At 43.3% G+C, this 72,089-nt stretch overlaps 1 protein-coding gene across 1 annotated transcript; it reads left to right on the top strand.

The window, feature by feature from the left end:
• The first annotated feature begins 39,565 nt into the window (after window positions 1-39,565).
• On the top strand, window positions 39,566-71,852 carry LOC147435033 (putative small nuclear ribonucleoprotein G). The gene is made up of 4 exons (XM_086491390.1): window positions 39,566-39,700; window positions 39,796-39,818; window positions 39,922-40,043; window positions 71,456-71,852. The coding sequence occupies exons 1-4, from the start codon at window positions 39,666-39,668 to the stop codon at window positions 71,519-71,521; spliced, it is 246 nt and encodes an 81-aa protein (XP_086347516.1). The 5' UTR covers window positions 39,566-39,665; the 3' UTR covers window positions 71,522-71,852.
• Window positions 71,853-72,089: the final 237 nt, after the last annotated feature.

The raw sequence follows: 72,089 nt of genomic DNA, 5'->3' as shown, positions 1-72,089 counted from the left end.
TCAAGACTAGCTAGTGCAATGAAGATGAAATCTTCATGCACCAAGCAAAACACTTATCAACCACAACATCAATTGTCTCCGGTCTCAGACCCAAGACCTCACACACCTTCGAAGATGGTGAGAGCTAGCGGGGTATGAGAGTAGATTGAGAGGAAGAAGGAGTATTCTTACGAGAAAGATATACATCTCCTCACATAATCACTCATATTAGCATAGCTTAGCTTAGTAATTAGCATGGTAGAGGAGATGAGCATGCATTGAAGCTTGGCTCTTGGTTGGATTTGCATCACAAAGCCAAGAGTTGTTGGTGTAGGCCTCCCTTCTCACAAGCTTGGAGTAGGTGATAAGCTTTCCATTAAAGCTTCAGAAGTAGAGAGAGTCTTCTTTACTTCACACATGAGATTGTGTGAGTGTGTGTGTGATAATGCCTTGCAAAAATCAGCCCCCTCTCTCTCTTGGTGGACCCCTCTTGCTATTTGCTCATGCTACCCTCTCATTGGACCTCCCTAGGGCTAGCCAATGACAATCAAGCAGCATAAGTGATAGCCTTCTGACATGTGTCCCCCTTTCCCCTTTTGTGAGAGCTTTAGGTAATTTAATAATTCAATCAAACTCTCATTGGACCCCTTTGCCTCCTGGCCAATAGGAATCAGGCAAGCCATTGGGCTGCTGAATGCTCATTGGACCCCTTGGGAGACTGTCCAATAGTCTTATAGAGGACTTAATTCTCATTGGTTATTTTATTAAGTGTTTTTAAATTAATTAAACTAGATTTACTTTAGCCTAATTCTCATTGGTCCACCTCCAAGGCCATCCAATAGGAATTGGGTACACCTTGTAGGCATCTGGGCTAGGGAGCTGACATGTGTCCCTCATTCCCTTTGTGTAAAGGGACCTTGTGTGTCTGTGTGTGACTTTCTCTCTCATCCCCTACAAGCAAGGCTCGCCCCCTCCTATGTAGGGATTTGTAAAGACTTTTGGGACACACACAAAGCATCCAATTCCCCCCATGGTTGACCTTTGGACACAACCTTTGAATTTTGGAACCTTAGCATTTTGGAAGTCTTAATGGGCTGAACCTTAGGGTCTTTTGAGCCCATTGTTGCACATGGATCTTTTGCAGATGGCCCCCCCTTTGGATCCCTACTGTGGCCGGCGGTCTGCTAGCTTAACCAATATTCTAGCTTTTTCTCCCCTGGCACTTCCCCATATTAAATGATCAGTTTAACATGAGAAAATCATTTAGGAGAATTATATATTGATTATTATGACATTACCTCTCTCTTGAAATCATAGTCGTCCTCGACTATGGGGTAGAGAAGATAAAGCATATTCATTAGTCCTTTTCTTAGCGGGTAGAGGATCCCTATGTTACCCTACGACATCATTCCACAATGGATGACTAGTCCATCTGGCGCTTGAGAGCCTGAGGCTGCCGCAAGCATGTCTACACATTAGTCCTATCAATCTTCCATAGTAGAGTGACAAGCTCTACTTGGTGTTTGGGAGACGTCGTCCCCGCAAACTTGATCTAAGCATGAATACTACTTCATTTTTGTGCACAATAAAGAAAAAGAGAGTCTTATAAGACAAAAACTTTGTTCATTTTTAACATTTTGTACATTTGCTTACTCTTGGGAAGCATTGTAAGCATTGACAAGGTTTAGGTTATCCTTTAACTGTATGCCTTGCATCCATCTAGCATCTTCAAAAGGATAATTTTGAAACTTAATAAGATATCATCGGATAGTCTTACCGCCTCTTAGTACCTTGTCTTCATGTCGAAGAATGGACTCGGGCTGCAGCACCTCTTCTTGATCCTCGATCTCCGATGGGTCTTCAGTAGTTGGTTCTTGAGGTGGCTCTCCTTTGTAAGGCTTTAATAGGCTCACATGAAAAGCATTGTGTATGAGCCAATGATTGGGCAACTTGAGTCGATAGGCCATCTCATTGATTGGGCTAAGAATATGGAAGGGACCATAGTACCTTTTTGCTAGTTTAGCATAGTACTTTTGGTGTCCCGTAGGATTCTTTCCCGTTGTGTGCCTTAATCGAGCCTTGGGAAACTTTAATAAGACCCAATCATTTTCTTTAAAGGCTTGGGCTCTTCTGTGCTTGTCAGCAGCAGCCTTTTGCCTTTGCTGTGAGATAGTGATAGCATCCTTACTCTTTTGAAAAGATTCTTGTAGGTCCCGGCTATACTCATCTGCAGCGAAGATCTTCCCATGTACCTTAAGTAGCAAGGGACTTTTTTATCTTCCCTCAATTACCTCGAAAGGTGCTTTTCCCGTGGAAGTATGTACAGTGTTATTGTAAGCATACTCCACTAAGGGTAAGTACTTCTCCCATTGGGATCTTTGATCTACTTCCGTTACATAGGCTTTTAGTAGATCGAGAATTGTTAGGTTAGCTATTTCACTTTGGCCATCCGTTTGTGGATGATAGGCCGAAGAGAAGTTTAGCCTTGTCCCTAAATTCTCAAAGAGACCCTTCCATAAATTACTGGTCATTCTAGGATCTCTATCCGACACTATGGACATTGGCAAGCCATGGTACTTGAAAATTTGTGAAATGAAGAGGGTTTCCATTTGATGGGCTTTGATAGTCTTTTTGACAGGTATAAAATGAGCTTGTTTACTGAACCTGTCTACTATCGTCCATATTCCCATATTCCCATGGATAGACTTAGGCAATCCAAAGATAAAATCCATGGATATGCTCTCCCATGGTGAATTAGGGATTGGCAAGGGTTGAAGCAATCGAGGTTGCTTCCCTCTATCAAATTTTGTCTTTTGGCATACCACGCATTTAGAAACATACTCTTGTACGTTCACTTTCATGGTAGGCCAATAGATATGTTTCAATTCCCTTTAAGGTAGATTGAATCCCTCTATGCCCCACATAAGGAGGAGCATGAGATTCATACATTACTTTCTTACGTAGTGAGTTAGTAACGCATAGTCTATTGCTATAGAGAAGATAACCATCTTGTAAAGTAAATGGTTCTTGTTTCTTCCCTAATGCAAGGGCTGAATCACATCTCTAAAATCGAGATCAATAGCATACTCATCTATCATTGAAGATAGATCATTGTGAGTTGCTATGGAAACCGCATTCACTCTCGGCCGTCTTGAGAGTGCATCAGCTACTTGATTATGCTTTCCAGCAATGTGAGCAATATGAAAATGAAATTGCGAAAGGAAATTTGCCCACCTCATTTGTTTGTCGGAGAGCTTGGTCTGCGTCATGAAGTACTTAAGACTTTGGTGGTCCGTTCGCAGAATGAAAGGAGTCCCCAATAAATAGTGCTTCCATGAGTCTAAGGCATGTAGAACTGCAAGGAGTTCCTTTTCATATATTCCTAGAGCTTGCTCAACAGGGTCGAGCCTTTGACTTTCATAGCCTATGGCGTGCCCTTCTTGAAGCAAAACAGCTCCAAGGCAATCACCACAAGCATCACATTGGACCTCAAATGGTTTTGAGAGATCCGGTAGTGTAAGCATAGGTTGAGAGATAAGGTCTTCTTTAAGCTTTTCGAAAGCATTGTTCTCCTTATCAGACCATGTATACCTAACGCTTTTCTTTGTTAGGTCATGTAATGGTCCCGCAATTTGTGAGAACTTTTCTATGAAGCGTCTATAGTATGCACACATACCTATAAAGCTTCTTAGTTCATGAAGATTCTTTGGTTTAGGCCATCCTTTTATTACCTCTAACTTTGATGGATCCATTTGGATGCCATCTTGACAGATAATGTGACGTAAATACTGAATCTCTTGCAAGAAAAATTCACTTTTCTTTCGATTAACATAAAGTTTATTCTCTCTTAAAACTTGAAATATTACCTGGAGGTGTTGCTTGTGTTCATCTAATGAATTAGAGTAGATGATAATATCATCAAAGAAAACTCCACTGAAGGTTCGATGAGGCCTGAACAGCTTCTCCATCAAGCGGTTGAATGTGGCTGGTGCATTGGTCAAGCCAAAAGGCATGACAATGTATTCGTAAAGACCAAATGTGGTGCGAAATGCGGTCTTTACAATGTCTTGATCAACTATCCTTATTTGGTGATAGCCACTTTTTAGGTCAATCCTACTGAAGTAGGTCGATCCTTGTAGCTTATCAAATAGGTCTTCTACCCGTGGAACGGGAAACCTATTCTTGATAGTGATCCTATTTAGTGCTCTATATTCGACACGCATACGATATGTGCCGTCTTTCTTTTGCACTAATAGCATAGGTGAGCAAAATGGAGATGAGCTAGGCCTAACCATGCCCTTCTCAACTAACTCATGCACTTGCCGCATAATCTCCTCTTGGTGAGCTTGAGAAACTCTATAAGGAGGTTTGTTAAGCGGTGAACTTCCTAGAAGAAATTGAATTGCATGGTCATCATTACCTCATTTAGGAGGTAGCTCACAAGGGATGTCGTCAATAAAGACATCTTGAAACCCCTTGAGAAAATTGGATAACTCTAATTCCTTTTGGTTGATTTTATTTTATTTTGCTAAAGCATTAGGTTCATTTTGAGAATCTTTAACAAAAATCATGTACAAGGAAATAGAGCTCCTTATTGACTTGTTGAAAGCTGGTGTATGTACAATGGGGATAGTGTTACCCATTTCTTTAGCATCTATATACATGTCTTTTTCCCTGAACTTAAAGGAGATTCTCCTTTCAGGGAATTTAACATTGGCAGCCAGGTGATGAAACCATGGTGCCTCTATGATTACATCTTCATGCTTGAGAGGAGACATAAAGAAGTCCTCTTTGTCCACATAGCTTTGGACATGAAGCTTCAATTTCCCGATTAAGGGAGTTACTGAAGCTTCTTGCCCCTTGAAAACATTGTCTGCGTGTAGAACATCTCCCATCTCATAGGCTTGTATGCCTAGCTTGGTGGCCAACTCTATAGATATAAAATTGTGAGTAGAACCAGGGTCAAAGAGAATAAAAGCATCATCTTCTCTTACCTTTCCCCAAGCATGGCATAGAGGAGATCCTTTGTGGTGAGTTTGGTGAGTCTCCTCCTCTTGGATTTCAACCAAGGTAGCTCTAGGAGGATCTTGACGGTTGTTCTTTTGGGGACAAGCGCGGTACGCATACCCTTGGTCGTCGCACTTGAAACACCGGTTATCTTTGCGATAACACTCAAGCTCTTCAGGAGAGAGTTTGTTTTTACCTTTGTAAACTCCCTTCTCTTTAGCTTTGTTGGATTTGCCCTTAGAAGACTTTTGGACATTGTCCTTCCCCTTAGGCTCGTTGGAACCCTTGTTTTCCGTGGGCTTATTATTTCTCTTAGCCCCCGTTTGGAAATTGATTCGAGAGGCCACCATAGTATGGTGTATTACCACCGATATGGTACGTGGCCTTTGGGAGTTGACATACTCCGCCATTTCTTCGGTTAAGCCCGCACAAAATTGTTGCTTTTGCTCTCCAAAATCCAACTTTTTGAAGACAATACTGGTGTTGGGGTATAGGCGCCTGTGCCTTGCCCGGCCGCCCAGAGTCTGGGCGTCCACTGACTTGTATACCTTATACATAGCATAAGTGTATAGGGGGCTGCTCACTCTTGGAGTCTCCCCACCCACATCGTGTGTGTCTCTCCTTCTCTCTCTCTCACTCTCCGTCTGTGGTGCTCCCCGATCCCCTTCAATTGGTATCAGAGCTATGGTGACCGCGGAGAGCACGACGGCTTTGAGAGCTTCGAGACTATAGCTCGCGCAATAGCTCGCTCGCTCTCGACGGTGGAGTTCGATCGTGGAGTTTCACGGAGAGCGATTTTAGCTTGAGGAGCATTGTCTTTGGAGCTTAGGAGCTTGGTGTGGTCAAGCTTGGTCGAGGAGGCGATTGCGGCTTCCTTGGTGAGAGGAGCTTTTGAGCTCAGTGGAGCTCGTTAGAGAAGTGCTCGGCGGAGGAGAGCTTGACATTAGAGTGCTTGGATGCTGTTGTGGCAGAGCTCTTGCGTTGGAGCTTGCATTGAGAGGACATTGCATCACGCAGAGTGGAGCAGGAGCAGGTTCAAGACTGTGTGCAGCTTGTTTTTGCCATTTTCGGGCTCTAAAACGCAGTTTTTTGCGTAGCTTCATCATACAGAGTCAGATCTACATGATCCAGGAGTCTAGGTCAGGGTTTTGGCACGCTCCGGACGCGATGGTGATGTCTATTTGCTGAAATTAGGCTTTGAATTACAGCAGGTACAGCAGCAGGTTTATTTGTGCACTTTCGGGTCCCAAAAACACTGTTTTTGGTATATCTCACACACACGGAGTATTTTCTGCAGAAACCAGCAAATTCATAGGTGTACACAGGTTTTTGGATATGCATTTGTCCAGAGAGCCACTCATGCGAGAGTGAGCTATGTTGCCATGGTCTTGGCGGTTTATGTATGCCATATATGGATTTGTGTATTTGTTTGTAGCTGAGATTATTTGAGATTTGGCTCAATTTATAGAAGAAATATGTTGGATTTTATCCAGGTTCTCGCCATAGCTTCTACGTATCCGTAGGTTGCTCTTTGAGAGTTTAGTGGTTGAGTTTACTCCCACTTTGACAGGTGATTTTTAGTCATCATTTGGTTGGAGTTTGGAGTCACTTGTGTATGCCCTTGTGTGCCGTATTTCGTATTGCGCATAGCGACAGATCTTGCAAGGTTTTGCGAAATGTTGCTATAGTTATCTGGCAGACATTTGCTCATCGATTGAAAGGTATTTTGGCAGCAATCATCACTCACATGTATGTCATTTGAGGTGCCGTTGAGTGGTACTCCGGCAAGAGCGGGTATGCTCATATGTATGACTTTGTGAGGTGATTCCGGTCGAGTTTATTCCCGGATTGGCCATTGTGGCATATATTATTGTCTCTTTGAGGTTTACTGTTGAGATTTTTCTCCAGTTACAAAGGAGACTCCGCCAAAATTTTGTCAGATATTTATGCGCAATTGAGTCATATTGACTTGTGATTTTGTGCAAGGTTTTGCACGGTTATTGGTGCAACTTTGCATCAGGTTTTGAGCCATATTTGCAGACTTTTGTTGATGCGATTCGAGCCAGTTTAGGGCTGATTTGGTTGACATTTGCTACTCATTGTTGGTTGCTCTTTTGCGAGCATTATGGCTGATTTTTCATTTGACTTCCAGCGTTATGGTCTGACGCAGTTTGATGGTGCAGATTTTGTTGCTTGGAAGGAGCATATGCTTGTTGCATTGGCGGATTTGGGGCAGGATAAACCCTTGCGTGGTTTATCGGCGAAGCCCAATTCTATGCGTGATGATGATTGGCAGGATCTTGATGAGTTAGCCATGTCTACGATTTGTTTGCATCTGGTTGAGTCTGTTTACTGGCAGGTCTTGAGAGAGACTACAACTCATGCTTTATGGCAGAGTTTACATGCTATGTACGCAACATCCGTGTCTACTGGGGAGTCTAGTCCCACTTCTATGTCCATGGGAGAGATTGGTCCCACACGCAAGTCTCGACGGCATAGAGACTTGACATGTTGGCATTGTGGACATAGAGGGCACATTAGGCGTCGATGTTTCAGGCGTTTGAGACAACGGAGGCGACAGATGCGTGATGCAGATTTGGGCATGACAGATGCTAGTGAGATCAGTACGGTGGTTACTGAGTATGCTTGGGACGGCGATGTCACATTTACATCTAGCTTATCTTCAGACAATCTTATGTCTACGGATTGCATATCGGATTGCACATTGTCTTCACATTGGTTACTAGATTCAGATGCTACTTTCCATGTCACGTCACATCGTGAGTGGTTTAGCACGTTTTCTAGTGGGAGACTTGGTTGTGTGCACATGGCTGATGGTGTTGTGTATGACATTGAGGGTGCAGGAGACGTATGTTTGTCCTTGCCCAGTGGTATGAGATTTACCCTGCGTAATGTGCGTTATGTGCCAGATCTGAGACAGGATTTGATCTCAGTCAGACAGTTACGAGATTGTGGATGTCAGATTTCGCTACGAGAGCGAGATTTTGTGATACATTTGGGTTCGCTAGTGATTGCGAGAGGTGCCAGGAGTGGTACAGGTTACCCATTGCATGTGGATCATGCGAGAGACGGTGTTGTCTCTGTGATCATGCAGCCAGGTAGAGAGCGAGAGAGCAGGCGAGTCTCTTTTGCTCATGGGTTGCAGGATGCTTTGCATGGAGTGCAGAGTAGTGAGCTCGTTGTGCACACAATTGGGGCACGACTTGAGCAGTCACACAGAGAGGTGACAGAGTCAGACATGCATGCTTTGCTAGTGACTGAGCAAAGCAGAGAGTCAGTTGTGCGAGATACTTCTATGCAGGATAGACAGGTAGAGCGGTCTTGCTCTAGTGAGTCACGACAGGAGGATGTTGTGCAAGAGTCTATGCATACGAGTTAGAGCATGAGAGCTCTAGTGAGTCACAGCAGATTGAGTGGTCATGTTTGCAGTGGATGATTGCAGAGGAGCCTGAGATGTCAGCGATTATGCAGTCATTCCTTTCTATGCTCAACAGTGAGCATGGGGATATAGTTGTGCAGGATATGTCTTCCAACAGACATCTAGAGCAGCTGGTTTGCTCTGAGGTTGCACGACAGGTTGATGCGTCTTTTGCGGACAGTCAGGAGATGCATGTGGCTGACACGCCTTGTCAGTCAGAGATGCCTATTGCCAGGGATATATATGTTGATGCATGCTCCGTAGAGCTAGCAGGGCCCGCTAGCATTGCATCGGCATTCGGTGGTCTCATGTATGAGATGTTGATCTTGAGACCAGATATCGCAGCTGCAGTGGGAGCATTTGCAGTTGGGGTTGTCAGTCATTTGTCGACTGATGATGGCATAGTGCACGAGGGAGATATGCAGGTATTGTGTACATACTTGCAGTACGTGTGCGGTACGTCTGGTGGTGTATGGACTTACACGGAAGCAGGACAGCCGGATGCACACGATCATAGCCAACCAGTGGGCATCGGTTGAGAGAGGTTTTCTCTCGCCTTTTGTAGTCTTTAGACTAGGTTCTCTTGCTTAAAGGCACAATCGCCTTTAAGTGGGAGGTTGTTGGGGTATAGGCGCCTGTGCCTTGCCCGACCGCCCAGAGTCTGGGCGCCCACTGACTTGTATACCTTATACATAGCATAAGTGTATAGGGGGCTGCTCACTCTTGGAGTCTCCCCACCCACATCGTGTGTGTCTCTCCTTCTCTCTCTCTCACTCTCCGTCTGTGGTGCTCCCCGATCCCCTTCAACTGGCTTTGAGTTGTAGGTCCCAAAACTTGTCTACATATTTGTGGATGGATTCATAGGGAGAGAGCTTTAAGCTTCGCCATTCGGTGAGTAGTTTGTCTTTGGCATCGGTGGCCAAAAACTGCTTCATAATGGAAGCTCTTAAAGCTTTCCATGTTCGCAGAGCTTCACCGTTGGCTCGTAGGCTAGACCATCATTGTCTGGCGGACTTTTGAAATTGCATAGCTACATGGGTATCTTAGAGGACTCCGTGAAGCCCTCATCTCCGAACGCCGCATCAAATTGTTAGATAAAGGCCAAGACTTTGTCCGTAGCACCAAAAGTGCCATCATAGGTAAGAAAAGAGATGCTCTTCCCTCCCTCTTTGAACTTCTTGAGCTTGGACGACCTCTTCCACGCGGCATAGGATTTCCTATGGCCTCTTCTTTTTGATGGTTCAAAGGTTGCACCATCACTTTCTTCAGAAGGTGAAGAATTTGAAGAAGGTGGAGAAGAGGGTGACCTCTTTCTCGCCTTTTTCTTGTCTTGATCTTCGTCGTCTTCACCATCACTTTCATAAGAGGAAGAGGATGAAGAAGATGGAGAAGAGGGTGTCCTCTTTCTCGCCTTTTTCTTCTCTTGATTTTTATCATCCCTCTTTGAATTATGGTGTGGAGAAGGGTGCGATGGTCTTCTCCGCTTTGGTGGTGATGGAGAGCGTTTAGCCCGCCGTCTTCGTGGAGCCATCTCCGCCGAGGTGGCGGGAGACTTACTTCTTTCTCGTTCCTTCGGTGTAGGCTCTTGAGTTCTCCTGAGATGCATCATCAAGAAGTAAATTCTTGAGCCCTTCATATGGATTCTCTTCTTCTTCCCGAACCGGAGAGAGACCTCTTTTGGAAGTCTCACAAGGAGGCTTCCTAGGTGTTCTCTCGTCATGGTGATGAGCTTGGAGAATCCCATGAGCACGGAGCTGCCGTTGCACTTCACTTTGGAGAGATGGATTGCCCATGGCTTGTTGAAGCCTAGAAACAAGATAGTTAACAAGCATCGGAACATCATTAGTAGCTTGCTCATTAACAAAATCAAAGTTATCAACATTAATTTCACTCTCTTTACTATTGTTAGCCATTCTAACAACTTTTAGGTGTAAACTTTTCAGGTGTACTTTGGCACTTCAAGCCCTAGTTGCTACTCCTCTTTATCCCTTTAGAAAAAGCACTCAAGCTACTGTACCCGTGGCTCGCATACCATTAATTGCAAGGAATAGAAGAGAGGGCCGTTCAACACCAAAACAGCACCGGCTCCTATCAAGCTTCTAATAGCTCAATAGTGGTTAAGCCGTAGGCAAGCCCCATAGGACTCCACTATTAAGACAATAGCTCTCGACGGTGATGCCTCGTTAACTGCACAAAGGCAGGCGCACTGCAAGGCCAAAAAACCCCTATTCTACTTACTCACAGGCAATTAATAATACCAACCATTTATAGCTAGCTTGAGGACCTCCCTTCTTGAGCAAGAAAAGAGAAACCTTGTGCTCTGATACCAATGTAACATTTAATGGCCTCAAAACTTGTGTGTAGCGGAAATTAGCATGAACATAGTGGGCATTTCATTAGAATAGATTCCTAATGAGAATTACAAGAGTGCTTGGGTGGAGAGAGCAACAAAAAGCATAACACCTAGTTAGATAGCATGAACAATACTTTCAAAAGAGAGAGAAATTAAGCTATTGACAACAGTTGAGGACCGGATTTACATGGAGCCGGTCCCCCCTCCAAAAGGCTTTGTATTATGATTTCTCCCATCAAGAGAGACATTGTACAATACAATTCTTTGTGTTCCTTCAAGACTAGCTAGTGCAATGAAGATGAAAGCTTCATGCAACAAGCAAAACACTTATCAACCACAACATCAATTGTCTCCGGTCTCAGACCCAAGACCTCACACACCTTCGAAGATGGTGAGAGCTAGCGGGGTATGAGAGTAGATTGAGAGGAAGAAGGAGTATTCTTACGAGAAAGATATACATCTCCTCACATAATCACTCATATTAGCATAGCTTAGCTTAGTAATTAGCATGGTAGAGGAGATGAGCATGCATTGAAGCTTGACTCTTGGTTGGATTTGCATCACAAAGCCAAGAGTTGTTGGTGTAGGCCTCCCTTCTCACAAGCTTGGAGTAGGTGATAAGCTTTCCATTAAAGCTTCAGAAGTAGAGAGAGTCTTCTTTACTTCACACATGAGATTGTGTGAGTGTGTGTGTGATAATGCCTTGCAAAAATCAGCCCCCTCTCTCTCTTGGTGGACCCCTCTTGCTATTTGCTCATGCTACCCTCTCATTGGACCTCCCTAGGGCTAGCCAATGACAATCAAGCAGCATAAGTGATAGCCTTCTGACATGTGTCCCCCTTTCCCCTTTTGTGAGAGCTTTAGGTAATTTAATAATTCAACTAAACTCTCATTGGACCCCTTTGCCTCCTGGCCAATAGGAATCAGGCAAGCCATTGGGTTGCTGAATGCTCGTTGGACCCCTTGGGAGACTGTCCAATAGTCTTATAGAGGACTTAATTCTCATTGGTTCTTTTATTAAGTGTTTTTAAATTAATTAAACTAGATTTACTTTAGCCTAATTCTCATTGGTCCACCTCCAAGGCCATCCAATAGGAATTGGGTACACCTTGTGGGCATCTGGGCTAGGGAGCTGACATGTGTCCCTCATTCCCTTTGTGTAAAGGGAGCTTGTGTGTGTGTGTGACTTTCTCTCTCATCCCCTACAAGCAAGGCTCGCCCCCTCCTATGTAGGGATTTGTAAAGACTTTTGGGACACACACAAAGCATCCAATTCCCCCCATGGTTGACCTTTGGACACAACCTTTGAATTTTGGAACCTTAGCATTTTGGAAGTCTTAATGGGTTGAACCTTAGGGTCTTTTTAGCCCATTGTTGAACATGGATCTTTTGCAGATGCCCCCCCCCCTTTGGATCCCTATTTTCCCTTCTTTGGATCCCTACTGTGGCCGGTCTGCTAGCTTAACCAATATTCTAGCTTTTTCTCCCCTAGCACTTCCCCATATTAAATGATCAGTTTAACATGAGAAAATGATTTAGGAGAATTAGATATTGATTATTATGACAGTATTAATAGTTGACCTCTAATTCCTTTCGATCGTTAAATTAGCAACCCCATACTTGTTTAGTTTTTTACTTTTATAATTGTTATGCGTTTGATTATATTACAGTTGAATGTTTATTGCTGATAAATTGTTTGATTATATTACAGTTGAATGTTTATTGCTGATAAATTGTTTAATATTTTGTTACCAATCAATTTGTTTGTTGTATATGAGAATGCAGTTACTGTGCCAATTTTGGTTGATTTTGTAGTGATTGGAGAAGGCTAAGGACATTCAATCTTGGATGCTCTTCCACCTCGATGAACGTACATCATCTCAATAGCTTCCGAGGACAGAATCTATATCAGGAAGGGGGGACATGTTAACCCTCACGGACACCCTATCACCTTCGACGGACGCATATTATTTATTTGATTGAGTCATGGACCGGGCTTGTCGTTCCAATAGGTGTGTAGGTGATCACCAATGAGATGCGCACCACTTATCTTATCTTTACAGTAGTTTTGCAATGATCGGCCACTGTGGGCGCCCATGTGTGAATGGGCCAAAGTCTTATAAAAGGTCCATTTGACCTAGAAATCCTCATTCTCTGAGTTGTAAGTAAAGAAGTGCTCTTGCTCCATCTCTGTCTCCTTCTCCTTCGTGTATGCTAGAGAGAGAGAGAGAGAGAGAGAGAGAGAGAGAGAGAGAGAGAGAGTGATCAAGCATTGTGGCAACATCAACGGCAGCGAGGCAGTATAGTGCAGCATCGGCGGCAGCTCCTTCTTCTGCGTAGCATAGGATCCTTCACGATGGAAGCATTGAGAGGTGAGTGACACACCATTGTTCTTTGAGCTAATTGCTAGGACTCTCTAGCTATGTGTTTGCAACCTTTCAAGGCTCACAGTGCACAAGCAAGTTCCCAGTCTTCGACACGTACAGCAAAGCGTACAACACCATGAGAGACAAGAAGAATACATACGGCACTGGTTGCAATCCCCCCCCCCCCATTTTCCTCTTGTACGTATTTATTTATAGATTTCTTCAATGCTCAAAAATGATTACAAATATTCGCTCGCACATAAAATGAACATAATTCATAAAGAGCTCTCCATTAATAAAATATTCATAAACTCCTTATCCTTTGCATAGTCCATAAACCAAGCGTGCTTTGCCACCTATCAGCTGTAATAAATAATTGTTAATCAAATCCCATTATATACCTCTTTGTTAGGAAGCAAATGTCCACAATTGCTATGTTATTAGTCTATAAATCATGCTTGTCAAAATTAATGGTTAAAATTATGTGTCAGAAGTACCCAAAAAAAGCTCACAAACTTAAACGTACTAAATTGCTTATGCCTTTCGTCGTCCACAAATTGCATATTCTAGTGTCTCATAAGTAGTATATGGTATATCCTAACATATTAGTATATCATTGATCACCGTCATCATTCAATAGCCAAGTTTGATCAAGTTCCAAGTACAAATCCATAAACTCTGTCAACATCAGATCATCATAAACCAAATCCTTAGAATCCAATTCCTTTCCATTATATACGTATGTAACAAAATCATACTAGGAGTAGCAATGGCCAGCCACTGTAGTATGATTTTGTTATTGATATTGCTTAAACCAACAAATCAACACCAAGTGGATGTGTTGCTTAAATTGGCAAGTCTATACTTGTGTTGCCTAAACGGACAGATATGCACATTTATTACTTCAAGTGGTGAATTTACTATTTATGATCGTGTTGCCTAAATTGATGAATTTACACTAGTGTTGCTTAAATTGATGAATTTGTGCTATTAGCTGGTGTTGCCCAAACGACGAATCTACACTAGGATAAACATTTGCGCACTGCCAAAAGTGGCAAGGTGTACATGCAATCAATGGACTAGGAAAGGCATAGAGTATAATACATTTACCACTTGTTTGACATAGATTTTGAGTAGGTTTGAGTACTACTGACTATTCCAAATCACATGAGCTCATGTGATTTCTTTATAGCTTAATGGAAAATTGTATCAATAGTAATTCCATTCAAGTCAAGTGCAAGCAAAGTCTTAAAAGATGGTTCTTGTCGTAGCTCATAAAATGATGTAGATAGTGGAAAGGTACAAAATGAATGTCTTATTAGAGACACATACCTAGAGGATCTCTTCTTTCAAAAATTGTCCAAGGGCATTCTCCCTTGTCTCAAATTGTGTTAGCCCATGTACTTAGCTTTATCTGGGAAAAAAAATACACAAAAGTAGAAAACGATGAGAGTTATCAAACTACTAGATTCCAATACAAGTTGACATTGTAAGAGATGGTTCACGACGATGATTATAAGACAAAGAAAAAGAGATAAAATAAATGCTTGGGCTAATACAAATAGAAAAATGACTCATCAACAAAATTCAAAATGCTCTTCTGAGATGTAGAGTAAGATTCATCGATAAATGGCAAACTTTGAGGTTTCTTCTAATATGTGAAATTTACTTGTTTTATTTAGCATGAAAGTGGGATGCAATTTGTTTGATGTGTGTGTGTGTGTATCAGAGAGCAATGGAGGTCCCTACAGTATCATAGTAGGCGGTGGCATCAATAAGAACAAGGACCCTAAAACTATAGTATTCACTACTTCTTTTTCATTCCAATTTTTAGATTACATTGAAAGATCAGATTGTGTGTCTGAAGCACTAATTGTGATTTGGTGCAATTGGAAGAAAGGGAGCACATTGGACTATCTAATCATTGCGAGAGGCTTCGAGACTAAAAGGGGGCAGTTTGTAAGCGATTGTGGTCCAAACACAGACATTGTGATGAGGTGTTATAAAGGGCAGCCCTATGGAGGTAAGGTGGGGGATGGTGCGCTACAGGTTTGAAGGGATGATGATGGCAGGGAGCAATTGAGAGCCATTACATTGATTAATGGGAAAATTGACCTGTGAGATGCTAGAGAACATTGGATGCCAACGATCAGCAACATGATTGTGAGTGCATGCACTCCATGTTTTTGTCACTCGGTGTTGTAGCTTTGTGTGAGTCCCTGATTAGTAGACTAAAAACTGAGAGGTTGGGACTCATTGAGAGCCTCAGAGCTTTCATTGCTTGATGGCTTTGGATAGTTGAAGCTACAAGGAGGTATGACTCTACTGATGGGATAAGGTGAGCCATCTTGCAGACATGCGTCAAGGCTCCACCAACTACCCAACTACTTTGTAACCCCTCATTTGTGCACGTCCTTCCGCATTGTGAGGTGAACTATTGTTCAAATTGTGTAAAAGCATACGCCAAGTTTAGAGAGAGAGAGAGAGAGAGAGAGAGAGAGAGAGAGAGAGAGAGAGAGAGAGAGAGAGAGAGAGAGAGAGAGATATCAAAGACATAAAGAGGGAGTATAGGTATAGTAGATGAGGGGAGCCACCTTGGTGGCTAGAGTTGGTGTGCTACATGGGTGGTTGTGCATGCAAAGCGTTCATGGACCTTTTGTGGATGCATGCCAATGGGTAATAAGAGCCCCGTCCTACCTAGTGCATGGAGGGGCTCAAAGTGCTGCAAAGCCTTGCAAATGTGGTATCACCGAGCACTTCGAGTGCATAGAGCGATTGTTGGAGATGCACTACAATTGTTGTAAAAAGGTGGCCAAAGCCAAATTTTGGCAACACATCACCTTGTAATATACTTAAATAGAGCCGCCACAACATGTGCCACATTTTTGCACTAGCCAACATGCATTTGTATGATTCCAACAGCTACAAAGAAGTATATTTGTAACCACACCACTGTTATAGCTTAGAGGTACAAGACATGCATAAACTATATACAAAAGATGAAAGTATGCACATGTACCTTAAAATCTACAGACACAAACGGTAGCCATCATCACACACGAGTAGAGAGAGAGAGAGAGAGAGAGAGAGAGAGAGAGAGAGAGAGAGATGGAATTGGGCAAGAGAGAGAGCAGCATGCATACCTCCTATACTAGGGTGCTATGCATACCGCAAGAGAGAAGAGAAGAGAAGAGAAGAAGAATACATGCGACAGTGGGTGCAATCTTGCCCATGCAAGAGCGAGCATTTTCCCCTTGCACGTATTTATTTATAGATTTCTTCAATGCTCAATTGTTTCGTGCTTTGCCACTTGTCAACTATAATAAATAATTATTAATGGAGTCCCATTAAAGTCTCAACATTTTCCTCATTACATTAATTTGGACTAACTCCATGTCCTCGTTCACAATTAAAGCAGGCACTATTTGCAACCTACTCATTTTAAAAACTAGTGAAAAAACCTCACCAAAATCTATTCTTGGCTTTTGCTTGAAACTCTAAGCAACTAATCAAGCCGTATACTTAGGCTACCTATCACAAAATCCGTTATATCACGTGCAATCGGAGCCTAATAACAAACCCCCTTCACACATTTTGTGGATTGGAATAAAACTACCCCTCTTTCTTCATAAATTTGTAACTTTTTTAAAAAGTTGAAAAAAGTTCCCCTCATGTACCTATAAATATGTAATAATATGAATTATAATATACCCTCGTGTAGGAGCGCATGTGATACACCTACATATCTACAAGGTGCACCCTCAGGCTATCATTGTTGTGATCTTCAACTTGTAGACCCATTTACAAGGCAAGACTTCTTTCCTTTAGACAAATGTAAGGGCCAATTATGTTTTTTGTGCAAAAAGTTCATCTCTGACTACATGCCATCTGCCATTTAAGCAATAAAATATTTGGGGCACTCTATCATACCTTCTCAACAATGGCTAACACTAGAATGGTAACCTAACAGGACATAAAAGTGTCCTTTCAGGGTTTTGGAAAAAAATTCCAAAACCATAGTAGATCCACTCATTTTGAAAAATCCTTTCATGAGCTTATAGTTCAATAACTACTACATATGGAAAAAATGATAAACTTGTAATTTTTCTCATCCCTTGGTCACTACAAGCCTCCAAAGTTGATGGACCAGTGCATTTTGCCCAAAACAGCAATTTCTTACGGTTGATTGCACATAAATAAGAGTGGAGATTTTTGTAGGACATGAGATAAAATGCCCCGTTAACTTCAATGGGTTGGTGACCAAAACATATGGTTGCTTTTACCTCACTAATTTTTTTTTGGGCAAAAAAAATAGGTTCAAAAAAGTTGCATTTTTGCCATTCTGCGGACCTATCATCAAAGTTTCTATAGTCACGCTCAATACAGATACTATATACATGTTTTCTTAGTTCCCTTTGGGCCTCTTGATTCAAAAGGATACATGGAGCATGTCAAAAGAATAATGGATCTCTTACAATTGGAACCTTGGGGGCTATGATAAAGTGCTAAATACAGCAAACATGAAAAAACTGGGTTTAGCATTATGACCTCTAGAAACCCATAGAAACTACTTAATATATAGCCAAGTTTGTAGTCTATGGTTAGATATGGTCACTACCTACAAAATACACACAATTGGCCTAAGAAACTAGCAATATTGAGAAAGTTATACTTGCTACTCTAAAATGTATCATATTCTTCAGCAATCAAAAAACTCAACCACATCATATACTATGCTATATAGCATATTAGGTCCCCCAAAACTCAAGGAAGATTAGCTTTATGTTATACATTACATTTACACAATCAAAATTGAATTTGGACATTACGAAAGCCACCAAAAAAATCATAAAAGTGCTAATTTTGGCCAAAAAACAGGATTATGCAATTCTTGTAAATTGGTCATAACTTTCAATTTTAACACTTAGCTCTCCCTACAAGCATCAAAACATGTTGAGAACTACGAAGGCCTAACCTCTAGCCATCTAAACCTCACAAACATGAAGTTTAGAGCGGTATAGTTTCCAAAAATTGAAAAAAAGCCAAAAACAGGACCCGTTTTTTCACACAGTTTAGGTTCCAAAATGTTGTGCAAGAGTAAGGTTAATGGTGAGATCGATACTCAAAAAAAAATGCTAAGTTTTTTTCAGCTCATAAGGCAACTTTGTGGATATATAGCACCTAGAAATTCATTTTCATACTCTTCAAATAATTCAAGCAAAATGGTCACTTAACAGGACACAAAAGTGTCCAAGGACATAAAAGTGTCCTGTTTCCATTCTAGTGCTAAATAATATCATTGTGCGGCTCCATCTATCACTTTCTACAATGGGAGAAATTCAAGATGCACATTATATGCTTGTTGCCCAACATTAGAGGGGCATTTTGCACTCTGTCATGAACAATGCCTTCTTCTTGAATCACAAATTGTGCATCTCAACAATAGGAACAAGCTTCTTATTTACCTTCCTCATTCAAGTGAACATCATTATGTCGTCACCTTGGAATTTAATGTTTGTACACTCCTTACAAAAAGGTATTTCACCCAACCAATGCTCTTAAGTTCTTAACTTTGTCTAGTCAAGTTTCATTACAAGGGACAAGCTTCTCCATGGGTAGCTTACCGAATTGCCTCCATCATGTGGGTTTAATAACCCAATAATGGACTAAATTCAGATGGTGGCATACAGAGATGCCTCCTACATGTGAGAATTTAATAAGGGATGAAGACTCACAGGATCACACACAATCCACTTTTGACGAGAACCTTGTTACTTACTTCCATTTTTTAAAATAGTTGCTACATAAAATCTACCCAATGATCTAGGTACTATCAATTTTGAGTTCCTCAATGGGTACTCAAAGCATAGCTTTCATCTTCAATAATAAAAATAGAATCGAGGTATTATCAACTTTGAGTTTCTTAATGGGTACTAAAACCATAGTTTTCCTCTTTAATAATAAAGATAGATTGAGAGGCACACTTGGAAATGATCCTTACAAAGACTACGTGGGCCTTCGTCTTGTTATTCCAATCACATAATTTTCTTAAATTTAAATTTTGTTTAAATATCTTCGTAAACCTATTGGCAAGTACTACTGAGGAAACCTCGTCCTCATAGACGCACACCCTTTAAGATTTATTATCCTTGCCATAAGGCCTTGTCACTCTTTGCTACCTCACCCAATTAGTTAAGCACCTAAGAAACCCATGCCCATTAGGCCTTGTTGCTTTCTTAGGTTGAGCTACATGGCTCCACCCAAGGAACAAGTCTTCACAAGAGAGTATCCGCAACCCAATAGCTTTGAGTTACCATGGGTCCTATATGGACAATAGCAAGGTCATGAATCTTTTATTAGATAGATGAGCTACTTGCATACAAGTATGCACGTTAACCATAAATAGAACCACTTGCACTAATTAAGTTATGAGTAAGTAAGTAACGCAAGACTTTTTAATGCAAATTTCATGGTTTGCATATAATAGTCTCATGGCTATTATTCACACCACAAGGCCTTCTTGCTTTCCGATTCTCAACCTACTTGACTCCTAAGTGGCTTAAGATCCTTGAGATTCCATCTTGGCCCTTCAATGGAAGCCAACAAGCTACTAGGTCCTTCCTCATGATCATGCATTTGCATAAGCATATGTGCTTGATCACTCTGCCTAGATCCTAGTTTCTCAGAGTTTCAAATCTCTTTTGGACTAGTTCTACATTTCGCCCATGAGTGATTACGCTAGCATGTTCAATAGGCTCCTTGAAAGACAATTCTTCTCTCACCCCCTCACATGCTCTTTTGAAATCCATTTCGTTTATGATTTTGATTGCTTTAAAAAAAAATTGATGTGAAGAAAGAAAAAACACTCAAACTAAAAACTATATGCGAAGAGAAAGGTGAAAAACTCTAACTTTATACACCATAGCTAATGCATGCATCAAATGCACATTCTTGCCCAAGCAACCACTAAAATATCCTCACAATGTAAAGAAGGCCTAGATGGTGTGTTTTGGCATGCATAACACCCGTCTTGGTCCTGATGGTCCAACACTTTTGGTGATCACAATGTGTGCTAGCAAGATCAAGCGGCATATCTTGGACTTTCACCATGTTGTAAGGCAAGTTTGCAATGTTAAGAGTTCATGATTTTGATATCAATGTCTTCAATATAGTTAGCACCATAGTCAATTTGTGATCTTGATATCAATCTCTTCAATATGGTTAGCTCCATATTGAGTTCTCCATTGCAACATGCATTTCTACATTGCTTTGGTCTTTTTAGTGTCAAATTTGTGTGCCCGAATGGCTCCAAGCACAAAAGAAGACTAAACTAGTAAGCTCAAAGATGACGTTGGTGTGTCACTCACCGCTCTACGCTTCCTGTAGTGGAGGATTCCTTGCCGCGAAGAAGAGGGAGACGCCGCTACGCCGCGCTCAACCGCTTCGCCGTCGTCGTGCCTTCGTAATGCTCGATCGCACACACACTCCCTCTTTCTCCCTCTCTCTCTCACGCATACACACACACACAAGGAGATGAAGAAGAAGAAGATGGAGATGGAGCAAGAGCACTCTTCAATTGCACAAAATGAGAGAATGAGTGAATTTTAGGTTTAGTTGATTTTTATATGAGCTCACTCCATTCACACTTGGGCGCCCATGCTTAGCCAACTAATCCCTTGAATGTTCCAGTTAGAGTGCGCCTCTCATCGGCGATCACTCTTACCCTTTTCCTATTGGACCGACAAGCCCGGTACGTGACTCTACCAAGTAAATAATACAACATCCGTCGTAGGTGACATGGTGTCCGTGAGCCATGAGGGTTAACATGCCCCGCTTCCTGATGTAGATTCTGTCCTCGGAAGCTATTGAGTTGAAGCTTGTTCGTCGAGGTGGAAGAGCATCTGAGATGAATGTCCTTAGCTCCTTCATTCACTGCAAAATCAAACAACATTGGCACAGTAATTGCATTCTCATAAGCAATTAAAAAGCATATGCAGTTGTAGGCAGACAATTTGATTGGTAACAGAATTTTAAACCTTTTGTCAGCAATAAACATTAAATTGCAATATAATCAAACGCATAAACAGTTGTAAAGGTAAAAAAATTAAACAAGTCTGGGGTCACTAATTTAACAGTCGAAAGGTACTAGAGATCGACTATTAATACCATGGGTAAAGCTTCTTAATTTTCTCTGGTCAATTAAGTTGTTTAATCGCGAGAGCCAAGTATTTCATGTTCGAGGGCTGACTAGAGGCTATACCTAGAAGACCTTGTAGTTAAGCTACAATAAAAGGGATTTCTCATAAAATCATCGCCTGACTGATTACCTTTTCTTTGACCCCCCGAAGTCTTTTCACAGTGATTCAATTTTGATGTGTGTGCTTATTTTGTATACCTTGGGTTTTTTGCTTTTCGAGGAAAAGCGCCCACACTTGGAACCTCTAGGGCTCTAGTACCATAGGCGATACATGTGAGTGAAGTACCAAATTAAGCTGAGATTTCTCTTCCAGCTTAAGATTTTACATTGTGGCACTTTGAATTTTTGTTTGTTCATTTTCAGCATTTTAATTTTGTAACTTTGGGGGGTCATATAACACTGTTACACCTCCCCAGGCTCATCACACTAGTAAACTCCCTTTATAATACTTAAGCTAAAGGTCAATAGGGTCAAGCCCACTAGAAAGCCCTAGTACATTTCACACAATGCTGCCTAAATCGGATTAAAACCTAAGTAACCATTGATTATTAGGAAGGCATTCCCCATGGTAGTAAGAGAAGATCTCTAACTCCTAGCTTGGTCAAACTAGCTTAGTCGGACTGCTTAATTTTTAAACCTAGACAAGTGATTATGACAAAAAATTACATTGAATTAAATGTTTGATACTGAGAAAATGCGATGAATATTATGCTACCAATCACAATTAAAGCAGACAAACATGGATGCGAAAAAGATAAGGGGCAATGCTAATGGACAAGAAACCTGTTTGTGTTGATGGTCGCGCTTGATCTGAAGTGTGACCGAGAGAAAGATTCCATGAAGGTCCAAATCCTAACCACAACAACACGTTCCTGTACACATTAAGAAACACAAAGAATACCTCTAGGAGGCACATCAGTGGGAAAAAGGAACTTTGCTAATCACTCAACTCTAAAACAGAAACACTCCTATCGTACTAATTCTACCTACCCTCCATCACTCGAGTGATGAGGATCAAAGGTGTTTATGACATAGGTTTCTGTTTCAGTGTACCGGATGTGAATGTGTCGGTCTGGTCAATGTTTTGACTTTTATTGTGCATACTCGTTTGCTAATTGCTCTTGCTCTTTATTATTTTTGTTTTTTGTGAGTATAAGCCTTTATATATACATTCCCTAAGATTGGGAGATTGAGAGGTCACGGAGGAAGGTTGAGAGGGGAATGAGTGAATGATGACTGTCAGCAAACACTCCCCCCTTCCTTGGGTAGATCATACCGTTTGAAATGTGCTCGTCACACTTTGAAACCAATTGTTCCAGTTGGTAATAGGTGAGGATTTTTTCCAGTAGTTTTCTATTACCTTAGGTGCCTCATCGAGTTACAAGGGTGGTAAGGTACTCTCCCAAGATCGAACTTGAAGTGGTTCATCAGGCGATTTTTGAACACTGGGAGGTGTGGATTCCTTTGTAGCTTTATGGAGGTCCACTATTGTAGGTGGAGTTTGTGGAGAAGCTTTTACGTCTATGGATGCATTACATGAGGAGCTAGAAGCTTCATGGGACTCCCCCCTTCCTAAGCTAGGTGGAACAAATCGTTCTTTCTATTCTGTGAATTTTTTCTTTCCATGATCGTTGATTCGTTTTGGAGCTACGGGATTGGGCTCACATAGGTCAGGTGACAGGTAAGAACACAATCTACGTTTTGGCACCCAGATTTGATCATTTCCTTGATAGTAGCCTTGGGCTTCCAATAGTCGTTTAGGAATCCAACGCCACATTTTCATACTTTTCTTGGAGCGAGTGGTACATTTCTTACAAGGCTTCTATTTTTTAGTACTAGCCATGGTCGCTAAAGAACCTTTAGGGACCCACTTGTATGTTTTCTTCTTTATATTAGGATGAGTCTTCTCGGAAGCTATATACATTGCTTCTAGCATATTTACGGGTACGAGTGGTGGCATTTCATCCCCCTCAGGTGTTACCCAGGTTGTCCCCCTGTTTCCCCAAGTGTCTATGGTTGCTGCTAGGTGGACCCAATCCACATTGTCCGACTCAGTCATTCTAGGTAGTACATCCATATAAGGAGAATCTTCCCCAACATCAGTGTCTGCTTTACATGTGTAACAATACTGCAATGGGGCCGAGTGAACTGTGGTGTCAGATCTATGATCAATTATAAACATGTTTCCTAGAGGATGTGCCCGACTAGTTACTAGATCCATTCGAATGACAGAATCTTGGAACTGCAAGTAGACATGGTTTTTAGACCAGTCATGCACCATTTTTGCTTCCCTCATGAAAGGACGTCCTAAGATCATCTCCGATGCCATAGTGTGTTCGGAGAAATCCATAACAATGAAGGTAATCCTTATTTTATGTCCAAAGACCTTGATCTTGAGATCTTCTAGCATCCCAATAGGTTTAACAATAGACCCATTGGCCATCTTCACTACTATGGTTGTGGTCGCAAGGTGAGGTCTTCCCATAGTTTCCCATCAATTTTTAGTCACAATGCTAACCCTAGCGCCACCATCAAGGATTCCCTTCACAGTTAATCCCTTAGTAGTGATTGGTATGGTCGCATTGGATTCATCACCCTCAAAGTATTGTCCCAACTTGTTAACAGGTATTTCTACCATAAGGTTCTCATCTAGGTTGGGTTGTGGATCTAATTGTTCCTCCTCTATTGGCATCTCCCCAGCTCCATCCATCTGTGCAAATTGTGGTAGCCCAAACTTCAGTTCTCCATTGAGGAAGGCTCGAAGACCTGAGACTAGCTCAGGGTTTTTATATGGTTTGGACATGATGGTGGTTCTAACTTTTGAAGACATGAAATCCATCAATTTGGCAATGTTTAACGGCACCTTTTGGACTTCAGTCCCTTGATGTGGGGAAGATGGGATCTCCATTTTTTCGATAGGATCAAGTAGTCCCTCTGTAAACATTCTTTCCATCAAGAAGTGAGTACGCCCACTTTCCCATGACTTTAAGTCACTTTCTTCTTGGATGACACTAGGTATGGCTAAGGGTCTATGGACTTGGTGAGGTTGATGTTGCGTAGGGAACACGGTGTCTGTAATTTGGAGCTGCCTAGTTGCTGGTTCTAGATCCCTTTGGGTATCTTCTACCAAACTCCTTAATTGCTTGACTTGCTCAATCTCCTCTGTAGGGTTTGGGTAAGTTCCTATCTTCTTATTGGATCCTGGCCATTGTGGCTCATGAAGATCTTCCTTGTTGGTTTCTATCTTAGTGGTCATTTTGGTCTCCACGGTTTCTCCTGAATCAGAATCCTCTTTAGGGTCATTCATATATACGGGGTCGTCACCAGTCCCTATGTTGGTCTTTGAACTGGGGTCTGACTTCGCTGCTTTTTGCGATCTCTTCCTTCGTGTTTTTTTTTTTTTTTTTGAGATTGGGCAATTGATGCCGTGTCTCTTTCCTCAAGAATATAGTTTTGTTTTTGGAGCATCATCGTGTGAGTACGTTTACTGGTACCACATGTGTACTTTGTGATGGCTCCTCGGTAACTTCAATCAAGTTTAATGGCGTGATCTTCGGTGCATTTGGATTATTTGGACATTGGGGAAACAAATGATCTATGCCACATCGATTACACATGAGTATTGGCATTGTAGACGTGCTCGCTTGATTGGTTTGCATAAGTGTGGCGTTCTTTTGTAGCCTAATAGGACACTCGGCTACACGATGTGGACCTCCACACTCATAGCATTGAAGAGGTGGTCTCTTAGCAGTGTAATTGATATTTTGGCCTCTTGCCGCAAGAGTAGCTACTTGATATACAGATTTGGCTTGTCCCCAATAGTCCTACATGTAGTATTGTGGACTTTCTTCAAGTACATCCATCCCATATGCAATATTAGGATCTATATCTTCCTCACAGCCTTCCAAACAAGAAATAGATGACTCACAATCCACTTGATTCACAGAAGTGATTCTCGGATGTGGCCGCAAGAGCAGCTACTTGATATACAGATTTGGCTTGTCCCCAATAGTCCTACATGTAGTATTGTGGACTTTCTTCAAGTACATCCATCCCATATGCAATATTAGGATCTATATCTTCCTCACAGCCTTCCAAACAAGAAATAGATGACTCACAATCCACTTGATTCACAGAAGTGATTCTCGGATGTGGTGTTTGTGGTCCTAGCACTGGAGGTGGTAAGGGTGTTATTTGGACAACATTATGGGCCTTAGGGACCATGTGTTGTGTTGTTTGTTCAAGAGGTGGGGCCGGCATCAATGCAGGCACTCAAGGTGTGTCTGTCCATGCTAAGGTTGGTCTATTGGCCATCGCGCGCTTAAATACTATGCAATCCTTAGCTTGATGACCATACCTTCCACATGCATTGCAATTCCCATTGAATTTTACTCTAAAAGTAGGGCATTCACTGGTACTATGCGGTCCATAGCATACTGAGCACCATTGTTGCTCCCTTCTTGGATACATATGATTGTTTTGCGGAGCACGATTGTCTCTAAGACTCTCTTGAATAGCCTTGGTGAGATCTGCTAAAGTCATCTCAGATATCTTTGGCTCCTTAGCAATAGGCTTTAGGGTCATTGGCTGATGCCCCGATGCTTGTGAGCTAATAGATTTAGGCTCAACAGACACTCTTTCTCCTTGTATCATTAAATTATCCTCCAATTGGATCGCATTGGTGGTGACTGCTTCCCAAGTGGTGATACCTCTAATGACTAGGCCATTGTAGATATCCTCATGTCGTAATCCCCTAATGAATCTATCAAGCATTTGGTTATTGTTGAAGTGCTCATTTGGATTACAACGAGAATTCAAATGCTTCAAGCGACTTATAAAGTCTCTCATCGACTCTCCTTCCTCTCGTTGGGCTCTCTGGAGCTAAGAGGCTACACTCCAAAGTACTCCCTCTCGTATGTATTCTTTTAAGAACAGTCTCCTAAGAGTAGGGTAAATCGTTTTTTCTTCCATCCTTAGGGTTCTATACCAATCCCCTGCCTTCCCACTTAAGGTTAGGCTTAAAGCATTTCTCTTATGTAGGTCATTGTGTTCTCCTAGAGAATCGCATATCTGTTCAAACACTTCGATATGCTTTCTCACATCCCCGTCTCCACTAAATTTTTGTGTGAGCTTGGCTATTTGTACTGCCTTACTTCTAGGCTCTCTATTAGGCGTGTTACGCATATTCTCAGCAATAGATCGATTGATAGCTTGAGCAAACGTTGCCAAGTTAGCTAAGTGAGCAGGCATCGTGGGTGGAGGCGCTCCAGAGACTACATGTGGAGTAGGTATTGGCATTGGGCTTGGCACATAGAAAGCCCTTGGGTTCCACGTTGGGTACGATGTTGTGCCATGTGGTGGTCCAAAGTTCATATGTGTGGCCCTAGGCATAGCAGATGTCGGATGTGACATGCTAATGCTAGCCGGTATAGTCCCATGGAAATAAGAACTTGGGTGTTGTGGTTGTGGAGCATAGGTAGTTGAAACAATGGGAGGAGTAGTACGAGGACCCATGGGTGTATACGATTGGTACACACTTGTTGTGAGACCGCGGGGGACTGGACCATGCAACTCTCCACCCAACCGTGCCATATATAGACTCCTAGCCCCTAAATATAGCGCCCCTTGACCGCATGTCCGTCCTGGCCCTTGGCCCTACCCTTGGCCTGACATTACTTCCCCCTTGGAGAAGCGTTTTCGTCCTCGAAAACACAAGTGGTAGTATCTTCGTAAGAACACTGATGTTTTCCTTATTGGCATCCTCTACACGGGCCAATTGTCCATATGACCGATACCTGGTGCAGTGAGGAGGTTCAATGAAACCAAGAGAAACATCTTGATTTTCAACATTGTTGTCCTTTTGCAACCACCCGTATCTAAATGGTAACTCATGATAACTCATGTGAGTATCTTGAAAAGTTCATAGCTACTGAAAGATATAGTAGGGAGTGTCCTCATGTCAGACTTCTGAACATTTTAGAACACACAGAACCACATGTTCACCCCTAACAAAGGTTACATGCCAACATACTCTGTCAGCACACCTACTAAGTCCTTGACTTATGAAACTATTGGTATCCAACCCCACCACAACAGGTGTTCAAAGTTGAAAACCTAACCTAAGCAAATTCTAGAATAAGGAGAGAATCACCTATTCAGAATGCATTGTGCTAACGTATGCTCTTAGCAGATCCTTTAGCACGATTTACTAACGTATGCGCTTAGCATATCCTTTAGTACTAAATAGAATACTTGTCAGCTACCTATCCAACGTGGGATGAATAACAGCAGTAAGAGTGAGGTACTTTCCCCAACCACTTACAGACAGTCTTCCACGACTGACGACAAAATATGACTCAATCATTGAGTATCCAGCCATATACTCGATATGGAATGGAGACAACCAACTAGGTTGAAGGTAGATTGGAGGTTCCAGCAACCAATCACTAACATCCATACTCAGCCATCACCTTGTATGGCAGGGTGTAAACTCATACGAAATCTGCAAGAGAGATTGCACTAGCAATGCAAAAGGGTGCAGAAAGAATAAAGCCCGTGGATTTGCATGCCGCTCCAAATAAATTTGTGTTAAACACTAGGGCCCATAACACCTGGTGTGCATGCATTTAACACAAACATATCCAAGCCGCAATTCCATGACGAGACTCTCCACGATACTTACGTGAAAATCTTGCAACAAAGTTGGACCATAATAGAAAATTGAAAATATTTTGACCTTTTGGGTGCCCTATTTTGGGCACCCATCTCTTTTAAGGGCTTGAACCCATGGCAAACTGGATTCCGTCTGCGTAACTGGCATCCGAGGCATAGCCATGCACATGGTGCTCTTGCTGAGGAACACCGAGTCTATGCCCATGGTGGTCTTGCCTCAAGGGGGCACTATAGACGGCTCAAGGAGCCATTGACAAACCTCGAAAGACTCCGTTGCTTATAGAAAGACCTCAAAAGCCTATGCTGATTAGGCAAGTTTTTCGGACATAGTCATAGACTGCTCAAGGAGCCATGCAAATTTCGATATTCCGTTTACGGAAATATCCCCATTTTCGCATTTTCGTCGGTTACCAACGTGGTTTTCGACAGGGACAGCTTGGCAGAGATGATTATGCGGCATGCAAGCTCTTGCTCGCAAGGGAATCACAGAGATGAGGATATGCTTGCCACGTCCACGGATGAACGCCATGCTCATCAGGTTTGCTTTTTCGTCATTCCACGGATTTTCTTAATCCCTATGTGATGTTACTTTGTAGACTCATACAGAACGAATTTCCAAGCTTGATCTTTGATGCACCGGCAAGGCCGATGGCTACTTCGGCTCATGCGTGCACAGTTGTTTTGCATGGTAGTTTGGGCTTGCAGCGAAGCAAGGCTTTCATACATATACATCGTTCAGCCACACCATGTGGTGATTATCACGAACCATGGCACTCAAACCTAGCAGGTAAGAGCATGGAAGTTCTCACACAATTCCACCTTGGTTGCAAATTGGGCAAGGCCCTTGTCAGCATGCAGTAGAGTAGTTATTGAGCATGTGCTTGATAACTCTGGTATGCATGGGACTGAATGATCACGGCTATCATTCATAAAGTCACACAGGTACGAGATGCATCATTTGCACGTATGATACTGCTTGTTCACTAGTTTTGTCATTCGACAAGGTCGACTTTCTTTGATATGACAAATTGTTGCACTTTTCTTATTTGATTCATTCTCAGTGTACAGCTGCTAATTGTATGCTCGAGCACGGCTCACTTGGTCTTTAACATTTTGTTCTAATCATTGAGCAAGGCTCATTAAGTGCATACACCACTGTGGTGTTGAGTAAACCACTCCAGAGTTAACCCTTGCGACTTGTTATCATGCATGGCATGTATCTCCTTACAAGGGCAATGTACGAAGCAAAGCTTTCATTTTTGTCCTACTAACATTTGGAGTATGCTAGGAGCATATTCATTGGGGAAATTTTTACAATTGTATGGTATGACCATTTCATGGGGGTACATAGGACAATTGGACAAGGTCCATTATCTGTGCATGATCGACACAGTTGACTCTATTCGCTATGACATCTATCGTCAATAGCATTTATTGGCAATGAGGCCAGACATAGTTATGTGAAACATGGCTTCTCTTGAGTACCTTGATAGCGCACGCTCGTCACAGATTACATTTTCTTTCAAAGGCAAGGCCAAGGGCCAATTTTTCAGTATCTCAAGGAGATCGACATGGTCTATTACTGGACTTGTTGAAGGCAGCAAGTTGCTCGCCACATCAGTTGGCTATTAGCACTACCAGATTTAGGTGAAGCAAGGCTTCTATTTATGCATCTTGCATAGTGACTCACCACGTTTGGCATATGCTATGAGCATACAAACTTGGGAAAGTTTTGTGCAAACCGAATCCATGCCTGTCCTCAAGGAAGAAACCGTTCCCGCGTCCTCTGTCGACTTCTACTCCCAACACAGGGGTTGCTCCCCACGGCTTGCTTGTCCGAGCGGCAGCAAATTCTTTAACCATGCATGCATGCTTGCATGCAATTCTTCCAATCTTCTTCTTCTTTGATTCGGTTTTTCTCCGTTCTGATTCAGGCTTGCCATGAAAGAGAGTCCATCCTTCACTAGAGAGATCGAGAGAGAGAGAGAGAGAGAGAGAGAGAGAGAGAGAGAGAGAGAGAGAGAGAGAGAGAGAGAGACGAAAGGGAGAAAAGCCATGCGAGCCACAACCTTCATCCATAGCTCGCTCTTCACCCTCCCCTCCACCTTGCTCTGATACCAGTGTGAGACCGCGGGGGACTGGACCATGCAACTCTCCACCCAACCGTGCCATATATAGACTCCTAGCCCCTAAATATAGCACCCCTTGACCGCATGTCCGTCCTAGCCCTTGGCCTGACACTTGTAGGTACTGTTGTTGCAGGCATTGAGCTACCATGTATCAGTGCTTTACTAACAAATGAGGTCCATGCCATGTTTCTTGGCATGCCCATCATTGGGGTAGGCATGGTAGCCGTGGTGTCATCAAGGGAAAGATGAGCTAGACTTGGAAAGGTGAAGCTATCACTTGTGGGCTCAGATTGCACTGAGACCCCTGGCGAAACAACATATGGAGGATCCATCGGACTTACCGAGGGAGTCTCCATTTGCGATAAGGTCGGTTGTTTAGCCTTCCCTGTATCCAAGAATCTCATGATACCCGTTGAAGGCATGTTGATCCCCTTGTTCTATCTCTCTAACTCAATCACCCTATGGATGACCTCACAAACTCTTTGTTGTTGATCCTCCACACTAGTAGCACCCATTGTGGATTGTAGGACATCTAACCAACCCACGTGATAGGTGTGACCTGTGTATAGGTCGGTCAGAGTTTCCGTTTGAAGTTCGTACTCTTAGTTCTCATTTAAGAACACTCCATCTAGGATTGAGGGGCTAGGGGTGTCCTTTGAGCTAGATGCAATGTTGCTTTTTAGGGATTGGCCCTTAGTGGTTGCTAAGTCAGGAGCACTCGATTGCTCTCTTAGCAAAGATATTGACATAGGGGCTTTCGCTTTTAACTCTCTTCGTTGCTCCGCCTTGCGTAAAATCTCAACTTCCTTTTCCCTCGCTGCAAGGATATATCGCTCAACCTCTTGCACTTCGGCAAGGCTTCTACCATCGGGTAATATGACCTCAGAGGGAAATAACTCTGAAGAGTCAGGAGGTGCAGTGAATGAAGTATTCACGTGCACATTCTCTAACGGTATAGGATCTACGTTGGTCACGAATGGAGAAATTACTTCCCCACCCCCCTCATTTACATCATTAGCTCCATGTTCGGAGCGAGTGGCTCTACTAAAGGTTTCCTTCAGGCAGCTAAGCACGCTCGGCCCGGACCGCGGGCCCATGGCATGCATGTCTTGGCTTGAGCTATCAGGATTAGGCATTGAGAAACCCTCCATGACGTCGTAGTCAGAGGAAGAGTCACTAGCCGCTATGTTCGGGTCTTGGTTTGTACTACCTTGGGTCCCCGCCGAGGGCCCAAAACCTAAAGTAGGTGGATATTGAGAACTCGCGTAAGTCAAAATTCTCTCTAGTTGCTCCGTCTCTAGCACACGACCAGAGCGCAGATGCATGTGCCTTTTGCACCCTACAAGCGTCGACGAATAACCTCGAAGGTTAAACGCTTACCTTTTTTAAGCGTCTGTTTTCACTCATATTTTTTACGTTTTTAACGTTTTTTTAATGTTTTTTAATGTTTGAATTTTGTTTATTAAAGTGTGTGATAGCTCGAAACGAGCGTATCACTTAGAGGGTCGCTGTGTGCTTTACAACATAATTTTCGGGCATCTGAAGTTCCGTTGGTCCTCAAAAAATCGGTTTTTAGCTACATGTGAAGCTAAAATTCGTAATTTTAAAAGGCGACTGAGGCCTAGGCCTGAGCGTGAGCTTGGGCTTGGGTTTGGGAGATATTCCCGATCCCGGTCCTACCTTTATTATTATTATTTTTAATTTAATTTAATTTTTCTTTTTTATTTTTTATAAAGGATAAGGTCGCCGCGGCCTGCGTGAGAGCACACACACACACACTCTATCTACCTACTTCTAACTAATACACCTACTGCTACACAGTAACACACTCTATTAACTCTCACATATCTACTTCCTACTTACTGTACACAGAAAACTAACAACCTTAGTACACAGAGAATAAACATAGTACCTTTGAAAACTCCATTAACAAAGAAAACTAACAACCTTAATACACAGAGAATAAACACAGTACCTTTGAAAACTCCATTAACAAAAAACACACACAGTATAACACTAAATCCCTCTTCTCAACACACACCCTCCTTCCTTACCTTTCCTACAATTGAAATTACACCACAAAAGAAGCACATAGTGTCATTCAAGCTTAGTGTATGGCATTCCCCGGCAGCGATGCCAAAAATGTGCGCGTATGTCGCACGTGTCAATGCAAGGAACTTGCCGATACACCGCATGCGAGTCGCATATGGGTCCAAGCACACAACAAGCCTAAACTAGTAAGCTCAAAGATGGCGTTGGTGTGTCACTCACCGCTCTACGCTTCCTGTCGTGGAGGATTCCTCGCCACGAAGAAGAGGGAGACGCCGCTACGCCGTGCTCAACAGCTTCGCCGCCGTCGTGCCTTCGTAATGCTCGATCACACACACACTCCGTCTCTCTCCCTCTCTCTCTCTCACGCATACACACACACACACACACACACAAGGAGATGAAGAAGAAGAAGATGGAGATGGAGCAAGAGCACTCTTCAATTGCACAAATGAGAGAATGAGTGAATTTTAGGTTTAGTTGACTTTTATATGAGCTCACCCCATTCACACTTGGGCGCCCATGCTTAGCCAGCTAATCCCTTGAATGTTCCAGTTAGAGTGCGCCTCTCATCGGCGATCACTCTTACCCTTTTCCTATTGGACCGACAAGCCCGGTACCTGACTCTACCAAGTAAATAATACAACATCCGTCGTAGGTGACATGGTGTCCATGAGCCGTGAGGGTTAACACAAAAATGCAGGATTTCTCGGATCTAATGGAAGCCTTCTTGATGTTAGTGTAGACTAATGATTCTTTGCAAACACTTTTCTTTTTAAACATTCCTTTCTTCCTCTTCACATCTCTAACCTCTGCAACCTTTTCTAGTATACCAAAAACTAGTCTATTCAAAACTTCATCGTTGCTTGTTGGTGCATGCATAAGTGCCTATAATGTAGCAATTTTCTTTGCATGTGCTTCAACATCAACATTGGTAGCCTGTTTTGATAGCTTGTCTATGATATGAAGCACAACATTTGTTTTTGTTACTCCTCCACTTGTGTTAAGATCAACAAGTGCATCCCAGTTAGGAGTAAAAGTCCCACCACCTAGTGTTACACCTTGACTTCCACTATCGGAGAGGATGCAAGCAAGATAATGATAGACATAATGCAAAATTAGTTTGTCTTCAACAGACCATTGTTGTAGCATCAATAAAAAAGGGGTTAGAGGTGCATCCACATAAATGTAAATAGCCAAGACGATGAGATTTTCTGATCGGTTGCAATTGCCAACTCATGCAAGCTTCTTGCAAGCTGGGAAAAAGAAATTGGCTACTTTTTCTTTGCCAGTGGGCCAAGGCTTGTTTTGATAGGGATAATTAGGTGTGCGGACCATAATGACTCTACAACAGAACCACTTGCATGGAGCGATCTAAGTTCTTGAGAGGATTTTGTAGGATCTGGAGTTTCTTTACCAAGGGTGAGCGGGCAGAGATGCCGGACCCGATGTTATTAGATCCATAAGGGTAGTGCTAGCTCACCATCTCCCACTAGTAATGAAGCTACTTTAGCCATTATGGACAAGTTCCAAATCCTACATGGTCATGAACCACCAATAGGTGCCAAAAAATCAGAGTTTAAGCCAAAATCAATATCTCTTATGCCTCTATGAGCTTTTAGCTGATCAAGTATGAGCTCACTTGTCTTGCAATGATGATATGACTTGAGAGGTCAAAGTGCTCCCATATGGGCTTACTAGGGGCATTATTTGGGGGTCCTCCATAATGGAAAGGGAGAAGGCTCCAAATAGATCAAAGGTCCTTCAAAATTTCATTGAACCCCCAGTGATTCAAATGCTCCATTCTCCTACGATTGGAGGTAAAGAAACAAAAAGTCCACACCTACTTTACCTTTTCATTGCATTTGTGTGCATAGAGCTTGCTCCCTTGAGCAAATGTGCAACCTAAGGGTGGATTCATGCTGCAGTTCAAGGGTCCATTCCCCTTGCTTTGTGTGTGTGTGTGTTGCTTCAAACACACACACCATATGCCCTTTAAGAGTAGGCCATCGTGAGTCATCACCTTGTTTTGTATGTCCATAGGCTATGAATGTTGGGGTGGAAGACTTTGAGTGAGTTATATGAACCCTTTAAAAGGGTTAGGTTAATCCTTTGCTAGTCTATTTTTACTTTGGTAAGCCTAAGATGGTTTTGGTGAATAAAGGCCTAGGAAGTGGCTACTTGGCATGATATAGGCCATTGCACTTAGCCAAATTGCATGGCCAAGAGTGCTTACATTCTTTTGATATTATCATTGGGCGACGATGAGTTGAAAGCTTATAGAGTACCCGTCCCTCGTTTTGAAGGTCTGCACTTTGCTGCTTTCTAAAGCCAACATCGACTGCTCTCACAAAGTCACCCAAAAGAGTGAGAAGTAGGAAATGTTTGCCAAAAGCCTCAAAAAAATAATAGTGTTGAGCTTCCCAAGTACTTCGTCTAAAAGAGAAAGTTTGATATATGAGAAACACAAAAGTAAGCATTCAAATTCAACCTTCCTTGGCCTTTCTATCCATGATACAAAAGTTAAACGTTTGCCAAAGTTTCATATAGGAGAAACACAAAAGTAAGCATTCAGATTCAACCTTCCCCAACCTTTGTGTGATCCCCAACGATAGAGGGAGAATCAAAGATGTGCAAAAGGAGCTTGAGCATGAGGTTAAGTTGAAAGAAAAATGGTAGTTGCTCGGCATGATCTAGGCCATTGGTTTTGACCAAAAATGGATGGTGGCATGCTTTTAATTTATCATGCAACAATGGTATAAACAATGATGGTAATAAACGACACCTACTTTTTGTTGATTGCCTGCACCGCAGCTTGTTGAGCCCAGTTTGCTAATCGAACATCTAATCAAGGTTGTGACAAAGAGTGCAAGACGACAAGTAATGAACATCTCTCTCTCTCTCTCTCAAACTATGTCATCTCTATTTTTTTCTTATATCGACAGGAAACAATTATTCTTCTAACGATATTGTTACCTCTTTCAAAGATATCTATAAGCCTATTGCTGCAACAATAGGACATTGTATGTCAACGCCTCCTCAAAAACATCAAGAAGCATCCAGAGCCGCCCATTGAACCGTATTTCCAATATTGACATGAATTTGACTCTTCAAATATAGGTGGAGTACTATTGAATGTGGTGTGGTGACCTAGATATTATTGATGATTGGTACAACTTATGGTGATTTACTTGTTATCGTAGTGCAATGAGAGCATGACCTAGTCCTTGAATGTCAACGATAAATGATGTTCATATTCATCTGAACTTTTGAGGGCTCACAAAATATGTTTTGCTGAGCTCCTGTGGTTCATACAACCTAGCCTTGATAGGTCAATCTTCCATACCGCGAGCAATAGGATGGTCGCTTGTGTGTGTGTGTGTGTGTGTGTGATAGTTGGGCTTTTGAACTAACACTAATAAGATATTGATTACATCTCACAATTCTCCACCCATCCATGCCATATATAGGCCCTTGGCCCGCTAAATACAGGCCCCCCATACCCCATGTATGTTCTGGCCCTTAGCACCCCCAGTCCTATCTTAGACCTGAAATTACTCCCCCCTTGGAGAAGTTTTTTCGTCCTAAAAAACAAAAGTGGTTATATTTTTGCAAGAACACTAATGTTTCCCCTTCATTTGCTGCATTAGAGCTTAGAATGGATAAGAAGTGATTCTCATAAGTGGAATTTAGCTTGAACAAGTGGTAAAGACTAAATATAAAATACCCTTGGTAGAAGAGAGCTTCCTTGTTGACATTGAAAACTAACATAATTATTCAATTAGAGCATATGTTAGACATATGGTGGCCTTAGAGACCAAAACCTTGATGATATTGGATAGAGATTTAAGTATTTTATTTTACTTGACTTTTAGTAATCATTAGAGACATGGCTTGAAAAAGGTGACCTTACATGGATCCTAATTTCAAGAGGTGTGATCGACCTTCATTCTCAATGGCGACTTAGAGCGGGAGGTATATGTGGAGAAAGCTATCACGGGGAGGGACACTACGTGCCAGCAGAAAAGAACAAACTGAACAACTTTAAGCACTTCAAATAACAACCGAACTGAAAGAGATGCACGACACGAGACGGGAGTGGTGGAGTTCCACCCCAAGAGAGCATTGGCCCCAAACGCTAGTGCCCCTTTCGATATTTCATTATCTTGCTTGAACTCGGTACAACTCCCATGGCTCTGCTCTGCATCCCCCGTGGGTAGACTGCCAGAGTAAGAGCCCATGGGTCATATTTAAAGGCCCTTTGCCTCCAAAACTATGTCCATCTGAAAGACCGGCCACCCAAAAAAGGCAAAAAGGGCAAAAACTACCCGAATGGTCGTCATTCTTGCAGTCGGTGCAAAGGTTTCGTCATAGTCCACACCTTATCTTTGAGCAAAGCCATTGGCAATGAGGCGTGCCTTGTGCTTGTCCAAAGAACCATCAGATTTGTACTTGGTCTTGTAGACCCATTTGACACAAATCACTTTTCACTTGGCAAGTTGCATTACCAACTCCCAAGTACTGTTCTTCTTGATGGAATCAAGTTCAAACAAACATTGCTTGAAATGTAGCATTATTTTCTTGCCCTTTTAATTCTATCATGAATTATATTTGCTAAGTTGTTCCCTACTCGCAAAAAATCAATACTTTCAGACTTGCCATTGTGCTCTTCCATACGCCAACAATCCCTCACCCACCTTGTTGGACTTGACAATGACATTCTCTCCATTGTAAAATGGATCATTCATTGAGAATGAAGTCATCATCTGTAAGAGTCTTTTTCTATATAAAACTTGGAAATTCGCTCAACTATGCAAATCAAGAGATAAGAAAATCAAGGGCTTTAAATGGAGATCTCTACATAGTTCAAAAGAGCCTAGACATGCTCGACTTAATCCAATATTCCACAACTATAGCCAGCTAAAAAAAACAGTTAACTATGGATTTTTTTTAGCATTGTTTCTCACATTTTCTCAAAAACCATTCAAAAGAAGCAATGTAAATAGAACTCTCATGTACCTACTATTCTTAGAGTTTAAGTGAAAAGCAACCACTTCTATTTTTGGGTGCATGCATGAACAAAGAAAGAGAATTCCAAAATCGTGTCTTCGTGCACGAAGACGTGATTTTGAGGAACACTAGGTCAACCGATCAAATGATCTTGGGGCACTCGTCTTCCTAATGAAGAGTCAAGAAGCTGATTCTCACTGAAAAGTGCGATGCGCTCGAAGGCACGATTTTGGGATTCTCTTCTCTCTTCATACATGCTCTCTTCATGCATGCATCAAAAATAGAAGTGATTGCTTTTTACTCAAACTCCAAGAGTAGTAGGTAAAGGAGAGTTCTATTTACATTGCTTCTTTTGAATGGTTATTTAGAATAAAATATAAGAAAATTTGAGAAATGTCCAAAAGTAGGAATAATGATAGCATATTCGGATTCATATTCTCGTATTGAGAATACAGTCCTCCTCATTATTATTCTACATGTTTTGTATTTGGTTTTAACTCTTGCGATGTGTGCCACAAGAAGCATATATATTCACAACAATGAATGTCTTGAATAAATAAACACATTTCCACCTCAATGAAATTGCAAGTCTCGTAATCTGCATCTAAACCTCCATGTGTATGCGTTTGCTTGGACAACACATAAAGACTATGGAGCAAGGCACGGCTTTCGCTCCTTATAATTTTTGGAAAGACACAGTATTGACTCTCACACCATCCTTTTGTATTGCACTTTTGCATGACGTGCACTATATGTTTTTCATTTTTGGTTTATGTCTCATTGCATGATAAAATGTTTACCTATTCACATTGTTTTCACATAGCTTAGCACAAACAACGTCCTTTGCCTTGGACACTGGGACAACCCCCATACATGATTACCATGTCAATAGTGCACTTCAATTTTTAGAATTTATCAGTGCTTTTTGTATTATCAATTTGATAAAGTTTCTTCTAGTAAAATTTAGCTACATGTTTTCCTCACTAGTAGATGCTCAATGTCAATCATCGTATATGCTTAATAAAGACACATGTACTACTTTTTTTTACAGTTCAACAATGCATCTTATATGTTGCATTAGCCACATGCTTACTTGTTTACTTTAGTACTAGATGCTTGATGTCAATTTACGTATTGTCCCATTATATCATACAATGTCTCATGTAAATGAATGACTTTTCATAAATAGTTGTTATAATGTCTTCATTTTTATGTCCATTAAATCATATCTCATTTTTTTTAAAATTGTCAAACTCTCTACACTATAGTCCATTACAAGTAAACATAACGTTCCCTAACAAACTTCTATTGCAAAGCGAACTAAGCAAGACTACTTATGTGAAAGGGAGGATGGACCCATGCCTCTGATTGACATCGAAATTCCACTAGGGATAAATGACGTGGAGATAATTTTGAAAGACTCCCTATTCTTTCAAAAGATAGGCAGTGGGAAGTAGTGCCCTTCCCTATGGAAGGGCATAATTTCATTTTGCCCTTTTAATGACTAAAAAAAATTAAAAATACAAGTCAGTGTTTGTAATTAAGCAACGTATTTGGTGAGGAATGTTGATATAATTTCTATTTGCAAGTTTTTCTGCACGTCAAAACATTTTCCACTACACTTTTGAAAATACATAAAGGTTAGAAGACATTTTTATTTTACATACTATTTTCTCGTTTTCACTATCATAGCACGTGTGTTCTCTAAATTGGATGGTTAACTTAACGTATTCCCTTTCCATTGACAAATAGTGTATTTTATGCCTTTTCCGTACAGAAGGAGATTTTTTAAACAAGCCTTTTTAATGACAAATTCATGAAAAATTTTGACCTTCATACGACATAAAAAATGCTTTAAAAAGAGCAGATGGGCATCAAATCCTATCGGAGTCGAGGAGGGGTTTTCCTACCTTTAATTTATGGGAAAATTACCAAAATACTCCTCTAATCTGTGGAAATTCCCAAAATACCCCTCAAATTTCAAAAGTTTCCAAAAATCTATTTTGGTTGGATTAATCAAGATTTTCTAATATTTATTCCTTTTTGATAATTGAGATCTTTTTTTAAGTGCTTTGCATGTAATTTCTCACAAATTACCTCGCAAAAAAAGGCAATTATGTCTTAAAATGATGAAGCAATTCATCTCCAAAGGTACATAATCAACTAAAATTCTAGTCATAGCTTCTTGTATCGATAGATAATCAGTCTTCTTGTGAAAAGCTACAAATCCTTTTATCTTTGGAGAAATTAATCTCACAACCAGGGGCATTTTGGGAATTTATGACAAAATATTGGCGGTATTTTGGGTTTTTTTCTGAAATTTGAGGGGTATTTTGGGAATTTCCTTTCGCTTAATTTAACAATCTGCTTACATCCTAAATTCTTTTCCTCCCTTCTTTTCAGCGGCCAGCCCCTTCGCAACCTAAAGTTTTGGAGGCAAACCTGACGTCGAAGTTTCATCGCCATGAGCAAGTCAGGACAACCTCCGGATCTCAAGAAGTAGGTCTTTTTGTTCACGCTGATGTATGTGCGTGCTGAAAGAGAAGAGTTTCCAGTCGCTCTAATTTGAGTGCTCTTTTGTTTTGTTTTCGCAGATATATGGACAAGAAGTTAAACAGTAAGTAGCTAAGATCATGGTGGTCATGCTTGTGCTACACGTGTTACATCAGCACAACAGGCTGCTCCTTTCTTTTGTTCTGACTCTCAGTTTTGCTTCACAGTTAAGTTGAATGCAAATCGAGTGGTTGTTGGCACATTGCGTGGCTATGACCAGTTCATGAATCTGGTACTTGATGGAACAGTGGAAATGAATGGCAATGACCGAAATGAGATAGGCATGGTGGTAAGCTCCTGCAATTCTTTCTCTGAGATTTCTCTGCTTTTATGCATGTAAGAATGTTTTTGAGTGGGATGTGAAGAATGATGTCGTCAATCTCATGTGTTCTGATGCAAATTAGCAATGGATTACGTCCATTTGATCCATATTTATCACATGAAAGGGTTAGGTTATGGGTGTTTCTCATGTGTCACATGGTGGGTGACGGGGGCATCGAAAAGAGAATATTCCATAGTCAGGAGGAAATTCTGAATTGTGTTAGAATTGTTCACAAAGATGAGCAAGCACTTGAATGAAGATGGGTTCAAAGGAAACTTTGAGAAAAAATAGATACTTTCTAAGTAGGTTTATGTTTGCATTACATCTCGGCATGTGGTTGCATTCAGGGACGCATGGGAAATGTTGCGTAAGCATTCGTTTTTAACTCATAAGGTGTTAAAGGTGTTATGGAGTTTTGAACAGGTATAGACCATTTTTTTAAAACAAAAGAGGTTGGCCGTCCACTTAATAAGTGGGCAGCCACAGTATAAGTAAAACAACAGAAAATTTGGGCGTCCCCCTTTGGCAAAAAATAACCAGCGATCTCTCTCTCCTCTCTCTAGAACTGGCCGCATGCTCTCTCCCCTCTGTCTGCTTTTCTAGTGCCCCCTATTGCCTGCTATTGTTGGAGGAAGTCATTCAACTATTCTTGTTGGTCCCAGGGGCTTATAAAAGCCATCCCAACACCTCTCTTCCCCCCCAGATGTGCCAACGCTAAGGGACAATCTTTGCCACTCCGGAAACAAGAGAAAAAGCCACCTCTAGTAGCAAGGAGTTGTTACAGAATTTCAGCCGCGAAGAAAACATCGCCGGGGATTCCCATGGCTGCCCCAAGTGTTCCAGACGTCGCTTGGATCAAGTAGGTGGTTTCCATCGCGAAGAAGTGCCTAGGGAGAGAGATTCCATCGTGACAAGCTGCTGTTTTTCTCTCATAAACGTCGTAGACGGGGCTGATTTGCGAGAAGTAACTCGAGAATTCACCTCTTTTGTGTGTAGGATTGGAGCAGAAGGTTCTATGCGAAGAGATCACTTCTGGGAAGTTGCTTTCAGATAAGCTCAAGAGTAGATCCACGTATCCACCCTAAGTTTGGGAGTAAATCCACGGATTTGAGAGTGGTAGACTCTCGAGTTGGGATCCGAAAGTTGAGATTTGCAAGGAAAGATTGTCTAGGAAAGCAATTATTGCTAGGATTTCAACGGAAGAGGACTTCGGGAATAGAGTCGGGAATGACTTAAAGGGATGCAATGCCATGAGTCCGGAAGTTAAGATCCATAGGCAAGAACCTTGGTCCTCGAGGATTCATAATAAGGAACGGAAGCTCCTTGGAGTAGGATTTATGCCCTATCAATAGGAATATGAGGCTTCTAGTACCATCGAGTCTAATTCTAGAACGAACGTGGTAATACGTTCGGTTCAAGTCTTTGTATAGACTTCTCTCTAGTAATAAGGATTCTTTATGGGGGGGGGGGGGGGAGACCAACCCATCTTATGGTCACTAGTTCTGTGTCGATCTTCTCACTCTCTCTCTATATTAAGTGACTTCAGTATCAAGTGATAAAGTCTATTTATTCGAGTACATATTTTATATTGTTATGCGCTCTCGTTTGTGACAGTCGAGATGGAGTTGACATGGGCTCCTCTGTCAAAGAAGATGAGGGCTTCTCGATCTTGTACTTTGCTCCACGCTCCGTACTTTCATCCATTTGTGTCGGGTCGGTCCCCACAAAATCCGATACCAGTCTTGCTTTTCTTTGCTCGCTCCTCCGCTACTCCATAACTTTCTGGCTTGTCCTCTTTTTGATCGTTAGATGCTTTATTGGGACACTTGGCAAGCACATATGCTTGTTCTTCGTCTCCGTAACACTTGTCCTCTTTGTAGTACTTGGTCCATTGCTCTGCTGACAACCGAGGGCCCGAAGGTTTTTTTTTTTGTTGCTTATCCTACTTCTTATTACTCTAGTCTTTAGCATCGTTGAGACTGGCCATCATGGATGCCACATGAGATTGGACTTTCAGGGTGAGGTTTCACGTGACTAGAGGCTGACTGTCCATTGACAGCCTACTAGAGTGGTTGGCTTGTAAGGTGCAGCGGAATGAATGTTGTATTTTCTCAAGATTAGTGATCTTTATTGCTTAAGGTTCCTTTTAGTTCTTAGGGAAGGAGAGAGCCTTCCGTCTTGTAGAGTGCTGTGATCATGAACAAAGTGAGTGGATATTGTGCTTGCAAGTGAATTGAGACTGAGAGAAGGAGAGAGAAGAGATACGACACCGAGAGGTTGTAAAACCCTCCTCCGAAGGCCTCACTCTCGTCGGCGAGAGTGGCCTACTTTGATTGCACAAAGGTGTTCAATGCGAAGTGCAATGGACTGATGCAATTTGGACTATGCCGGTGACGACGATGGCGATAACTCTAGGGCTGATCTGGATCTTCTCGTATTTGCTGTCCACAAAGGGGCAAGGCTGAGAACCGGTGCCACTTCGGGGGCTGAATTGACTGCTTTTCCTCGTGACTTGTGGCTAAAATTGACTGTCCCTGTAGGGCTGGAATAATGAGGGAAAAACGCTAAAGTGCATGGGGTACTGCTGCGTTTTTAAAGGAACTGCTGCCGGCTGAAAACGCCGAGTGTGTGCTGCGTTTTTAATGGCTGAACGCTGATGATAAAACGCTGGTCTTCCTGCAGGTTGAAGGCTGAATTCCTTGCTGCATTTTGGTGCTTGGGATCGCTACTGATGCAAGGGTAATGCTAGCGTTAGAGGGTTCTGGGGGCTGCTGCTAGTGGAGGGAGAAAACGCCAGGCTTGAGAGGTTTAAGGGATGGCGATGGCTGGTCTTTGAAACGCCAAGGGAAGGGATCACGATGGCGATGAGGAAAACGCCGAGGGATGGGAGTGGCCTCTCCAAGGGATTGGAGAGGGTCTTGCTGAGAGAGGGTGGGACACCTGTTGCTTGGGGAAGCCTGCTGTGTCTTTGCTCATCTGCCATTTTGTGCTAACTTGGGTTTGCTTGTATATTAAGTTTTAACTTACCCAATTTGCCCTACTGAGTACCCAACAAAAGTCACTTAATAAATAAGTGAAAAATAGAGAAAAATGGGATAAAGTCATCTGAAAAATCCCCAAACTGACTCTGATGGAATCTGATGGAAATGCTTATGCTTTTGCAGTGTGCAACCAGAGGATATGCATCTACACTAGGTGACTGGGCATGCACGGTCTACGAATAGACTCACAAAAGTGCTAGATCACTTCTAATCTAACTTGATTGGACTTGACGGAAACCTTGCTATGATGTAGCTTGTCCACGGACACATAGGGTTGGGATGTGTCACGTGACATCTCCTCCTTTTTAAAGTGAGGTACTGATACCGAGCTGCATGGCTTCCTTGTAGTCTGCCAACAACTCTGGATAATCCTTGAAGAACTTTTCGTCTACCCACACCGCTTCATGGGTTCCTCGATCTTTGAACTTCAAAAAATAATGTCGCGCTTGTTTCTTCGAACCATGGCGAAACTGATGCAACAAGACTTGCTTTGGCTCCATGACTTCTGCTTCATCGATGATCTCCGGTTCTTCTTCCGAAACGTCCTTTGGAGGTGTTCCTGAAACACTTTCAACCAAGAAACATGGAAAACGTTTTGCATCGACCATGAGTTAGGCAACTTCAATTTCATTGAAACCTCATTAATCTTTTTGATGACTGGAAATGGACCATACATATGGAAAGATAACTTACATTTCTTTCCAACTTGCTTAAGACGCTGTTTCATGATTCGTAGATACACCCAATCTCCTTCCTTGATCGAGACCTCCTGACGATGCTTGTTAGCCTGTCGAGAATAAGATTCTTGAGCCTTGCTTAGCCGAAGCTTCACACTCTCAAAAATCTCATCCAATGACTGACTCTCAGCATTAGCATCATGCATTTGACTGACCGATCGAGTCAACAGTGACTGGAATCGGCGGCCAAAAGCTGCCTCATACGGAGTTCGACCAATAGCAGAAGAGAAGGAATCATTGAGAATAGCCTATACCAATGGGAGATAGAGATCCCATTGAGACTGCTGATCATGAACATAAGACTTAAACACATCAAAAGCCAACTGATTATAAATTTCCGTTTGACCATCTGACTGTGGGTGAAAAGCGGATGAAAAATTCAACTTTGTGCCAAAATTTTCAAAGAGTGCACGTTAAAAGTTGGACAATGGACTTTTGGCAAACCACAGAGGGGTAACCAATGCTTTATGAACAATCGTGCAACATCTTGTGCAGTAACTGTGGCCTTACAAAGAATCAACATGCAAAATTTGTTGAAACGATCAACAATAGTTAACCATTGAGTGTTTCTTGAATGCTGACTTGGTGGTAAGTTAGTCACAAAATCCATAGAGATATCCTGAAAAGGTCCCTCGAGAATAGGCAGCGGAAGCAAGAGGCCTTGCTGCTTACCTCGAGGAGCTTTTACTTTTTGACATATAGTGCAATGTGTGACATAACTAAACACATCTTTTCACATTTTAGGCCAATAGAAAAATCGTTCAATCTTTTCCAATGTGGTGTTCATACCCCTGTGCCCACCCGTGAGAGAGTCGTGTGCATCATGCAATATGGTTGGCCTGAGAGAGGGCAACACACATAGACGTTGACGAAAAAATAACAATCCATCACGAATGAGATAGTTGCTGGGCCCTTGGGAAGCAAGAGCCTGCAACCAATACTTACCAAACTCCGAATCTGCATACTGATTCTTCATGCTATCAAAAGACTCACCCTGTATAGAAAAAGTGGTTCTTGATTGAAGAGCCAAAATCTGTCCTTTGCGACTCGACGCATCTGCAACATGGTTAGCTTTTCCAGGCACATACTCAATCAAACTGCCAAATTGCTCAAAAAATTGTGACCACCGCGCTTGGCGATCACTCCAATGTGTACTAGGCATAGACTATAGCCACTTGAGGGCTTGATGATCTGTGCGCACTGTAAACTCTCTACCATACAAAAAATGCTTCCAATGCTTAAGAGAGTGAATGACAGACAAGTTCTTTATCATAAAACTGAATAATTCTTTTCCGCACTATTGAGCTTCCGGCTAAGGAAAGCTACTGGGCGACCATGCTGCTGGAGCACAACGCCTATGGCGACGTTGCTCGCATCCGTCCATACCTCAAAGGGGTCATTCCAAGAGGCTAGGATAAGACACGGTGCTTCTGTCACCGCAACCTTGAGAGCTGCGAAAGCCTCAATGGCTGCCTCGGGCAAGTCTACGCGTTGACGACGAGTCTTTACCTCTTTCAAAACATCAGTCATAGGTGAAGCAATGCGTGCAAAATTCTCTATGTGCGAACTATATGCTTGACATAAACCAAGAAAAGAACGCACATCATATGCAGTTTTGGGCAAATCCCAATTACGAACCTGTTCCATCTTCGCGGAATTTAGCTTGATGCCTTCTGTAGAAATGATATAACCCAAATAAGTGACTTCAATAAGAAAAAATTCCGACTTCTTAGCTGCAATATATAACTGACACTCATCCAAACGAGTTAGTACCCTTTCAACATCTAATTCATGTTGCTCCCACGATGCAGAAAAAATGAGAATATCATCTAAGAAGATGAACATACATACGCCTACCATATCGCCGAAACGACCTACCATGAGACGATTGAAGGTACCCACGGCTCCTGTCAATCCAAAAGGCATAACAATATACTCGCATTGCCCTCGCTCGGTGCGAAAGGCGGTCTTGAAAATGTCGCCTTTGAATACCCGTACTTGATGGTATCCACTTTTGAGATCGACCTTGCTGAAAACCTTTGCCCCATTGAGCCTATCCAAGAACTACTCAATGCAGAGCATCGGAAACTTGTTCTTGACGGTCATCTTGTTTAATGCCCTGTAATCAACACACAAACGAGACGAACCATCCTTCTTGCGAACGAACAAAATAGGGGCAACAAAAGGACTTACACTAGGACGTATGAATCCTCTAGCCACCAACTCCGTGAGTTGTCGCTCTAACTCTTCCTCCTGTGACTTGTTCAAACGGTAGGGAGCCTTACTGACAGGCTGCGCGCCCTCCATAAGCTCGATGCGATGGTCCTCCGACCGCTCCGGTGGGAGACGAGGTGGAAGATCATCCTGCAAATAGAGATGTTTAAATTTCGTAAACAACTCTGAATACTTACTTGGAGCTTGAATGCTCTGGGAAACTGGGGCAGCATAGATGAATGCCGCTTGTGCTCCTCGTCGTAATTCACGCTTTATGTGCACATGTGAGATGAGAGGCAAAGAATGCAAGCCCTCCTCAGCACGAATGATGAGGGGGGAATCTGTTTTGGCATGTAAATTGAGAGTGAGAGCCTCCCAATCAACGAGAGGGTTCAGTTCACGAAACCATTTCATGCCTAAAATCATATCACATCCTGAGAGAGGAAACACAAGAAATTTCCTACGAAAAGAAGCTTGCTGAACGGTAAACATCACATCAAGGCACTCCTTCGTGATGAGAGAGTCCATACCAGGAGTGAAGCCAGAAACCTTGATAGGAAATTTCTGACTAACCTCTAGGCGGGCTCTCTCAACAAGAGGGGGACTAATCACATCATGCATACTGCCTGGATCAAACAATATGATAAAACGCTGTCCTTTTACATGGCCATAACACTTCATGAGAGATTCATCAATGTGTGTGTCAGAGTCATGAGAAGATGCAGGTTGTGTTGTGACAGAGTTTGTGGTAGTTGTGGGTGCCTTTGGTTCTTTAGGTGGGACTGTCTTAGGATAGGCCTTCTTAATGTGACCCTTGACATGACATTGAAAACATCTACCTTCTTTAGCATAAATCACTTGTTCCTCAGCCGTGATGTATCCTCCTCTAATTCCTTGTGAAGCTTTTTCATCAGGGGTTAGCTTAGGTTTTGCAAGTGTCTTAGCTTTACCCTTAGATTCATTGTTAGAGTTCTTTTTCGAGGAATTAGAGGAAGAAGGGCTAGAAGAATTACCATTCTTACCATTCTTTCCGTTCTTACCATTCTGTGTGTTCTGAGAATTCTGTGGGGTTCCTTGAGAAGTCTTGTTTTCCTTAGGCTTTCCTTTGTTGTGCTTCATCTCGTGGGTGGAAGCAATTGCTACCGCTTTGTTGAGATCGATTGGATCGAGTACCTCGACATCATACTTGATATACTCGTCCAATCCGTAAAGAAATGCCTCCTTGCGCTTCGCATCCGATTTGCGTAATCGAGTGCCGAGCTGCAAAACACGATTAGAGAAAGACATAACTGGCATACCGTTTTGCTTGAGAGCTCGCTAATCGTCCTTCAATGGTGCAAGGTACTGAGGTGGCATAGACCGCGCCTTGAGCTTGTCTTGGAAATCAGCCCAACTAAAAGAGAGGGGTGTGAAATCATCGGCTGCCTCTAGGTGTGCGGCTCGCTGTGCCTCTTGCCATGCCTGGTACCAATTTATGGCATCACCGGCAAGGTACATAGCTGCCGTCAAAACTTTGCTATTGCCTGTTTTCTTAGTTGTCGCAAAATAAGCATTAAATTGATGCAACCAAGAATAAATAACAGTAGCATTCATCTTACCGTCATACTTATTGAAAGTCAACTTCTCTGTGACTGGATTGTGTGAATCCGCATCGTGGCTTGCGTCACTTGACGAACTCCCACGATCTTTGGGTGGTTCGGTCTTCGAGGCTAGGATTTGGGCAATAAATTCTTGATTGCGAAGCTCCCTTTGAGCTTCACGCTCGGCCTTCTTTTCTGCTTTTCGTTCATTTCATTCAACGCGCTTGCGCTCGAGAGCAAGTCGATTTTCTTCTTGTTGGGCGGCAAATCTTGCGTTTCTTTCTTCGCGCTCGCGGTCCTTGGCTGCTTGATCTGCGGCCATTCTTGCAATTCTGTTGTCGCGCTCACGGTCCTGAGCAAGGCTATTTTCTTCTTGTTTTGCGGCAAGAGCAATGTGCTCACGCTCCTGAGCAAGGCGCTCACGTTCTAAAGCAAGGCGCTTGTCTTCCTGTCTATCCATCATGGCCATCGTCTGCTTGACCATTGCCTCCATAGGGTCTGGCGTAGATGGCGAAGGGGGAGGGTTGGAAAAATCTCCTGGTGGGGAGAATCCTTCGTCGCCTCTCTCATGCTCATCACTTGAATGCGAAGTATCCATGCCGCTTCAGGTGACGACCATGCACTATGATCTTGGGGTCTTAAGCTCGCGAGGAACTTGGGTTCTTGAGGTTTTCTTTCGCTTGCAAATCGCGTTGGAGAAGGATCTTCTCTTCACCCGAGTTCTACCCTTTTCTGTGGGCGCATCCCTTGGCGGCCTTGCGCTCACACCAAGGTTGCTTTTTCCCACCTCACGTCGATTAGCTGGCCGCTAAGTGCACGGTCCGCTCTCAATGAGTGAAAAGAGACACAAGGGGAGGCTGGACAAGCCCTTCTTTCTTGGGATTCCTGCCACTCTTCAACAAAACACGATTAGGAATCGACACGCCCAAGCGAACTTGGGTTCGTATAACCGGCCTATACAACATAGAGGGCGGTACTATTTCAATTACCTGTTAACTTTACACAGAGCATTGAGAAGGGAAGAGAACACAGTTGCGTCCAGCGACTAGAATGTCACTGCGCACACGAGACCGACACCCTGTAGGCCCCAAAGACTGGCGCCCCTTTCGGTATTTCTTTATTCAAATTAAGGTAGACGATGCGACCACTTAGCACAAGCTTTCACAAAGCTGTCCAAACCTGGCGAGGGCTGAAAACGCAGGTTTTCGATCGGATTTTGACAGCATAACGGCGCAAAAACCCCTGTAGGTCAAAAACACCCGTCTAGGACGGATTCCCTCGATATCTGGAAGCTTTCTGGTGAGCTGTCACAGAAATTCAGCGGGCTGTAATTCTCTGTTTTTCACTGCCGGGAGCCCAAAAGCCTGTACACGCATCCCAAGGCTCTCACGAGGCTCCCCCGATGTTCCCTTGCAGTTTAGGTGCGAAACCCTAAACCTGCAGAAAAACACAGCAGGCTTTAATTCCCTGTTTCGGATCGTTTTTAGCAGAGCAAACACGCCTACGCGTGTCCCAAGGGCTCCCGCACGTAATGGGACAGTTCCCCTGTGAATTGGACGAGTTTTCACTCGAGAAAACTCTCCAAACTCGCAATCTTTCGTGATGGAACTGTGCGTACCTGTGGGGGATTAGGAATTAGCTAATCCGGTTCCTGTTCAGAAGGCTCTTGCCTTGGCAAACGCGCATAAACCCCCAGAACTGTACATAGGTCAAATGAGAAGCCCACTAGTGGGGCATAACATACTGTACGTAGGGGAGAAAGAGAGCAGTATGTAGCGTGCGGGGCATCACTCTCGTCACCATACTGTGCATAGAGGGCATTGTAAGCATTCCATAGCTTCTGTACTTGCTACAATCCACCTGAGGCTGAAAATGGCACCCCCTTTGTTGATATGCAGCTCGTTTTTGCCTCCCAGAGTGGCAGAATCGCTCACAGGCTGACACGTCGCTTAGTTTCTGAGTTTGGGCTTTCCCTGCTAAAAATATCTCAACTAATATCTCAACTGGTGCGTCAGTTGACTTGGCAGCAGAGCAATAAAATGTTCCCCTTGTCATTCTAGAGCTAATGACGCAAACACATTTTCCGGTCAAAAATAGCAGTTCCCTATATTTTAGGAGATGCTTCCATGGCGTCCCTATCGGTCTCCTGACCATCATTGAAGACTACCATTTGACCAACATCTACAATGTGGGTTAATTTACTAGCCCCTTACAACTTATAAAGTTGCAGTGACTTGACGAGTGGCCCAAATTCTAGTTTGGCGCACACGAGCTTCCATACTCATCAGAATTTAGTGCTAACTGGCCCGGGCAGTCCCTGTCTGACCGACCTAGATCCCCGATGTGAGAAACCCATTTGGTTGCAGCCGTTTCACACTGGCCATGCATTGTCCACTTGCACCTTTTCAAGGGTTTTGGGACAGACAAGTAAAAATAAAATAAATATATCTAATACTTATTTACGGAAGGCAACAGGAAAAATACACCTCTTGGTGACACACCCCACCCTTGAAATACTGCAAGCGACCTCGCTTGCATGCCAATAATACATGCAGATATCTCCTGATATCACATATATTCTATGATGGGAATCCAAGATATACATGCTTCCGGAAATGCAGCGTTGGACGATTAAACAATCCCACCAATCTGGCTACGACACATATATCAAGCATAGAAGTCTTCTAGTGTACTCTTGAGCACAAACTTCTCTAGCTAAATTCTGTATGGAAAGAGTAGATACAATTGCTTAACTACTCTCTTGAGCATCATGAACCATGCTCTTGCCTTGCTCCAAAAAGGCTGCATCAAGTCACTGTGGGTTCCATTGGAAAGGCTTCAAGATACAATTGCAATAGTTGAGGTGAATCAAGCAATTCAGACTCTTCCATCCATTTGGCATCTAATGATGGATAGTTCTTGAACTTCACCAAATAGCGTCTTGCAACCTTTCCTCTAACCTTTCTTTCTTTATGTGCCAATATCTGTTCAGGAACAAGGATTTCATCCAATTCTTCGACTTCGGGTTGTTCCTCATCAAGCATATTCTCTGGCACATCACCAACAAAGGGCCTTAGAAGGCTGACATGAAAAGCATTATGTATTTTCCAGCCTTCTGGTAGCTTTAACCTGTAAGCTACATCGTTGATCTTTTCTGAAATCTGAAAAGGACGATAATATCGCATACTGAGCTTAGGAAACAAGCGTTCCTTGCCTTTCCTTTTCCTTAACCTGGCCTTTTCAAAGCGCAAAAGTACCCAATCACCAAGTGAAAATACAAGTTCACGACGGTGACGATCAGCAGCTTTCTTTTGCTTAGCCTAAGTCTTCTCAAGAGCAATCTTTATCTTCCTGTATGTTTCATCCATATCTTTCACATACTTGTCTGCCTCAAATATCTTGTCCTTAGTCTGCAAAATGGGTGGGACTTTCTTTCCTCCTTCCACTATCTCAAATGGTGCCTTACCTGTTGATGTATGCACAGTGTTATTGTAAGCATATTCAACCAATGGGAGATGGTGTTCCCAAGTTGCCTTGTGCTCTGAGACATAACATTTGAGCAGGTCCAAGACAATAGAATTTGCCTCTTTTGATTGTCTATCAATTTGCAGATGAAACGAAGAAGAGAACTTGAGCGTAGTGCCAATGTTCTCAAACAATGCCTTTCAGAAAAGACTCGTCATACGTGGATCCCTGTCACTGACAATTGACTGAGGCATCCCATGATATTTAAAGATATTGCTCATGAATATCTTGACCATGTGTTCTGGCTTTATCTTCTTCCTAACAGGAATGAAATGGGCCTGCTTATTGAACCTACAAATGATAGTCCAAATCCCATCATTTCCTGTTGCGTCCTTGGAAGATCAAAGATAAAGTCCATTGCTATGCTTTCCCATGGCCTATCTGGGATCGGCAATGGCTGCAACAATCCCGGTTGCTTTTGTCTGTCAAATTTGACTTTTTGGCATACTAAGCATGATCTTACAAATGTGTCAACATGATGACGCAAAGCTGGCCAATAGAAGAATGCCTCAACCCCTTTCACTGTCGCATCAATTCCACGATGCCCAGCATAAGGTGGAGCATGACTTTCCATCAAAATCTTTGGCCGTAACTGTTTAGTAACGCATAACTTTCCATGCATCATGAGAAAGTCATTCTTAAGTATATAGTGCTCATGATGTTGCCCATCAACAAGCTGGTCATAGATCCTTGCAAAATCTGAATCTTTAGCATATTGTGTCTTCATTTCGTCTAGTTCACAATGGTACGGAATCGACACTGCTGAAATTTGGGGCTTTCGTGACAACGCATCAGCCACCACGTTCTTTTTCCCTTGCACATGCACAATCTGAAAATGGAACATTGACAAGATGTTTGCCCATCGCATGTGCTTCTCAGACAACTTCGTCTGTGTAAGAAAATATCGCAAGGTTTGATGATCCGTTTGGACAACAAAATCAGCCCCTAGCAAATAGTGTTTCCAACTAGTGAGAGCATGAATTACTGCCAGCAATTCTTTCTCATAGACTTGCAAGTTCCTTTCAGTCTTCAAAAGAATTCTGCTCTCATATGCAACTACTCGGCCATTCTGCATTAAAACTGCACCAAGAGTATGGCCACACGCATCACATTGAACCACAAAAGGTTTAGAAAGATCTGGCAAAATAATTACCGGATCTGAAGTCAGCTTCTCTTTCAAGTGTTTGAACGCTAAAATTTCCTTGGCTGTCCACTTGAAAGTAACTCCTTTTCCTTGCAGTGCATGGATTGGAGAAGCAATCTCAACAAAATTTCGGATGAACCTCCTGTAATAGGAACATAAGCCTAGAAAGCTTCGAATGTCATGTACGGACTTCAAGTCTAGCCATGACCTAATTGCTTCCACTTTAGCGGGATCCATGCGTACCCCATCCTTTGAAACAATGTGCCCAAGGAAGTGAATTTCTTGCAAAAAGAACTCACTTTTCTTCGCATTGATGAGTAGTCTATTCTTGCGTAGCTCATTGAAAACTGCGGTCAAGTGATCCCTATGCTCCTCTTCAGACTTTGAGTAGACAATCATGTCATCAAAGAAGGTACCTATGAAGTTTCTATGTGGTCTAAAAATTCTGTCCATCATCCTATTAAATGTGGCAGGAGCATTTGTGAGACCAAATGGCATGACAAGAAACTCATAGAGACCAAATGTTGTCCTGAACGCAGTCTTATGGACATCTTCTGGTCTAATGCATATCTGATGATACCCGCTCTTTAGGTCTATTCTTGTAAACAATGACGCTCCCTCGAGCCGATCAAGAATGTCATCTATCCTCGGTATGGAGAACCTGTTCTTGATGGTATTCTTATTCAAGGCGCGATAGTCAATGCACATGAGCCATGAACCATCCTTCTTATGCACTAAGAGTACAGGCGAACAAAAAGGGGATGAACTGGGCTGAATCAGCCCCTTCTCTAAAAGCTCGTTGACCTGACCCATAATCTCTTTCTGCTGGGCTGCACTAACCCTGTATGGTGGTCTATTAAATGGACTAGAACCTGGCACAAGATCTATAGTATGATCCTCAGGTCTCTCAGGAGGTAACTCCCCTGGCAAAGAGTCCAAAAAACAATCACTGAAACCGCTCAAAAAAGTTGACCTGTCTTTATCTAAGGTAGACAAATTAGATACAACTTGAGGTACTTCTTTTGCAAAGATCAAGTACGCAGAAAGATGATTCTTTATTACAGATGAAATAGCAGAAGCAGAAACAACTGGAACAGACTCGCCTTTAAGCTTTACATCAAGGACATGAGTCTTTCCTCTATGTACAAGGGTAATCTTTTTGTTGTAAGTATCCACCATAGCATGCAACCTGTAACACCATGGGATACCCAATAACACATCACAGCCCTCAAGCGGCATAATATGAAATTCTTTCGCATCCACATAGCTCTGAATGTGCAGACGAAGCTTTCCCAGAATGGGAGTAACAGGCTCTAAACGTCCTAGGCATGCCAAACCTGCTTCGCTTGTCATACCCATCTCCTCTGCACGAATGCCCAACTTTGATGCCAATTCTGGTGATATGAAATTTGCACGGGCTCCTGGATCAAAGAAAACCAGCACTGTCTGGTCTCTAACTTTGCCCCAAGCTGTGCACAGCTCCGTGGCATCTGTGTTTGGCTGATCTCCAACCAAATCTGGAACAAGTCCTGCACTCGGCTTTGGCTTCTTCCCTTTATGGTCTGATTTGTCATCCTTATCGTGTGACTTCTTCTGTGGGCACTCATTTGCAAAGTGTCCTTCCTGTTCACAAATGTAGCATTTCTTGGCCTCCCTAAGAGCTTTCCTTTCTTGAAAAGTTTTGCCAGAAAAATGCCTTTTTTGTCCTTGTCCTCGTTCCGAAGAAGATTTAGATTGCTTCTTGGACGTATCAGCTTCTTCAGTGGAGGGCTTCTTTGCAGGAGACTCAGAAGGCTTTGCTGCAACATTGCCCTTGGCTGAAAACTGTTTGCCTTGGGCCCCTTTCTTGTGGCTATTAAATCCATCGGAATCTCCCTTCGACAGATTGTTGGCCACTCTTGCATTCTCTATCAATTGAAACATATTCATGACAGTAGTCTTTGTGCAGTAGTCCCTGATTTTCTTGGGCAATCCGCAACAATACTTCTCAATTTGTTCTGACAAAGGCACAAACCTGTAAGAGGTGATTGGCAACAGTGCGGCCCAAAACCGTTTATTGTACTCTTCCAGATCCGCACACTGTTTAGCATTCAACTCGTGCCATTCCGTCATTACATCCACTTCAAAAGTGTTTGTCAACCATGCAGGCGCAAAAAGTTGTTGGGGCTTGACCCTGGTTCAACAATGCGGTCCACCATTGGAGCACATTCCCTTTCAAGAAAGTGGCAGCCTTGCGTATCTTTGAAGATTCCGTGAAGTTTCCTCCAGCATAAGCTGCATCGAACTGTTGTATGAAGGTCAAAGCCTTTAATTGGTCCTCAGTTCCTTTGAAAGTTTCAAACTTCACTCCCTGCCCACCTTCCTTGTAATCCTTAGGCTAACTCAAAGGAGCCACATTATCATAAACAGGTGCCTGTAACAGTGGTGCTCCATGAGTGTTCATTCCAGCACTCGCATCAACTGTTTTCACTGTCATATCTGCATTTTGTACGCATGGCTGCGAAAAACCAGCCATACCAAATTGTGTTCCAGGCACTCGAAACTGGCCATAGGCACCCTGAAAACCTGGTTGGACACCCATGTTCGCGTACATAGGGTTACCCATGCCTGTTTGCATTGTCCCGAACACATTTCCTGGCATATAACCTGTGGAAGGTCCAGCCATAGCTTGAAACATTGAACCACCTCCAAAATAACCAGGATAAGTATTAGGTAATGGAAGGGTCTGACGCATAGCCTGTTCATTGCTCCCTTGACCATTCACAAACGGTTCCTATCCAGCTAAAGCAAGTTGCTTTGGATCATTGGACACCGCTAGTTGCTCAACCACATGGGCTTTCCCTCGAGCATCATGAGTCCTCTGCGCATTGGAAATCTCCTTTTCCTGCAACGGCTCAGTCATGCCCTGTGTAGGAGGCTGAAAACCCTGTGTCGGAGCCTGTAAGAATTCCTGCATCCTTGGGTTGTTAGCCAACTGCTGAAACATGTCCATGCAACAACGCAGTTGAGTTCTAAACAACCTGTCCTCTTCTTGAAGAGTTGAAGGAATTTTCTCTGTGCCATGTGAGGAAGATCCCTCTTCAGGTACTTCGTCTGTCTCTCTTCTTTGCCATATCGACAAGCTCTGTGTTGCTTTCACCCACAACAATCCACGCTGCACTTTTTGAAGAAAAAGTGACTATCCCGTCGATGGAACCATATAACCGGCCTATACAACGTAGAGGGTGGTACTATTTCAATTACCTGTTAACTTTACACAGAGCACTGAGAAGGGAAGAGAACACAGTTGCGTCCAGCGACTAGAATGTCACTGCGCACACGAGACCGACACCGTGTAGGCCCCAAAGATTGGCGCCCCTTTCGGTATTTCTTTATTCAAATTAAGGTAGACGATCCGACCACTTAGCACAAGCTTTCACAAAGCTGTCCAAACCTGGCGAGGGCTGAAAACGCAGGATTTCGACCGGATTTCGACAACATAACGACGCAAAAACCCCTGTAGGTCAAAAACACCTGTCTAGGACGGATTCCCTCGATATCTGGAAGCTTTGTGGTGAGCTGTCACAGAAATTCAGCGGACTGTAATTCTCTGTTTTTCACTGCCGGCAGCCCAAAAGCCTGAACACGCATCCCAAGGCTCTCACGAGGCTCCCCCGATGTTCCCTTGCAGTTTAGGTGCGAAACCCTAAACCTGCAGAAAAACACAGCAGGCTTTAATTCCCTGTTTCGGATCGTTTTTAGCGGAGCGAACACGCCTACGCGTGTCCCAAGGGCTCCCGCACGTAATGGGACAGTTCCCCTGTGAATTGGACGAGTTTTCACGCGAGAAAACTCTCCAAACTCGCAATCTTTCGTGATGGAACTGTGCGTACCTGTGGGGGATTAGCAATTAGCTAATCCGGTTCCTGTTCAGAAGGCTCTTGCCTTGGCAAACGTGCATAAACCCCCAGAACTGTACATAGGTCAAATGAGAAGCCCACTAGTGGGGCATAACATACTGTACGTAGGGGAGAAAGAGAGCAGTATGTAGCGTGCGGGGCATCACTCCCGTCACCATACTGTGCATAGAGGGCAAGGTAAGCATTCCATAGCTTCTGTACCTGCTACAATCCACCTGAGGCTGAAAATGGCACCCCCTTTGTTGATATGCAGCTCGTTTTTGCCTCCCAGAGTGGCAGAATCGCTCACAGGCTGACACGTCGCTTAGTTTTCGAGTTTGGGCTTTCCCTGCTAAAAATATCTCAACTGGTGCGTCAGTTGACTTGGCAGCAGAGCAATAAAATGTTCCCCTTGTCATTCTAGAGCTAATGACGCGAACACATTTTCCGGTCAAAAATAGCAGTTCCCTATATTTTAGGAGATGCTTCCATGGCGTCCCTATCGGTCTCCTGACCATCATTGAAGACTACCATTTGACCAACATCTACAATGTGGGTTAATTTACTGGCCCCTTTCAACTTATAAAGTTGCAGTGACTTGACGAGTGGCCCAAATTCCAGTTTGGTGCACACGAGCTTCCATACTCATCAGAATTCAGTGCTAACTGGCCCGGGCAGTCCCTGTCTGACCGACCTAGATCCCCGATGTGAGAAACCCATTTGGCTGCAGCTGTTTCACACTGGCCATGCAATGTCCACTTGCACCTTTTCAAGGGTTTTGGGACAAACAAGTAAAAATAAAATAAATATATCTAATACTTATTTACAGAAGGCAACAAGAAAAATACACCTCCTGGTGACAGTTCGTGCGACCGCAACAAGCAAAAAAGATTCTTGTGGTTCTTGGTTCTTCCCTTGAGTAATGCAGAACACTTCCAAAGCTCTGATACCAATGTAAGGTGCAAAGGAATGAATGTTGTATTTTCTCAAGATTAGTGATCTTTATTGCTCAAGGTTCCTTTTAGTTCTTAGGGAAGGAGAGAGCCTTCCGTCTTGTAGAGTGCTGTGATCACGAACAAAGTGAGTGGATATTGTGCGTGCAAGTGAATGAGACTGAGAGAAGGAGAGAGAAGAGATACGACACCGAGAGGTTGTAAAACCCTCCTCCGAAGGCCCCACTCTCGTCGGCGAGATTTGTCTACTTTGATTGCACAAAGGTGTTCAATGCGAATGCAATGGACTGATGCAATTTGGACTATGCCGGTGACGACGATGGCAATAACTCTAGGGCTGATCTGGATCTTCTCGTATTTGTTGTCCACAAAGGGGCAAGGCTGAGAACCGGTGCCACTTTGGGGGCTGAATTGACTGATTTTCCTCGTGACTTGTGGCTAAAATTGACTGTCCCTGTAGGGCTGGAATAATGAGGGAAAAACGCTAAAGTGCATGGGGTACTGCTGCGTTTTTAAAGGAACTGCTGCCGGCTGAAAACGCTGAGTGTCTGCTGCGTTTTTAATGGCTGAACGCTGATGATAAAACGCTGGTCTTCCTGCAGGTTGAAGGCTGAATTCCTTGCTGCGTTTTGGTGCTTGGGATCGCTACTGATGCAAGGGTAATGCTAGCGTTAGTGGGTTCTGGGGGCTGTTGCTAGTGGAGGGAGAAAACGCCAGGCTTGAGAGGTTTAAGGGATGGCGATGGCTGGTCTTTGAAACGCCAAGGGAAGGGATCACGATGGCGATGAGGAAAACGCTGAGGGAAGGGAGTGGCCTCTCCAAGGGATTTGAGAGGGTCTTGCTAAGAGAGGGTGGGACACCTGTTGCTTGGGGAAGCCTGCTGTGTCTTTGCTCATCTGCCATTTTGTGCTAACTTGGGTTTGCTTATATATTAAGTTTTAACTTACCCAATTTGCCCTACTGAGTACCCAACAAAAGTCACTTAATAAATAAGTGAAAAATGTTAAAAATAGAGAAAAATGGGATAAAGTCATTTGAAAAATCCCCAAATTGACTCTGATGGAATTTGATGGAAATGCTTATGCTTATGCAGTGTGCAACCAGAGGATATGCATCTACACTAAGTGACTATATGCATCTACACTTAGTGACTGGGCATGCACGGTCTACGAATAGACTCACAAAAGTGCTAGATCACTTCTAATCTAACTTGACTGGACTTGACGGAAACCCTCCTATGGTGTAGCTTGTCCACGGACACATAGGGTTGGGATTTGTCACGTGACATGGCTCTTTCCAGAGGAGAACGTGTCAACCCTGTTTTCACTGTGGAGGAGGCTCCACTTTGGAGACTATGGATTTGGCAAGGCATCTCCTTGCTCAATTGGACTGGGATCCTGGAGAGTGGCACTAGCCTTCGTTGAGCGATGATGATGTCCCTCTATCCTTTTTTGAGTACACAATCTCCCTTGGAAGGAGGCTTCTTTTGCGAACCCGACAACCACCTGGTCAGAGGTGTGGTAGGATCAGCGCATCCTCCCAGCTTTCCAGCGATAGTTTTGGTTCTGCATCTTGACCCTTTGGATCAACCACATGATTTTTTTTTTCATGTGGATGATAGCGCGTGCTTGATTGCTTGTAGGCTCTTGGTCAACACTCACTGGTCATGATTCGACTTGTCAGCGATGTACTTTGGAGCCCGAGTGTTTGAGGCACTGTTTTTGGGTTTGTCTATATGCGCAGCCAGTGTGGATGGCAGTTTGTTGTTTTTGATTAGAGTGGGCATCCATGATGGGTTTGTGACGTGGGGGGCAGTTGCATGGCTTTTGCAATTTTTGGGGTCACACCTTTTTTTAGGGCTTGCCGACAGATTTCGTCTTCCTGCTTACTCCCTTAAGATATAGACCAGGTACTCTACAGATGATACGAAATGCAGGTCATGAGTTGGATTTCTACCACCAAGACATAGTTTTCACCACGATGTGTAGCATCATGCTTTGGACCATGTGGAAAGCTCGCTATGCCCCCATTTTGGGCTTTAAGTCCCCCCTGTCCACCGTTTTGATAGCTATTTGGAAAGAGTTGTTGCATACTCTTCGCAATCAGTGCCAAGTGGGATTTTTCAGCCAACTCCTCCAGGGCAGCGGAGCAACGTCAATGCGTCTTTCTTCACAGATGGGCGAGATCGTCAGCTCTTTTTCGTGAAGACCATGGCTACATCACATGGCATTATGCACCCCTACCGTGGTTCCTTTTACATTCATCATATAGGTCACCTTGATGTATGTATGTTCACACCTTGCTAGCCCACTTTGGTAATTTCTTTGTGTGATAGGTCATTGTGCATCTTCAAAGGTCTCTTATGTACATAGAATACAACCCCTTTTCTTGCCACACATAGAGAGAGAGAGAGAGAGAGAGAGAGAGAGAGAGAGAGAGAGAGAGAGAGAGAGAGAGAGAGAGAGAGAGAGAGAGAGAGAGAGTTGCTAAATTGGCTTTATCAAACAGGAAAATAGTTCAAAATGAATTATTGGATTTATAAGTGAGAAGGGTTTTCTCACTTGGAACACCAAGAAAAATAATTCTAAATGAATTATTGAAATTTTAAGTGAGGGTTTTTCTCACTAGAGACATCCGAGTACAGAGTATTCCTAGTGCGTCATTCAAAGTAATGACGGGAGCACTGTGAACGAGAATATCTGTAAGGCCACCAGGAACGGGTACTTTTGATGCGTCACATCGGATGGGTGACAGGGAGCATCGGGAAGAAGTATCCGACCATTCGGGAACGGACATCTCTGATGCGTCATAGGATGGGTGACATAGAGCATCGTGAAGGGGATTGTATCGTAAGTTCGGTAAGAAAGGACTAGGTGATGGGTATTCCTGATGCGTCACAAGGTGGGTGACGGGTGCATCGGAAAGGGGATAACCATAGTCGAGAGGAAATCTGAACTGGAAAGAGGAATACGCGTAAAGACGCAAGCACAAGAATAAAGATGGGTTCTGAGAAGCTTTTCTTAAAAAGCAGAAAATTTGAACGAGTTTTTCGGGAAGAGCAAACGCTTTCCTGCGAGGAATCTATGTCTGCATTGCATTTGTGCATGTGGTCCTTGCATCCAAGGATGCCTGGGAAGTGCTGTGAAAGCATTGTTTTTAACTTATGAGGTTTTATTGAGTTTTTGGGCAGATTCAGACTATTTTTAAAATACGCAGACCGCCCATTTAATAAGTGGGTAGCCATCTGATAAATAAGGCAACAGATCAGCCAACGTTTCTCTTTCTCTTTTTTTGGCAGAACAAAAAAAAAAAAAAAAAAAAAAAACCGGCCGCGATCTCTACGCGAGCAACTATTCATGCCGTGGCGAAGAAGCTATAAAACCACCACATGCCCTCACTGAAAAGGAGGTTACCAACGTCAGCAAGAGAAGACTCTGTCGCCAGATAACGCAAGAGATCGTGAGGCTACGAAGCACGGAAGTCGCTTTTCCCGCGAAAGAGCGACAGGTATCTATTGTGGATTCGCCATACGAATTGTTGTCGCGTGTTTGCGTGTGTGTTTGCAGGTACTTCATCGTGAAGGAGAAGCGAGAAGGCTTCGGCCTACGCTTGGGAGTTCCGAGAACGGAATTCGGAAATTGTTTGTGGAGTCTCGACTCCGAGTACAGACGGAAAAAGGATTGAGAGCTCGTCTCTCGGATTTCCCTTGCGGGAAGGAACGACCATCGAGTCAGAGATTTAGAACGGAGGGGTTTTCTTCGGTTCTTGTGCTTGTAAAAAGATTCTCCCTACTAAAGGATTCTCTTTAAGGGGAGGGACCAGCCCATCTTTTGGTCCCCAGTACCGTGTCGATCTTCTCACTCTCTCTCTCTCTCTCTATTAATTTCTCTCTATGTCCTTTGGTTTCAATATTAAGTGATAAATTCTATTTATCAGAGTATATTTTATATTGTTATGCGCTTCCGTTTGAGAGAGAGAGAGAGAGAGAGAGAGAGAGAGAGAGAGAGAGAGAGAGAGAGAGAGAGAGAGAGAGAGAGAGAGAGAGAGAGAGAGAGAGAGAGACCAATCAACCTTGGCAATGAATTAGATAGATGATTTACAATGGGGACAGTGAATTCCTTATATAGTCACTGAGGCAAATTGCCTACGTAAAGCCCAAAAAATATTGAGATCACATTAGGCTATTCAGAGATACTACAATCTTTAATAAACCGTAGCCTGGGCCATAAGTTCTTGCATTGTTGATACTTGTTCAAAAAGACAATACTCTTGTAACGATGATGGTAGTCTAATTGGATATCACTTGCATTGGTCCTCCAAGGGAATCAACTTGAAGAAAGACATCGGAAGGTAGACTTTTAGAAACCTTTGGTTGTAGTCTTCCAACTGCGTGCAAAAATAGTCTTGAAAGCTTGCCAAGTCTGTCACAAGTGATGACATGGCATACCCAACTGGAAGATAAATGGCCAATTGGAGAAGAGAAATTGAAGAACTGAACCTAAACAAACTTCAGAGCACTGGCCGTGGGCCAAAAACCCTAAATATCAAAAGCTTGGCCTTTGGAAGTGATTTCTGTAAATTGCGCTGGCATGTTGATGTGGTAGGTTGTATAGAATTGTTGATGTGGTAGATTGTACAGTATTTGGTTAAATGCACTGTTGATGCAGATGTGGCAGACTGTATGGATTTCCACGTTTTGTGGGTCGCATGGATTTTTTTAAATTTTTTTTTGGGTGGGTCGCATGGCATTGTTACGAGATGCTTTTGAGAGCAATTGCTTTTGGATGAAGTGCTTTTGAACCTAATGCTTATCGGGCTTTGCTTTTGGGCATCCCTTGTAAGTTTAAAAGAGCACTTGGGCCTCTCACTCTGCAGAGCATTTGGACGCAGAGTCTGCGAGCAGAGGACCTTCGGGAGTTGTACTTTTGTTGTGAGCAATAATAAAGAAGGCGCTTGTCTTTGTGTCACGAGGACGTGGCAGTTATTAACCATGTCACAGAGATGTGGCAACTGCTAACCTTGGTTGTTGGTTTCTTTCCAATGGGGTTTATTTTATTTGTTTAAGACCCTCTTTTTGAAGTAGCAAACGGTCAAACATTGTATGGCCAATGTGAACGGTAGATTCACCCGCAGACGGGAAGTGGTCGGCACTGGAATTCGTATGGTAAGAGGATGTCTAGGCTCAGAGCAAGATCATATAGGTCCCCCCGTCGCACTTAGCAAGTTGGTGGATACTAGGAAGTGAACTCAATTAAGGCGTAAAGTCCAAGGTGGGACTACCAACAAAAAGTATCCGACAGTTGGGCCACATTGCACTTTTGGATGCGGTCCCAATGAGGATAGATGGTCAGAAGACCAGTGGGAGCCCAACGGAAGCATCTCCTAAAATTTAGGGAACTGCTATTTTGGGCCGTGAAATGTGTTCGCGTCATTACCTCCGGTATGACTAGGGGAACATTTTATAACTCTGCCGTGAAGTCAACTGGGCAACCGGTCAGGATATTTTTAAGCGGCGAACCCGAAACGGGCAAATGCTTGTAAATGCGCCAAGTGTCGAATTTTCATGCACTTTCCTCTTGCAGAAGAAGTGGCGCTGAATTTTATGCTGGGAGAGGCCTCATTTCAGCTTTTGTCACAGGTTAAGAGCTATGGAGTGCTTCCTTTCCCTCTCATGTACAGTGTGGTGCTAGGAGTGATGCCCTGCACACTACACACTGCTCTCTCTCCCCCCTACGTGCAGTTATGTGATGCCCCACAAGAGGGCTAATCATTTGACTGATGTACAGTTGTGTGGGTTCATGCTTTTGTGCTGAGGCAAGAGCCTCCTTGAGCAGGAACAGGGGTAGCTAGCTGCTGCTCCAAAGCAGGCACTGGTGAGGGTCATAACCTCACCATACAGGTGCAAAATCAGCGCTATGTATGTGCTGTATATTTACTGTTTTTCAGCCATACGGACGCCAGGATCATTGGGAATCGTGCCCCACTGGCAGAGGACAGTTAGGGGACTGTTTGGGGCTGAAAACAGGGCAAAAACCAATAAATACAGCTTGCTGAATTTACTGTTTTTGGACAGGAATCAGAGGGTATACGACAGTGCAAGCGAGTTCCAGCAGGGGAATTGGTTTCGCGCAAGTTTTGGGGTTGTTATGCTACCGAAATTTGGCCAAATCAAATGGTATCTAGGTGGATACACGTGAAGGATTCCCAGGACCTTACCTTGTAATTTACCCTCATAAAGAATAAAGAAATACCGAAAGGGGCGCCAATTTTGGGGCTTACAGGTTGTCGGCGTCTGCTCGGAGCATTCTAGCTTCTGAGCCGTGTGTGTGATTAAGTGTTAATTCTCGTTACAGGTCTCCTTTGCAAAGTGCTCTGTGTGTGTGCTTAAAGTAAAGAATTTCGGGTAAAAGCCAACGCCTACCGCCCTACGGGCCGGTTTCATGGTTCCATTGCCGGGATATCAATCACTTTTTCCTCAAAGAGTGAGCCTGGATTGTTCAGGGTAAAGACACACAGTGCAAGAACGCGGGGATTACGCTATGGCCGACAAGGGGAAGGGAATTATGGAAGAGGGTTCCTCTCCAAAGGACAGGCAGGAGATTCCTATGGTTTTTGAGATTGGCGAGAGCTCACGGCCACGTCAGTCTGTACCTCCTGTCAACGTGAATGTCCCTCCAGTAGTACAGGGCTTCATGACAGGGCAACTTGAGGATGATGCGTTTAAGACTCAGTTAGTTGCCGCGGTGAATGTCTTTTCGCAGTTGGTGCAGAATCCGAGGTTTATGGAATTCTTGCAAGCGCCACCAGTGCAACATCAAAATAGGCAACCTACGTCGCGTACGGAGCTTGTTGAAGCTCAAGCCCAGGTACTTCACGAGGCGCAGGAGGAAAGGGAACACTCGCATGTTGCGGAGTCGGGGGCTCCAAAGCAGGTTCCTCCCGTGCTTGAACAGGTGGCTAGAACGCCTATTCCACAGGTTATGCTAGTTCAGCCCGCCACCTTTCAGAGCCAGCATGCTGTCTTGAATGGACAGGGAGCTGGATACCAGGCTATGCACTCAGTTTTTCCACCACCCACGGTACATCCTGGGTATTTCGGGGGTGGATCAATGTTCCAAAGTATGGCTGGTTATGCGTCTGGAAGTCAGCCGTACATGCCAGGAACAGTGTTTGGGGGTATGCAAGGCATCATGCCAAACCCCATGTATGGTACTATCGGCATGCGGCAAGGTTTCCACGGCAACCAGGGCCAGTTTGGGGTGCCACAGGGTCATTTTGGCATGGCTGGTTTTTCTGGACAGCAGCCAGATATCGCACCTCTTACGCAAAATGTGAATGGCCAAGGCGTGCCGATCATGCCTAGTACAATGCCCATGTTGCAAACCATTCCGTATGACAACTTGGGGGTACTAGAGAAGCCGAAGGCTTACAAAGAAGGTGGTGCAGCAGTAAAGTTCAGTACCTTCAGTGGTTTCGAGGACAAGACAAAGGCCCTCACTTTCCTCCAGCAGTTTGATACAGCTTATGCGGGAGGGAATTTTACAGAGGCCTCGAAGGTCAAGAAAGCTGCCACTTTCTTAAAGGACAATGCGCTCACATGGTGGACGACATTGTTAATGCAAGGACAGGCACCCGCCACTTGGGTTTACTTCAAGCAAATGTTTGCATCTGCTTGGCTATCAAATGAATTTGAAGCCGATGTCCTGACAGATTGGCACGAGCTTACTTCAGCTTCGTGCAAGAGCTTGCTGAAGTACAATAGGAGGTTTTGTAAAGCGTTACTCTTAGTGACCTCCTACATATTTGTGCCACTGACAGAGCAGATAGAGAAGTATTGTTGTGGGCTGCCTAAAGGGCTTCGTGATTACTGTACAAAGAACAGAGTGGCTACCCTTACTCAGCTCATGGAAGTTGCGAACACTGGTCTTGCCCTGTTGAAAGGAGAGGACAGTGGATTTCCGAGCAGTGATAAAGGAGGGCAGCAAAAGAAAAATTCAGCGAAGAAGCCCTTTGTGAAGACGGCTCCTGATGCGTCACAGGGGTCAGAAAAGGCCACCAAAGACAAGGATTCAGCCGGGACTTCTGGAGCGCAGGCAAAGAAACAGAAAAGGAAGCCTTTTGTGCGCAAGTTGCTCGAGGAAAAGAAGGTCCTAATGGCTGAGAACAAATGCTTTATATGTGAGCAGCCTGGTCATATTTCTATCAATTGTCCACAAAGGAAAAGGCCAGTTGACTTAGAGGATAAAGAAGACCAGAAAGGCAAGAAGCCTAAACCCACGGTAGGTTTAGTGCCAGACATGGTGGGTGACAGGCCCAGCACAGATGCCAGTGAGTTATGCAGGGCATGGGGTAAAGTTAGGGATCAGACGGCACTCATCTTCTTTGATCCAGGTGCCAAAGCCAACTTTATCTCACCAGAGTTAGCTATGAAGCTGGGCATCAGAGCTGAAGAGATGGGGTACACCAAAGAGGCAGGGTTGGCATGTCCTGGCACTCAGAGTGTGTTACTCCCATCATTGGAAAACTGCGTCTGCATATTCAGTCGTATGTGGACACTGAAGAGTTTTACATCATGCCGCTGGAAGGTTGTGACGCCTTGTTGGGGATCCCGTGGATGTTCCGAGTGCATGGAGTCTTGGATGCCTACAACAAAAAGATCACTGTACAGCATAGGGGCAAAACTCACATCTTGGATGTAAAGCTTAAAGGAGAGTCAGTCCCTATTGTATCTGCTTCTGCTATCACTTCTGTAATAAAGAATCATCTTTCTGTGTACTTGATTTTTGCACGTGATGTCTCAGATAGGGATCAGTCAAATTTATCTGTGTTAGATAAAGAAAGGTCAGCATTTTTGCAAAAGTTTAGTGACTGTTTTTCTGATTCATTACCGTCGCAATTGCCGCCAGAGAGACCTGAGGACCATCGGATAGATTTGGTGCCAGGTTGTAGCCCACCAAATAACCCTCCCTACAGGGTTAGTGCGGCGCAACAGAAAGAGATTATGGGCCAAATTGAGGAGTTATTAGAGAAGGGGCTTATCCAGCCTAGTTCTTCACCTTTTTGCTCCCCAGTGCTCCTAGTGCAGAAGAAGGATGGCTCATGGCGCATGTGTATTGATTACTGTGCGTTGAATAAGAATACCATCAAGAATAGGTTTCCTATTCCTCGCATTGATGATATTCTCGATCGTTTAGAGGGTGCTGCAATTTTCAGCAGGATAGACCTTAAGAGTGGGTACCATCAGATTCGTATAAGCCCAGAGGATGTACACAAGACTGCGTTTAGAACGACATTTGGTCTTTATGAGTTTCTAGTGATGCCGTTTGGGCTAACAAATGCTCCTGCCACGTTCAACAGAATGATGGACCGGATTTTTCGCTTGCATCAACAGTTTGTTGGAACATTCTTCGATGACATGATTGTGTATTCGAAGAATGAAGAGGAGCATAGGCGTCACTTGACCATTGTGTTCGAAGAGCTGCGCAGTCACAGGTTACTTGTCAATCCTAAGAAAAGTGAATTCTTCCTTGAAGAGATCCACTTTCTGGGCCACATAGTCCCAAAGGATGGTGTTAGAATGGATCCCGCAAAGGTCGAAGCTATCAAGACATGGCCAGACTTGAAGACTGTGCACGATGTCAGAAGCTTCTTGGGATTGTGTTCCTACTATAGAAGGTTTATCAGAAATTTTGCAGAGATAGCATGGCCTCTTCACGCATTGCAAAAGAAAGAGGTCACTTTCAGATGGACCCAAAAAGAGATTTCAGCTTTTAGTCTCTTAAAGGAAAAGTTGACTTCAAATCCAGTTATTGTTTTGCCAGATCTCAGGAAGTCATTTGTGGTCCAGTGTGACGCGTGTGGCAGTAGCATCGGAGCAATGCTAATGCAAGATGGACGGGTAGTAGCCTATGAAAGCCGAATTTTGCAAGGGCTAGAGAGGACTATGCAAGTCTATGAGAAAGAGCTCTTGGCCGTGATTCATGCGCTTTCTAGTTGGAAGCACTACCTCTTAGGTGCTGATTTTGTTGTCCAAATAGATCATCAGACCTTGCGATACTTCTTGACACAATCAAAGTTATCCGAAAAGCATATGCGATGGGCAAACATTCTTTCCATGTTCCACTTCCAGATTATGCATGTGGAAGGCAAGAAGAATGTTGTGGCTGATCAAGAAAGCCACAAATTTCAGCTGTGTCAATTCCTTATCATCATGAGTTAGATGACATGAAGGAACAGTATACTGCTGATGAAGATTTTGCAAGGATCTTTGAACAGTTACAAGAGGGGCAACATCACGAGCACTACCTCCTTAGAGATGGTTTTATGATGATGCACGGCAGACTTTGTGTCACTAGGCCACTGCGACATAAGGTCATGGAAGAGAGTCATGTCCCATTGTATACAGGGCATCGTGGCATTGATGCAACAGTTAAAGCGGTAGAGACGTTCTTCTATTGGCCTACCTTGAGGAGAGATGTGGATGCCTTTGTGCGAGCATGCATAGTTTGCCAAAAGGTCAAGTTTGACAGGCAAAAGGCACCAGGGTTGTTACAACCACTGCCGATTCCGGATAAGCCATGGGAAAGCATTGCTATGGACTTTATCTTTGATCTTCCAAGGACACCAACAGGGAATGATGGTATATGGACCATTATCTGCAGGTTCAGCAAGCAGGCCCATTTTATCCCTGTCAGGAAGAAGATAAAATCTGATCAGATGGCACGCTTATTCATGTACAATGTGTTTAAGTACCATGGTATGCCACAATCGATTATCAGTGATCGTGATCCTCGCATGACCAGTTTGTTCTGGAGAGGATTGTTTGAGAACATGGGTACTACGCTGAAGTTCTCGTCTTCGTTTCATCCACAAACTGATGGACAGTCAGAAGAGGCCAATTCTACTGTCTTAGATCTGCTGAAATGCTATGTGTCAGATAATAAGGGCAAGTGGGAACAGTATTTGCCTATGCTTGAGTATGCGTACAATAATACGGTGCATTCGTCTACTGGCAAAGCACCTTTTGAAATTGTTGAAGGCGGCAAAAAGGTTCCTCCCATTTTGCACACAAAGGACAAGATCTTTGAGGCAGATCGATATGTTGAGAACATGGATGAGATGTATAAGAAGATTAAAGTTGCCTTGGAGAAGACTTAGGCAAAACAAAAAAAGGCTGTTGATCGTCACCGTCGTGAATTGCTACTATCACCTGGTGATTGGGTTCTCTTAAGGTTCGAAAACGCAAGGTTAAAGAAGATGAAGGGCAAGGAACGGTTGTTTCCTAAGCTCAGCATGCGTTACTATGGGCCTTTTCAAGTGCTTGACAAGATCAACGATGTGGCTTACAGGCTGAAATTGCCTGATGCGTGGAAGATTCATAATGCGTTTCACGTGAGTCTTCTAAGACCCTTCGTGGGTGATGTGCCAGAAGATATGCCAGTTGAGGATCAGCCAGAAGTTGAGGAACTTGATGAGATCCTGGTACCTGAGCAAGTTTTGGCACATAAGGACAGAAAAGTTAAAGGACAAGTTGCAAGACGCTATTTGGTGAAGTTCAAGAACTATCCGCCTATGGATGCAAAGTGGATGGAAGAGCATGGATTGTCAGAGTCACCAAATGTATTGCAGCTTTACCTTGAAGCCTTTGGGTTACAGCCTACTTATGCCCCAACCCAACGTGTGCAAAGGAGGGGTAATGATAGAGCTAGTACATCAAATGTACATATGAATTCAGTGCCATAGATAGAAATGGCAAAAGTATGAAGGCCTCATTAAGTCATTTGTATCTATGTATGTTACGACCTTTCTTGCGGATACATGCGATGATAAAAGAGTGTTGATAGCACAAGATCATCAGTGGCGTGTATTTATGGAATGCAATCGAGGACGTTTGCGATTTCAAGAGGGGGGTATGTCACGAAGACGTGGCAGTTATTAACCATGTCACAGAGATGTGGCAACTGCTAACCTTGGTTGTTGGTTTCTTTCCAATGGGGTTTATTTTATTTGTTTAAGACCCTCTTTTTGAAGTAGCAAACGGTCGGACATTGTATGGCCAATGTGAACGGTAGATTCACCCGCAGACGGGAAGTGGTCGGCACTGGAATTCGTATGGTAAGAGGATGTTTAGGCTCAGAGCAAGATCATATAGGTCCCCCCGTCGCACTTAGCAAGTTGGTGGATACTAGGAAGTGAACTCAATTAAGGCGTAAAGTCAAGGTGGGACTACCAACAAAAAGTATCCGACAGTTGGGCCACATTGCACTTTTGGATGCGGTCCCAATGAGGATAGATGGTCAGAAGACCAGTGGGAGCCCAACGGAAGCATCTCCTAAAATTTAGGGAACTGCTATTTTGGGCCGTGAAATGTGTTCGCGTCATTACCTCCGGTATGACTAGGGGAACATTTTATAACTCTGCCGTGAAGTCAACTGGGCAACCGGTCAGGATATTTTTAAGCGGCGAACCCGAAACGGGCAAATGCTTGTAAATGCGCCAAGTGTCGAATTTTCATGCACTTTCCTCTTGCAGAAGAAGTGGCGCTGAATTTTATGCTGGGAGAGGCCTCATTTCAGCTTTTGTCACAGGTTAAGAGCTATGGAGTGCTTCCTTTCCCTCTCATGTACAGTGTGGTGCTAGGAGTGATGCCCTGCACACTACACACTGCTCTCTCTCTCCCCTACGTGTAGTTATGTGATGCCCCACAAGAGGGCTAATCATTTGACTGATGTACAGTTGTGTGGGTTCATGCTTTTGTGCTGAGGCAAGAGCCTCCTTGAGCAGGAACAGGGGTAGCTAGCTGCTGCTCCAAAGCAGGCACTGGTGAGGGTCATAACCTCACCGTACAGGTGCAAAATCAGCTCTGTGTATGCGCTGTATATTTACTGTTTTTCAGCCATACGGACGCCAGGATCATTGGGAATCATGCCCCACTGGCAGAGGACAGTTAGGGGACTGTTTGGGGCTGAAAACAGGGCAAAAACCAGTAAATACAGCGTGCTGAATTTACTGTTTTTGGACAGGAATTAGAGGGTATACGACAGTGCAAGCGAGTTCCAGCAGGGGAATTGGTTTCGCGCAAGTTTTGGGGTTGTTATGTTGCCGAAATTTGGCCAAATCAAATGGTATCTAGGTGGATACACGTGAAGGATTCCCATGACCTTACCTTGTAATTTACCCTCATAAAGAATAAAGAAATACCGAAAGGGGCGCCAATTTTGGGGCCTACAGGTTGTTGGCGTCTGCTCGGAGCATTCTAGCTTCCGAGCCGTGTGTGTGATTAAGTGTTAATTCTCGTTACAGGTCTCCTTTGCAAAGTGCTCTGTGTGTGTGCTTAAAGTAAAGAATTTCGGGTGAAAGCCAACGCCTACCGCCCTACGGGTCGGTTTCACTTTGGGGCTAGTGCTTCTGGGTGTTGAACTCCGCCATGCTGTACAACTTGCCATGTCAGCATCAGTAACGCATTATACGAAAATCCTTACAGCCTACCTCGTCTGCAATTCCGTACAGCCTACCACGTCAGCATGCCACTTCCAAAGGTCAAGCCTTCGATATTTAGGTTTTTTGGCCCACGACCAGTGCTCTGAAGTTTGTTTAGGTTTAGTTCCTCCTTTTTTCTTGTCCACTTGGCCATTTCTCTTTCAGTTGGGCATCGTTAGTAGTGATGGTCTTAGTGACATAAAAACGCGTTTCGGCCCTCCAAAACCCCAAAACGGCCAAAACTTTTCGGCGAAACGGGCAAAATGAGTTCTTTTTTAAGCCCCCTTTTGACTAGTTGACCTCAAACCACCCGTTTGGGGATTTTTTAAGCCATTTACAAAGGCTGCCTCAAAAAATCGATATATTTTTTGACCCGCACGCACATCTAGATTATGTATATTCAATGTCTTGACAGATAAATTTGTATGTATATTCAATGTATAATTATAGGTACATGTAAACGAAACGTGTGTTTCTCTTTCTTTGAGCTCCGAAACGAAGTTTAAAATGAGGCGGACATTTGTATCACAAATATCTGATCGGATGAAAGTTCTGAATTTGTCATATACAATGAATCTTGCTTCACACTCACCGTGAAATGGTAGTTCTGAGCAAGCCAGCAATGTCTGCCTTTTCTCAAGACTTGCAGGGTGTCATTCATTAAGATTTGAAATCATATGCAAATGTTATTTCTTGTCCATTCCTCTGCCTAAATATTAAATGTCATGCATATGGTGTGTGTTTGTGTTTTGGGGGCGGTGTGGTATCATACAAATTTTAGTATGTGCATGAATTTACGTCTCTATTCGTGTTTATGTCTTAATGCAGGTGATTAGGGGCAACAGTGTTGTGATGATTGAAGCTTTGGAACCTGTGAATAGACCAGGAGCTTAATTTAGAAGTTTTCAAGTTTTGGAAACTATGCTGATGACATGTAACAGGAGATGCCATAGGCAGTGAGTGCATGCATGCACTCTTTTAAGTTTCGAAAGCTTAGAACAGGTTCTCTTTGGACACAAAAATTTAAATTTCCTGTTCGATGCAGTGTGGAATTAGTCTGCTGGTATCTTCTGATTATTGCTAAAAACAATAGTCGCGACTTTTAATTGTTGTAATGATAAATCCTAACAAGAAGCTTTTGTACTGGTAATACTTACTTACATCTGGTATAAAGTGAGTTGTACTAAAAAATGCACTGCTATTAAACAAAAATAAGGTTTTTACATTCCTGCTCTCGATTCACAATTGCGATGGCAACGAATTTGTGTTCTTAGTGAATTGTTTCTCACTTTCACTCATTCCACATATTATGGGCTGCAATCTGTGTAAAAAGGCTTCAAATGGTGGCATTCTTAGTCGGACACATGCTGAAATATTGCTGTCCATGGTTATGAGATTCTGTTTACCTTTTGCCCTTAACATGTCAGAAACTACCCATGCGGTCCAGGCCCCTTGAATCCGA

Source organism: Adiantum capillus-veneris, chromosome 19 (assembly GCF_014529385.1).
Source record: "Adiantum capillus-veneris isolate H3 chromosome 19, ASM1452938v2, whole genome shotgun sequence".
Classification (NCBI taxonomy): domain Eukaryota; kingdom Viridiplantae; phylum Streptophyta; class Polypodiopsida; order Polypodiales; family Pteridaceae; genus Adiantum; species Adiantum capillus-veneris.
The sequence above is the reverse complement of the archived record's forward strand: the minus strand, read 5'-3'. Positions and strand labels throughout refer to the sequence as shown.

Excerpts from the sequence above, each read along its gene's own strand:
- LOC147435033 (XM_086491390.1), top strand. The coding sequence starts at position 39,666 with ATGAGCAAGTCAGGACAACCTCCGGATCTCAAGAA. Across the intron at positions 39,701-39,795 it reads CAACCTCCGGATCTCAAGAA|ATATATGGACAAGAAGTTAA; the intron begins GTAGGTCTTTTT and ends TTGTTTTCGCAG. Across the intron at positions 39,819-39,921 it reads TATGGACAAGAAGTTAAACA|TTAAGTTGAATGCAAATCGA; the intron begins GTAAGTAGCTAA and ends TTTGCTTCACAG.